This window comes from Podarcis erhardii (genome assembly GCF_964252035.2).
Source record: "Podarcis erhardii genome assembly, chromosome: 2".
NCBI classification, from domain to species: Eukaryota; Metazoa; Chordata; class Lepidosauria; order Squamata; family Lacertidae; genus Podarcis; species Podarcis erhardii.
Window position 1 is genome coordinate 121,820,474 of NC_138498.1, and position 62,265 is coordinate 121,882,738.

The 62,265-nt window shown below is 42.6% G+C and overlaps 4 protein-coding genes across 4 annotated transcripts; 2 read left to right on the plus strand and 2 right to left on the minus strand.

Annotated features, from left to right (window-relative positions):
- Window positions 1-2,689: 2,689 nt before the first annotated feature.
- Window positions 2,690-9,138, minus strand: LOC309335219 (vomeronasal type-2 receptor 26-like; the record flags this gene model as incomplete). Its single annotated transcript, XM_081850093.1, has 5 exons — window positions 2,690-2,797; window positions 6,414-6,823; window positions 7,403-7,529; window positions 8,075-8,302; window positions 8,917-9,138. The coding sequence occupies 5 exons, from the start codon at window positions 9,136-9,138 to the stop codon at window positions 2,690-2,692; spliced, it is 1,095 nt and encodes a 364-aa protein (XP_081706219.1).
- A 16,695-nt stretch (window positions 9,139-25,833) lies between these two features.
- On the minus strand, window positions 25,834-27,581 carry LOC309335220 (vomeronasal type-2 receptor 26-like; the record flags this gene model as incomplete). Its single annotated transcript, XM_081850094.1, has 2 exons — window positions 25,834-26,732; window positions 27,314-27,581. 2 exons carry the CDS (start codon window positions 27,579-27,581, stop codon window positions 25,834-25,836), a joined length of 1,167 nt encoding a protein of 388 aa, XP_081706220.1.
- A 15,123-nt stretch (window positions 27,582-42,704) lies between these two features.
- LOC309335221 (vomeronasal type-2 receptor 26-like) lies at window positions 42,705-51,189 on the plus strand (the record flags this gene model as incomplete). Its single annotated transcript, XM_081850095.1, has 4 exons — window positions 42,705-42,995; window positions 48,749-48,976; window positions 49,588-49,714; window positions 50,291-51,189. 4 exons carry the CDS (start codon window positions 42,705-42,707, stop codon window positions 51,187-51,189), a joined length of 1,545 nt encoding a protein of 514 aa, XP_081706221.1.
- A 3,511-nt stretch (window positions 51,190-54,700) lies between these two features.
- On the plus strand, window positions 54,701-60,249 carry LOC309335222 (vomeronasal type-2 receptor 26-like; the record flags this gene model as incomplete). Its single annotated transcript, XM_081850096.1, has 5 exons — window positions 54,701-55,065; window positions 56,369-57,178; window positions 57,811-58,038; window positions 58,644-58,770; window positions 59,351-60,249. The coding sequence occupies exons 1-5, from the start codon at window positions 54,904-54,906 to the stop codon at window positions 60,247-60,249; spliced, it is 2,226 nt and encodes a 741-aa protein (XP_081706222.1). The 5' UTR covers window positions 54,701-54,903.
- Between the last annotated feature and the right edge of the window lie 2,016 nt (window positions 60,250-62,265).

A 62,265-nucleotide genomic window follows, 5' to 3' on the forward strand; every position in this document is an offset into this window, starting at 1 on the left:
AGGCACCACTGCATAAACCTCTAAGCAAGGACTTGCCAAGAGATGATTTAGAAATCATAGAATCATAGAATCATAGAATCATAGAATCATAGAATCATAGAGTTGGAAGAGACCACAAGGGCCATCGAGTCCAACCCCCTGCCAAGCAGGAAACACCATCAGAGCACTCCTGACATATGGTTGTCAAGCCTCTGCTTAAAGACCTCCAAAGAAGGAGACTCCACCACACTCCTGGGCAGCAAATTCCACTGTCAAACAGCTCTTACTGTCAGGAAGTTCTTCCTAATGTTTAGGTGGAATCTTCTTTCTTGTAGTTTGGAGCCATTGCTCCGTGTCCGCTTCTCTGGAGCAGCAGAAAACAACCTTTCTCCCTCCTCTATGTGACATCCTTTTATATATTTGAACATGGCTATCATATCACCCCTTAACCTCCTCTTCTCCAGGCTAAACATGCCCAGCTCCCTTAGCCGTTCCTCATAAGGCATCGTTTCCAGGCCTTTGACCATTTTGGTTGCCCTCCTCTGGACACGTTCCAGTTTGTCCGTGTCCTTCTTGAACTGTGGTGCCCAGAACTGGACACAGTACTACCTTTGGTTAAGTTTCCACTGAACTTTCCTTCTAATTTCTCCGTAACCAGCCTTGTTCCTACTATTTTACATTGCTTTCAACTCTTTGCACCATTTCTTTTTAATTTTGCTACCATGACTAAGTCGCTTCTGGCGAACCAGAGCAGCACACAGAAACGCCATTTACCTTCCCGCTGGAGCGGTACCTATTTATCTACTTGCACTTTGACATGCTTTCGAACTGCTAGGTTGGCAGGAGCAGGGACCGAAAAACGGGAGCTCACCCCATCACAGGGATTCGAACCGCTGACCTTCTGATCGGCAAGCCCTAGGCTCTGTGGTTTAACCCACAGTGCCACCTGCTGTGGGTTTTACAAGCTCACTAAATTTATGTTTTACAAGCTCACTAAATGAAAGAACGCCAAAAAACCCACACCCAACCAACTTGATAGCAGTCAAAAAACACACTGACAAATGTCCTCCTCTCAACTCAGTCCAATAGCTGAATCCTACTGTGACCTGACTGAATCATTGCCAAAACAAGATGACACCTGATTGGCTCTCTAAACACTCATGCTCATTGGCTATATTGATATATAATGTTATAGTAAAAAGGTAAAGGGACCCCTGACCGTTAGGTCCAGTCGCGGACGACTCTGGGGTTGCGGTGCTCATCTCGCTTTATTGGCCGAGGGAGCCGACGTTTGTCCACAGACAGCAAGAGATGAACACTATCTCTTGATTCTGATAATTTCACAATATCCAAGTACAACTCAAGGCCTCTCAGATGTAAGCAGAATATCCTGCTCTTTTGAACAGGCAAAGGCAGAAAGTCAGTCTTCCAGAACTGATATCAGGGCTGGATCTAGGCACATCAAAGAAGCGATTCAGTTGAACGCATTGTTAACTTCATTCATACAGGAAAATCCCGTTGGTGAAAAATGGGACTCCACAGTGCCATCTGGTGTCACAATGCTATAACGCATATAAAGCATTTTATCTTCATGAATGTAGCTGAGTCCCAGGCCTTATTTGGCTAACTCATGGTTTGCCAAGTACGCACAGTCTGTGGTAGGGCGCTAGGCCGGTGTTTGCCTAAGGCTGGAAGATTGTTTGCCCAAATCAAGGAGTTCCCAATAAGAAGTGGCTGGGAATAGCTCTTGAAAGAAACAACCCAGACTCTTCAGGAAGAAACTCTAGCTTCAAGAAGCTCCGAGTTTCAGCCCTCTTGAGAGCTGGGCTGGTGTCTTACTCCCCTTCTTGAGAGGCTTGAGGGCATTGGGCAGCAAAGACAAGCCTAACACTCAGTTTATTTCCAACTCTATGGCTGCTGCTATTCCTACTACTAATTTATTTATCTGCCCCCCGACTGGGTTGTCACAGCCGCTCTGGGTGGCTCCCAATTCTTGGCAGAATGTCAAGTGCTTTAAATGTGCTTTACCTATCCTATGAGGGACGCGGGTGGTGCTGTGGGTTAAACCACAGAAGAAGAAGAAGAAGAAGAAGAAGAAGAAGAAGAAGAAGAGGAGGAGGAATAGGAATTTGGATTTGATATCCCACTTTATCACTACCTGAAGGAGTCGCAAAGCAGCTAACATTCTCCTTTCCCTTCCTCCCCCACAACAAACACTCTGTGAGGTGAGTGGGCTGAGAGACTTCAGAGAAGTGTGACTGGCCCAAGGTCACCCAGCAGCTGCATGTGGAGGAGCAGACGTGAACCCGGTTCACCAGATTACAAGTCTACCGCTCTTAACCACTACACCACACTTGCTCTAGGGCCTAGGGCCTAGGGCCTAGGGCCTAGGGCCTGCCGATAAGAAGGTCAGTGGTTCAAATCCCTGCGACGGGGTGAGCTCCCGTTGCTCTGTCCCAACTCCTGCCAACCTAGCAGTTTGAAAGCACATCAAAGTACAAGTAGATAAATAGGTACTGCTCCAGCGGGAAGGTAAACGGCGTTTCCATGTGCTGCTCTGGTTCGCCAGAATTGGCTTAGTCATGCTGGCCACATGACCCGGAAGCTGTACGCCGGCTCCCTCGGCCAGTAAAGTGAGATGAGCGCTGCAACCCCAGAGTTGTCCACGACTGGACCTAATGGTCAGGGATCCCTTTACCCTTTACCTATCCTATGACTTGTTCCCACTGGCAAAAATGCCTCCAATACTTTGTGTTTGATGGTCTTTATCTTTGTGGTTAGGCTGTGCCACACTCAAGATGTACTGATAGCTGTCTCCCTGGATATGCCAAGGAGGTTCAAGGAGGCAAGCCCTTTTTGTTGTTCCAGCTGCTCTCCTTGCCCAGAAGGGACCATCTCTGCTCAGGAAGGTAGGTGACTGCTGAGGAAAGGGCATGCTTTTGGAGAAAGTTTGAAAGTAGACCACGAACTTAACATGAGTCAACAGTGTGATGCTGTAGCAGCAGGAAAAAAATTAAATAAAACAACTAATGTTATCCGAGGCTAATCATAGAATCATAGAGTTGGAAGAGACCACAAGGGCCATCGAGTCCAACCCCCTGCCAAGCAGGAAACACCTTCAAAGCACTCCTGACATATGGTTGTCAAGCCTCTGCTTAAAGACCTCCAAAGAAGGAGACTCCACCACACTCCTTGGCAGCAAATTCCACTGTCGAACAGCTCTTACTGTCAGGAAGTTCTTCCTAATGTTTAGGTGGAATCTTCTTTCTTGTAGTTTGGATCCATTGCTCCGTGTCCGCTTCTCTGGTATTCTGGTGTCCAGGTCAAATGATATTCTGGTGTCCAGGTCAAAGGAAGTAATAGCACCTCTCTATTCAGCCTTGGTCGGACCCCACCTGGAGTACTGTTTCCAGTTCTGTGTACCAAAATTTAAGAAGGATATTGACATACTGGAACATGTGCAGAGGAGGATAACCAAGATGATCAAGGGTCTGGAAACCAAGCCTTATGAGGAACAGGTGAAGGAGTTGGGTATGTTTAGCCCAGAAAGGAGAAAACTGAGAGGAGATATGTTAGTCATGCGGTTGGTCTGGTTGACCTTCAGGGTCCCTTCCAATTATACAAATCTATGATTCTATGATGGATAGAGTGGGAGGAGACAGGATTAGTTGGGAAAGTTTTCCACTACTAGACCACCAGGTGGTCCATAAGAGATCCTGATTCCAAACCACTTGGATCAAATTAGACCTAATGCTCAGAAGTGGAGAAAAGATACAACGCCAAGGGAAGAATGGCAGATGATGTTAATAGAATAAATAGAAATGGCAAGACCGATAAATAGAATAAGAGATCTGGATTTAAAAAAAACTATTTGAGAAAGATTGAAAATGCTTATAGATTATCTGGAGACATACTGTAAACATATTAAAAATTTAACAGTAATAGAATAAATTTGGCAGTTTAAAAAAATATTGAGATATAAATTTGGTGACTGGCCCAAGGTCACCATGTTGTTGCATCATGTTGCAACATGAATAATTAAATACATAAATTTAAAAAAGGTTGGCCGAAGCAACTTGTTTGTCGTCGGTTGTTGTTTTTTTTGTGCTATTTATTGATGGCAATTTCATTTTTTTCTTTTAAGCTGTATTCATTGTGATAGTGGCACTACTAGATACATTCATTATATTATCATTGACCCTCCCCTCAGGGAATATTTCTTTTATGTATTTATTTATTGTTTTTATTAAAGATTTTCTTGGGTTACAAAAGACCATCATACATTGTCTCTATTTTCATATCATAAAGTCCTTTCTATAGATCAGTTATATTTGATGTAAGGTTTTAATGTTGTATATCGTATAAGGTTGGCAGAGAAGACAGGTAGGGAGAGAGAGAAAGAAGGAAATAGAGAAGGGGATAGTAAGCTTTCATTTTTCTACATAGTGTATGTGTGAGGTTTTGTTTCAGCATCGCATGGGTAGATTTTCTTTCTATTCATTTATTAGTTTTCATTGACAGTGAGAGAGATGGGTATTATTTTTTTTCAGGCAATTTTTATCTTGTGATTAGGAAGGGACAATGCAATGTTAATACTTATACTCTCTAATATTTAGAAAGGGAACATAAAATTCATCTGAGTTCTCTTCCTGCTGTGAGCTCTGCTCTTCCCTGAGGTTCCTGTGGGTGCAGGGGAGCCCCCCAGGAGGCACAGTGAGACATTTGCCTTGGGGACAGCTGGGAGGGGCAAAAGATCTGGGTCCAAGGAGCATGGTGCTCACTGCCTCCTCTTCTTGCCACCCTCCTCCTTGCTAAGTATAATTGATTTAATTCACACTGAGATGAAAAGGTAGCTTTAAAATGGGAAATGGCTGAATGTGTATTAATGAAGCGTTGCTAATATTGGGGCTTTCCCAAAGCTATTTCCTAAAGCACTCTGAGCTCCTTAATTTGTTAACAAATTACTGTTGGTTGTTTTCTACTCTGTGCTGAGAGTGAACCTTTGATCATGTGATGAAGGAATTGAGCTGCAAACCTCCATTTCCAAAGGGAGTTGCCTTTAGTCTTTTTCTCCCAAGTTCCATGGACTGAGGATGTAAATGAAGGGAGAGTAAACAGCCTGAGGCCAATGGTGGCTGGAAAGCAGGCTGTGGAGGAGAGACAGATTTCTGCTTCTAGGTCTGCATGGATTATTCCATATTTTCCTAAGATGCTGAGCCTGTGCTGGACAGCACAAGACATTGTATGGATATTTGGGTAGTATCTTTGATTATTGTGCTCTGTTTTTGAAGAGTTCTGCCACTAAAACTTTGAATAATATTTTTCTTCCAGAAGGAGTCAGTTCTCGTGCTTCCAGTCACTTCAGACTGTGCAATATTAATATCTGCAACACTCCTGAGCTGCCATTTCCCCTGCAGCTCCCATTGCATCCCTCCCTTCATGACCTGCTCATTTCCAGTCGTCTTTTTTCTCGCCTGCCACCTTCAGCACAACAGGACTTCTGTGGGCTGCCTCCAGGTGGCATCAGAACACCCAGAGCAGCAATATTCAAGCAGACTCTCTTGATACGCACAGCACAAAATGAAGAGATACCAATGCAATATTTTTTTTTTCATTTTGAAAAACAATGCATAAGCAATTTATTTGTAATACTATCTTTAAAAATGATTCTCTTAATGAACAGCATTCATTATTATTGAATTGTGATAAGGATTTCTTATTAGGCAAAATATATAAACAGTATTCAGAAAAGAATTCCTAAATCAGTTAAAAAATGAACAGTACTAAGGATGGAATATGATTTAAATGATTATTTTGTGTTCTGATTTCCAAAACAATAGCTTTTAAGGAGCTACATTCCCAACTCATGTGTCCTGGTTTTATTGCTACCATGCTGGCTATCAATTGCAAAAACCAAAAACTTATTTTAGGAATGAGGTGCCATATTAAGTCTTTGTAGTCAGGTGCTCCTTTGTATTCAGACTAGGCCTGAGTACAATAATGTAGCACTTGGGAAGGAAGATGCAGCCCAGAAGCCCAGCACTGGAGGCCAACATAGAGAAGATCTGCACGGCTACCATGTATTTCCCCTTGGTGCTCAGGTAGGTGGGCACAAAGGACACCCAAACACTGCAGAAGACCAGCATGCTGAAGGTGATCAGCTTGGCTTCATTGAAGGACCCAGGCAATTTCCTGGCCAGGAAAGCCACTGTGAAGCAGATGGCAGCCAGGAAGCCCATGTAGCCAAGGACTGTGTAGAACATGGCAACAGATCCTTCGTTACATCGCAGGATGATCTCTCCAGCCTGGGAGTGCATGTCAGAGTCTGAGAATGGAGGAGAGGTACCCAGCCAGATGACACAGATGAGAATTTGGATACTGGAACAGGAAATGACAATGGAATTAGCCAGACTCTTTCCCAGCCATCTCCTCACCCTGTTTCCTGGCTTAGTGGCCAGGAAGGCCAGCACAACGGTTATAGTTTTTGCCAACAAAGAAGAGACAGCAACTGAGAAGATGATGCCAAAGGCCGTCTGCCTTAGAAGGCAGGTCACTTTCCTTGGCCGGCCTATAAACAGAAAGGAGGACAAAAAGGAAAGGAGGAGGGAGACAAGGAGGATGTAGGAAAGGTCCCTGTTGTTGGCTTTGACTATGGGAGTGTCAAGATATTTAATGAATATTCCTAAAACAAGGCCTGTGATTAAGGCCAAAAACAGGGCAGTGGAAGCCAAGAGGGTCCCCAGATATTCATCATAGGACAGGAAGGTGATAATTTTGGGGATGCATTGATCTCTGTCCTTGTTAGGGTGTTGATCTTCTGGACATTTGGTGCAGTGGTCTGCATCTGGAAAAAGAAGAGTGTCTGCATGAACATTTTCCTGTAGACTAGCAAAAAAAGCAGGTCAATTTTGAATCCAGCCAGCCCCTACAAATGGAAACAGTGATAGGACTTACTATTTCTGCTAATCAACACAGAGAGTTGGTCCTTGCAATGTAGGTCCCTCATGCTGATAACCTCTTATTCCCCTCCCAAGGAAGAGCTTGGAGTGATCTTGAAGCTCCAAGTTAATTGCAGCTACATCTGATCTCACCCCAACACCAGGTGTTGTCAGATGGGTGTAATTTACAAAAAAAATGTTCCTTGGAGGAGCATGGACTGGAACTCTTGTCTTCCCCGTACAAACCAAATACCCCAGCTACTTTGCCACACTGACTGGTTCAGGAGAGCCTACCAGACGCAGCAACGCTGCCTAATTCTTACATACTCAAGGCTGTCTCAGTGGTATCTGGAAAGCTTTTTAAGACTATGTAAATCACTGTTGAAACTTTATTAAGTTCAGCCATAAGATTATACTTGAATATTCCTCAACCAAGGACATATATTATTGTTCTTTTTGCTACACATTCCTCTGAAGTCTCCTACCTTCCTGAGTGGAGATCATCCCTTCTGCACATGGAGCACAAGCATGGCAGCAAATGGGTTTCCCTTCCTGAACCTTCTTGGCATATCCAGGGCGACAGCTTTTGGTACACCTGGACTGAGGAAGGGTCTGACCAAAAAGAGAAAAATGCATCAATGAAAGACTGTTAGCAAGTAACTTCTGGGCCAGTGTACAGTCTCGGTCTGTGTGGAATAGACACGGCTATGGTGTTTGATGCTTTTTTTGATCCATGGGACAAAACAGACAGCCAAATTCCTTGGGACACAGTTGGGGCAGAAAGAGATAATCAAGAAGAGAGAATTACATGGAGAATGTATTGCCCTTGGATTTAGGAGTCAGAGATCAAATCTGCAGTTATTGAAACTGTTATCCAGAGAAACAAACAACCAGAAACAGAAAGGTATTTGGAGCAGCCATGTTGTGTTCAATTCTGAAGTCTGGCATGCTTCCTGAATACTGCAAAAGCCATGCCCCAGTCATATTCTGACCTGCTTTTCCATTTTCATGTTTCTTATTTTGACTTTCCTCCATTCATCTCCTCCCACGTATAGTTTTAGCTCATTACTTGAATAGGCATAAATTATACTGTTGTTTCCCCCAACAGAGAATCAGATCTCAACATATCTCTAAAAGGGAATGGAATGCAACCAAACCTGGTTGAACATTCTGGACCACACAAGAGCCTCTTGGTCAATGATGAATTTTGGGCCTGAGGATCCCTGACTGCTTATGCTTCCAAATTTCATGGCACCAAAGGACATGTTGGGAAATGGCACCCAGTTCACAACATCAGATTCGACTGTCAACTGCCCCTTCTCATCCAAATAGACTCCTTCCATGGAAGTATTGTAAAACTGGGAGCTTCCCAGGAAAGGGTGAAGCTAGAACAGGAAAGAAAGCATGCACATTTAGAAAAGAAGAAAATTATCTAGATAACATAGCCTAATTGCCGAAGATCTTTGTACAGACCGACAATGGGATCTTTAGCCCATTGTTTTTGCTTCAGCCTTTTGGGACAGACTAAAGCCGTGAGATACATAAGCTTTATTCTGCACCCTTGGAAGAATTCTGCACGGATGAGTTTCCTTGGCTAGTAATAGTATGAAGCTTTGCTAAGGAAGCAGGTGGTAAAGGGGAGACAGATTGTCTTCTCAGCAGCAAAATAAAATGTGGGTAACAGTACAGTACAGCGGTACCTCGGGTTACAGACACTTCAGGTTACAGACTCCGCTAACCCAGAAATAGTACCTCGGGTTAAGAACTTTTCTTCAGGATGAGAACAGAAATTGCCCGGTGGTAGCGCAGCAGCAGTGGGAGGCCCCATTAGCTAAAGTGGTACGTCAGGTTAAGAGCAGTTTCAGGTTAAGAATGGACCTCCAGAACGAATTAAGCTATTAACCAGAGATACCACTGTAAATGGAGGCAAAGTAAAGTCAAGCCTGAATGGAATTCACAGCACCAATGCCTGTTTAGCCTGTGAGGAAAACAGCAATACCTGCCAAGACTGTATCCTTTGATATTTCAGCCTCTTTTTACCCTTCGCCACCATCTGATTGGATTTGGAGGAAAGCGCAGCCCTTATGGCCTGTGCCAGAGCAAGGACAAGATTGTAAATACTGTAACTATCCAGAGACAGGATTTTCTCAATCACTTCGTCAGGCAGGGACTCCAGAGTGTCATATTCCCTGCACCTTTTCCTTCCTTTTACAGACAACATGTGCTTTGAATATGAACACTTAAAAGAATTCAATCCAAACTTAAACATAGGAGCGTGAAATGTTTCATAATTATCATAGTATGGCCTTCTTTTAATACGAGTTAAGAAAGAGAAAAAACCACGGATGTGCAGGGGAGAAAGCAGATCATAAGACAAATTCAAGGTGAGATCCCACAAAGCTGTTGTGATCCAGACTTTCCCCACAATGGGACTTAAAAGTATTTCAACCATATTTTGCAAAAAACGTATTATACTAAAGAAGTAACGATTCTCCCCATAGTAGACTAATACATTGACTTCGTTCCACCTGAAAAATGTTTTGAGAGGCACTGTTACTCTCTCCTGTACTGAGGTGCTAAGTGAGAAGGCAGCACAAATTGTGTTCCTGGTTAGCAGGGGCTTCAAGGTCCTCATGAACCTCTCTCCATTGTTGGTGTCTGGAGCAATGAGGCCAATCCAAGTCCAGTTGAAGTGCAGGAGCAGTTGGACTATCCCCAGATATTGATGTTCTTCTTTGGGGACCATTCGGTAGAGAAAAGGGAACTGAGTTTTGTCATTAAGAGCATCAGAAACAAAACCATAACTGACCTAGTAAAGAACAGACGAGATTAGTGTTGTCACCCCCAACAAAATCCCAAATCCAGTACTTTTTACTTGCCTGAATGATAACTTTTCTCTGACATGGAAAACAGAGAAAAGACACAGTTTCATGGGAGCTAAGAAGCTTTACTCCAGGGAGCTTAACAACACCCCATATTTAGCTGTTTGCTTTCCAAAAACGGTGACAGAGTCCTTGGAATGGATTGTGTTTGCTTTAGGTTATGCCCTGATTGCATTTTTTTTACTGCTTTTAGAACATGTATCTTGTAGCAGTTTTATTTAATTGTATATGATCTCATCCTTATTTCTTCATTAAAGTGTCACATTTAAGAAAAAAGAACAGATTTTGTTAAAAAGAAAAGAGCTCACACAAAATTACAATGAACATTTTTAGCTCACATTAGACCTATAATAGCCATCAGTTCTTCTATATAAAATTAAGCTCTAAAATCAGTTGCTATAAACCCTACAGATGTCTAAATAGATTGCTGAGGTATTTGTAGTAGAAGAAACTTGCCTTGTGGCATACACTGTAATCCTCCTCCTTATATCATCAGCTCACTTTTCTTAAGTGAGAAATGTGTGCAGACTTATCCCAGATAAATGTACAATCTTTGGAGAATAAATATAGCTTGACAACAACAACACATTTCATTTTGTGTTTATGATGGCACAATGCAAAATCATAACTATTTACTGACTTATTTCTATGTTCCATTTTTAAATATTAGAATTATTATTATATTATATTATTAGAATTCATTTGGTTTCTCTTCCCAGTTTTTTCTTCTCTAGTTGGTTCTGCATTTTTATACTGCATTCCCTGTATTTCATCGTGGTCTAAACCACTAACCCTCTTGGGATTTCTGATCTGAAGGTCAACGGTTTGAATCCCCATGATGGAGTGCGCTCCGTTGCTCTGTCCCAGCTTCTGCCAACCTAACAGTTCAAAAGCATACCAGTGCAAGTAGAAAAATAGGTACTGCTGCAGTGGGAAGGTGCATGGAAATGGTGTTCCGTTGTGCCAGAAGTGGTTTAGTCCTGCTGGCCACATGACCCAGAAAGCTGGCTGTGGACATACGCCGGCCCCCTCGGCCTGAAAGTGAGATGAGTGCCTCACCCCATAGTCACCTTTGACTAGACTTAACAATCCAGGGGTCCTTTACCTTTACCTTCCTAGATTCAATACTAGTGAATCACAGAATCGTCAAATTGGAAGGGGCCACAAGGGCCATCTAGTCCAACCCCCTGAAATGCAGAATCTTATGTGGCTAGAGTTCTGATTAAGACTGAAAGCATATATTTGACCTTGAAATTCCTGGGCAACTATGAGTGTGGACAAAGCAGATAAGGGAGCAGTAAGATGAGGCTCTAGAAGTACAGCTTTTGAGGATAATGTGATGCAACTGTTGTCAGAAATTATTATTAATAATAATAATAATATTATTAATTTATTATTTGTACCCCGCCCATCTGGCTGGGTTTCCCCAACCACTCTGGGCGGCTTCCATAAAAACCAAAAATACACTAAAATATCACAGATTAAAAACTTCCCTGAGCAGGGCTGCCTTAAGATGCCTTCTGAATGTCAGATAGTCATTTATCGCTTTGACATCTGATGGGAGGGCGTTCCATAGGGCGGGTGCCACTACCGAGAAGGCCCTCTGCCTGGTTCCCTGTAGCTTTGCTTCTCGTAATGAGGGAACCGCCAGAAGGCCCACGGTGCTGGACCTCAGCGTCCGGGCAGAACGATGGGGGTGGAGACGCTCCTTCAGGTATACTGGGCCGAGGCCGTTTAGGGCTTTAAAGGTCAACACCAGCACTTTGAATTGTGCTCAGAAACGTACTGGGAGCCAATGTAGGTCTTTCAAGACTGGTGTTATGTGGTCTCGGCGGCCGCCCCCAGTCACCAGTCTAGCTGCTGCATTCTGGATTAGTTGTAGTTTCCGAGTCACCTTCAAAGGTAGCCCCACGTAGAGCGCATTGCAGTAGTCCAAGCGGGAGATAACCAGAGCATGCACCACTCTGGCGAGGCAGTCCGCGGGCAGGTAGGGTCTCAGCCTGCGTACCAGGTGGAGTTGGTAGACAGCTGCCCTGGATACAGAATTGACCTGCGCCTCCATGGACAGCTGTGAGTCCAAAATGACTCCCAGGCTGCCCACCTGGTCCTTCAGGGGCACAGTTACCCTATTCAGGACCAGGGAGTCCTCCACACCAGCCCGCCCCCTGTCCCCCAAAAACAGTACTTCTGTCTTGTCAGGATTCAACCTCAATCCATTAGCCGCCATCCATCCTCCAACTGCCTCCAGGCACTCACACAGGACCTTCACCGCCTTCACTGGTTCCAATCTGATAGGGAGGTAGAGCTGGGTATCATCTGCATATTGATGGACACCCAGTCCAAACCCCCTGATGATCTCTCCCAGCGGCTTCATATAGATGTTAAAAAGCATGGGGGAGAGGACGGAACCCTGAGGCACCCCACAAGTGAGGGCCCAGGGGTCTGAACACTCATCCCCCAGCACCACTTTCTGAGCACGGCCTAGGAGGAAGGAGCGAAACCACTGTATAGCAGTGCCCCCAGCTCCCAGCCCCTCTAGACGGTCCAGAAGGATGTTATGGTCGATTGTATCAAAGGCCGCTGAGAGATCCAGCAGAACTAGGAAACAACTCTCACCTTTGTCCCTAGCTCGCCGGAGATCATCAACCAGTCAACCATGATGAGGCCTGAATCCCGATTGGAAGGGATCCAAATTAAAGATGATATAAAACAAAATTCACAGGGTATTGAAAAATTGAATAAAATTTTTGAAGACTTGAAAGTGGAACTGAAAGAGGTGAAGACTGAGGTCACAAGTCTTGAGACAAGATTGACACAGCTTGAGACAGTTAGAGTGATTGATATAGAAAGATTACAGTATGAAAATTCAAATTCGATTGCATTTCTTCAGATGAGGGAATGGGAATCTCATTTAAGATTGAGAGGTGTGCCTCAACAGGAAGAGGATTGGCTCAGGAATTGGATGATAGATCAATGGGTGGTGTGGTGGGATTTGAAAAAAGATGAAGTTGACTCTTGGATAGAAAAGGCCTACAGATTTGGTCCCAAAAAAGATTCAAAAATCACCTATGACTGCATAGTGGTCTTTAACACTAAAGAACAAAGAGATACCATTTTGGGCCTGCATTATAAAAAAGGTTTAAAAATACAGGATAAAGCCATCATCCTTTTCAAAGAGATCCCTTAACACTTTTTGAGCTTGAGATCCAACTACACAGACCTGACAACCATTCTGAGGAGGAAAAATATTTTCTTCAGGTGGGAATTCCCAGAGGGCCTTTCTTTCAAATTTGAAGGAAGAAAACAAAGAATTAAGATTGTTGGAGAGAAAGAGTCAGATTATTTTTTTAAAAAAAAACTGGAAACAAGCCTCTTGGAACACTTGGATTATAAATTAATCTTAATGGGAGATCTGAATGGAGTGGCATCCACTTTAATGGATAGAACTCAGAGACAAAAAATATTGAATGCTGGCAGACTACCTAAGACTTTTTTTTATCTAACTGATAAATTTGACCTGTCAGATATATTAAGAGTCAGAAATCCAACTAAAAAAGACTTCACATTCTATTCAGATGCAAATCAATCATTTTTGAGAAAATGATTATTTATGGCTATCCAGAGACTTGGTTCCCAGAGTAACAAAAATGGAAATTTGCCCTAAAACTTGCTCAGATCATAATGCAGTATTTATGGAAGTGAAATTCTCTATACAGGGATCTTTCAGATGGAGAATGAATGACGACTTGCTGAGGAGTGAGCAAATTGTAAATAAGGCCCAAAAAACCCTAAAGGACTATTTTGAGATTAATATGAACCAGGGCATGGAAACAAGGGTTATTTGGGACCCCAGTAAAGCTGTAATGAGAGGATTCCCCATTCAACAAAATTCAATTAGGAGAAAGATACAGAATGAAAAGAAAGATAAAATTTTGGACCAACTAAAAGATAAAGAGAAGATCCTTAGAGGCAATCCAAAGAATTTGCAGGTACAAAAGGAAATTAAAGCTTTACAGACTCATTATTCACAGATTATCAATCAAGAAATAGAATGGGCATTAAGAATGATGAGACAAAGGAACTTTCAATCTGCAAATAAATGTGGGAAACTTTTAGCTCAGCAATTAAAAAAGAGGCAAAAACAAAGTACTATTACAAATATTGTATCAGATGGAAAGTCTGTAGAGAACCACGTGGACATAAGAAAATGCTTTCAGAAATATTACAAACAACTGTATAAAAAGAGTACAGAAGATAAAGTTAAATTTGAGCAATTTATTAGAACTAATGGTTTGCAGAAGATCCCCGAAGGTAAAAGGATCCTACTAAATGGATTAATTACAAGACAGGAGGTTGAAAATGCAATAAATTCAATGCAACTTGGCAAGGCCCCGGAACCAGATGGTTTGTCAGCAAAATATTATAAGATCCTGAAAGACTGGCTCATTCAGCCATTGTTAGAAGTTTGCAACAAGATTATAGGAGGGGACAAAGCATCCGAAACCTGGAAGGAAGCTTACATTACTCTGATTCCAAAACAAGATCAAGATAGATCTAATGTTAAAAATTATAGACCAGTCTCCTTACTCAGTGTGGATTACAATTTTTTTTGCCAATATATTGGCCAATAGGCTGAAGTAGGTCTTGTCAGAATATATTCATAAGGACCAGGCAGGTTTTCTGCCTGGAAGACACATGAAAGATAATATTAGGAATCTAGTAGATATTTTGGAAAAATTGGAAGCAAGAAAAAATTGTAAAGCAATGTTAATGTTTATTGATGCGGAGAAGGCCTTTGACAATGTATCTTGGAGTTTTATGAGACAAAATTTAGAAAGCATTGGGGTTGGTCAGGAATTTTTCAACGGTATTAATGTGATCTATCATGAACTAAAATTATAGTAAATAATGTGGTATCGGAGGAAATAAGAATTGAGAAGGGTACCAGGCAAGGGTGCCCACTTTCCCCTCTGCTTTTTATTTCAGTTCTCGAGGTCTTGTTAAGCATGATAAGGAAAGATGAACAAATTAAAGGTATATCAGTAGGATCAAAACAATATAAATTAAAAGCCTTTACTGATTATTTGGCACTGACACTTCAAGACCCAGACTCCAGTGCAGTAAAAGCACCGGAGATGATACAGGAGTTTGGACAGGTAGCAGGATTTAAGTTAAATAAGAGCCAAACCAAAGTGCTAGAGAAAAATTTGGACAATGAGGAAAGGAAATTATTACAAGAAAAGATGGGCCTAGTCTTTGTGGAAAAAGTAAAATATATGGGGGTTAATTTGCCAGTGAAAAAATTGAATTTATATAAAGACAACTATGAGAAATTATGGAATGAAATAAAGAGAGATCTTGAGAGTTGGTCAAATTTAAAATTATCATTAATGGGTCGGATCTTGGTAGTTAAGATGAATGTATTGCCAAAGATGTTGTTTTTGTTTCAAGCCCTCCCAATTATTGACAACGTGAAATGTTTTAAAGAATGGCAGAAAGTTTTGTCTAGATTTATCTGGCAGGGGAAAAAACCCAGAATTAAATATAAATTACTAACAGATTCTAAAGAAAGAGGAGGATTTTCCCTGCCAGATTTGAGGATTTACTTTGAAGCCGCAGCTCTCTGTTGGGTTAAGGAATGGATACAACTAGATAACGTGGATGTTTTAGATTTGGAGGGATCTGACAATGTGTTTGGATGGCATGCTTATCTATGGTATGACAAGACAAAGGCCCATAATGGTTTTAAAAATCATGGAGTTAGAAAACCCTTATATAATGTTTGGATAAAATACAAAGATCTTTTAGGAAGGAAAACACCCAGATGGCTTTCGCCAATGGAAGCAAAGGCCCAGAAAAAGTTAAATATGGAAACTAATTGGTTGAGATATTCAGATCTATTACTGGAAGAAAAAGAAGGAATTAAATTAAAACCATTTGATCAAATTAAAGATAAAATAAATTGGTTACATTACCATCAGATCAATGAATTGTATAAATTAGAGAAGAAAAATGGTTTTGCACCAGGAAAAAAAAAGTTGGAAACGGAGTTGTTAGATTCTAAAGTTAAAAATTTATCTAAAATGTATAATCTATTGTTGGAGTGGCATACAAAGGACAAACAAGTTAAATCTGTGATGATAGATTGGGCAAGAGATGTTGGACATAATATAATGTTTGAAGACTGGGAAAGGTTGTGGAGGAAAGGGGTTAGGTTCACTGCATGTTCGGTGTTAAAGGAAAATATTATGAAAATGATGTATATAGGTGGTACTTAACTCCTGTAAAACACAATACTGATAATCTATGTTGGAAATGTAAAGGAAAAGAAGGTACCTTTTATCATATGTGGTGGACCTGCCCCAAGCTGAAAGACTTCTGAGAGAAGATTTATAATGAATTGGAAAAAAATGTTGAAATATACATTTATTAAGAAACCAGAGGCCTTTCTTCTTGGAATAATAGGTCTGGAATTGCCCAAGAAAGATGTTAGATTGTTTATGTATGCCACAACTGCTGCAAGGATTTTGTTAGCCAAGAATTGGAAAACACAAGTAGTGCCAACAGTGGAGGAATGGCAGATGAAGATGATGGACTTTTGGGAGCTAGCCGACCTGACCAGAAGAGTCCGCGACCAGAAGGAGGAGGAGTACCAGGAAGAATGGATGAAATTTAAAGAATATTTAGTTAAATATGCTGAGATAATTTAAATAGAAATTCTTGCAAATACCAGATTGGCTTAGGATTTAAATATGTGATTTTATATAATAATATGTTTAAAGTTTATATGAAAAGTAAGAAAGAAGTTAATTGACTAAGTAAATTTTATGAGAAATTAGTTTTGGAAAACTGTTACAATGATATACATTGAAATTCAGCCAGGGGGATTTGAGGAAGTCACCTAACAATGTTAATAATAGTGGAATAATTACGGTTAGGATTTATGTGTGTGTGTTTGTTAATTTATGAATTTGGAAAATCAATAAAAAAAAATTTTTGGGGGGGGGGGAGACTGAAAGCATATTACAAGAATAGATCATTTCAGGGTGTGTGGCCAGACAGAAAAACTTAGAACAAAGCTCCCACTCCTGGATGCCAAAATTTGTGAAGATGTTTAAGAATTGCTCTCCGCTCTGTACTTTTCAAAACCTCGCCTTCAGAAATGATTTTTTTTTTTAAAAAAAAAAATCCAATCACAACACAAATACCAATTGTGAAGGAAGCAGAGGCAAAACATGATATAGGGAGTGGCTGCTTTTTAAAAAGATTTTTTTTTCTTACTTTTAAAATTTTATTTCTTATTGAAAATATTTCAGTTAAACAAAGTAAAAAGGGGTTCATAAAAAACTAGGGGGAAACTATAATTCTATACATGCATATATAATACAGTGGTATATAAACGATGATTCTAATATATATGATATTGTTTATAACATACTATCTTTTTTATGAATCCTTTCCAAACATCTTAATATATGTCCATAAACAGTCAAAGTCTATAAGCTACCTGTTCATATGTTGCATAGTGTCCAAATCAAGGGAAATAATAGTGCCACTCTATTCTGCCTTGGTCAGACCACACCTGGAATACTGTGTCCAGTTCTGGGCACCACAATTTAAGAAGTATGTTGACAAGCTGGAATGTGGGCAGAAGAGGTTTAGCTAGGATGATCAAGGGTCTAGGAGTCAAGCCTTATGAGGAATGGTTGAAGGAGCTGGGTGTGGTTAGCCTGGAAAAGAGGAGACTGAGAGGAGATATGATAGCTACATTCAAATATCTTAAGGGCTCTCACATAGAAGAGGGAACATGTTTGTTTTCTCCTGCTCTGGAGGGTAGGACTCAAACCAATGGCTTCAAGTTGAAGGAAAGGAGATTCCAATAAAACATAACGGAAAAACTTTTTGACTGTAAGCACTGTTTGACAGTGGAACGCTCTCTCTCGGAGGACTCTCCTTCCTCAGAGTTTTTTAGGCAGAGGTTGGATGGCCATCTGTCATGGATGCTTTAGCTGAGATTCCTGCATTGCAGGGGGTTGGACTTGATGACCCTCGGGGTCCCTTCCAACTCTAATCTTCTATCATTCTGTGATTCTAAGAGTTGCCATGTCTTCTGTGTTTGATTAAAGAGGGCCATAAAGGGGAAGCATAGAGAAGCCATTAAAGCTAAGAGATCCAGTTATTTTCCATGAAACTAATTATCTTTCATGAGTCAAGGTAGCATATAAATAAGTAAATAATAAGCAGGACCACATTAGGAATGTAAGTCTCAAGCTTTTCCTTTACTGTAAATTGCTCTTACTTTTACAGGTTTGTCTAGAGTTTGCTTAGCCTGAGCTCACAGAATTTGTTTCAAAGGATGACATTTCATTGCCTTGTCATGCACTTTTTTTGTATTTTGCCTCTTGTTTCTTTAATGTTTCCTTTTGCATATTTGTTCATTTGTATCTCACACAGCACTAGCCTTCATTACTTATTCCATTCTTCTGCCTTAATTTTGACAATTTCCTCAAATATATTTCTCCATAAAACACAGCATTTGCACCTGTGGGATCTTGTAGATTTAGCTAAGGGCTTATTGACACTTCCCTAATCCCGTTGCTTTTCCAATTTAGAGTGGGTTTTCTGTGGGAAAGGAGTAGAGTGAGGGAGAAATGGCTTGGACCCATGCCTACAAAGCACAGGGTAAATGGAAAGCCACTCAAACCCATGCTTTCTAGCCATGGGATAGGAGGAAGTGTGGACAAACCCAGAATCTCCTGAGTCATCTTTGCTAAGAGGCGGTTGAGGCCAAATTCTCCTTCTGCCTTAGAATCATGAACGACATTTTCACATCTTTCCAAAGAAATTGCAATAACATTCTGGGAGTTTTCCTTCCCTCCTGACATTCATACCTGTGGGGTTTTGTAGATGCTTGACATGGTGGAAATATCTTTGGATGTGTCAGAGTCAGCCCCCTCAATAATGGCCAATACTTTGTTCCATGGTCCACAGTAATAGTTTGGGATGTTTGCCTGCCCAGGGCAGAGCAGGTCCACCATGGCACCACAAGTCATTCTGGCATCATAAAAGTTGTCATAGATGTCATAGCCCAGGGTGAGGTTGGGGAAAAGCATGTGGTTCTGATTGACCTCCTGAACGGCAAACAAGAAGGACAGGATATGCCAGTAGGCCCAGGCTCCTCTCCTGTAAAAAAGTGTGTGTCATCTTGACATTCTTTCCACACAAAGACCAGATTGTGTCATCCTTACCTGAGACGGGGATGTGTGTGTAAAAATCATGAGATGTGTCTGCAGCATCTGTACACCTGAGATCCGTAAACCGCTTCCTGTTCAAATATTAGAAGAACGGGCTATTCTAAAGCAAATGTCTCACTAGTGTGGGTGAAAGCGCACAGTTTGCAGTAGATAACTTTCTGACATTCAGAACGAATCCTACCATTTCCCTCCAAAGGGATGAAAATAGAAGACATAATTGAGCAAGCAAAGGTACCAGAAATGAGGAGATGTGCCCAGGAGACAACAACATTTGGTGTCCATGAAGTCAGATTCAGCTTGCATAAAGTTTTTACAACAGCAGGCAAATAAGGACTTACCCATGAACTCTGGCTAAGGGAGGCTCATTGAAGACGCTTGGATTGAACCCAACAGGTGTAGCGGATATGACCCCACTAATATGGTAGTCTCCTCGCCTGTACCAATTCAAGGGTTCATTGGGATCCCTTATCAAAGTCAATGGGCATTTTGAGTTCAGCATCTCTGGCGTTGCTTCAGGTAGTAGCAATAGCAACAGCAGAAGGTGAGTTATGATGCACCTGCCATTTACTCCAATCTCCTTCTTGAGTGCTATCAGCAACAGAGCTAGCAAATTACCAGCAGTCAAAATCTGCTTGGAAGACCCAGGCTGTATTGACTTAATCACAGGGAACATGCCTGGCGTACATGGCTTGAGAGCCAAAGAGGATTCACTTCAGCCCCATGTGGGCAGCATAACCCCACCCCACCCTCAGTGGCACAGTGGAGAAGTATTTATGTACCAGTCTCTTCTGGCTGAGTTTGATGAAGTTACATCATGTTGTTGTTCAATGCTGGATGCAAATATGATTTTATTCCTCTTGAGCTTTGGCAAGATGATGACAAAGAAATCACCATTATTTTTAATAATTACATTTGCCTTCACACCATGTTGAACTCCCTTTATGGCGCCAGGTGTAGACCTGAAGGAATACCTGTTCCATCAAATCATAGAGCTATAGAATTGCAGAATGAGAAGGGACCCTGAAGGAGATTTACTTTGTTGAGCAGCTGTCAGAAAGTTCTTCCTAAAGTTTAGTCTGAATCTCTTTTCTTGTCATTTGAATCCACTGTTTCAGGTCCCACCCTCCAGAGCAGAAGCAAACAACCTTGCTTCATCTTTCATGTGACGATTCTTCAGATATCTGAAGAACTTCCCACTGCATTGTGGTTCTACTTGTGACATGGGTCAGAGAGGGGCACGAGAGGCTGGCATGACCTTTCCTAGCACTTCTGAAAGACTGGCCCATGGTCCCACAGTGGGCCTCAGTGCCACAGCCCACCCAGTGCCTCCTAATTCACCCGTCCTGCCCCTGGGCCACACATAGCTCTTTGGTTGGACCAAGGGCATTACTGACTGCCTTCAGATGTCTTCTAAAAGTCTAGTAGTTGTTGTTCTCTTTGACATCAGGTGGAAGGGCGTTCCACAGGGAGGGCGCCACTACCGAGAAGGCCCTCTGCCTGGTTCCCTGTAACATGGCTTCTCGCAGTGAGGGAACCGCCAGAAGGCCCTCGGTGCTGGACTTTAGTGTCCGGGTAGAACAACAGGGGTGGAGACACTCCTTCGGATAAGCTGGCCTTGACCATGGTGCTGAACTTTTAGTGGGATGGAGTAGTATTTCTTATTATTATTACTGTACTATTGGTTGAGCATTTTAGGAATTCTTTCTTGTCACTGGCTTTACCCCTGCAGTGCCATTTTGTGACTGGTGAGCCTCAATAATTTCCCGCCCTTTCTAGAGTTCTCTACCTTAGCTCTGCTATACCTTCATGTGAGTCAAAATCAAGATTTATCTAGCTAGCCTTGAACACCTTTTGAACAGTTTTCCACTGAGAGAGAAGTGGGGTGTGAATGTTTCATAGCAAAGTGAAGAGAAAACAAGTAGCCTTGCCTGGCACTTGGGGTCCACCAACATTTTTGGGCTTGGTTGTGTGCACATTTGGAAAAGTAAGACACTGTTGTGGGCACCACAGAATAGCAATTTCATGGAGGAAAAACTGGCAATGTTCGCCCACAAAGGCAAAATAAGCACAACAAAATAAAAAACCAGACACATCCTCCCCACCACCTTGTGCAAGAACAGATAACTCCTCCAACCAAATGATGCAGAACCTTGCAGGACCCCGAAGCATAACTGCAATAGCCCAACTTCTATTCTTGGTTGGACTACTGCAATGAGTTATATGTTGGAGTGCCTTTGAGGATGGTTCGGAAACTGCAGGTGAAGGTCAAGGTAAAGGACCCCTGGATGGTTAAGTCTAGTCAAATTTGACCTGGGGTGCTGTGCTCATCTCTGCTTTCAGACTGAGGGAGCCGGTGTTTATTCACAGACAGTTTTCTTGGTCATGTGGCCAGCATGACTAAACTGCTTCTCATGCAACAGGACACCATGACAAGTGCCAGAGTGCATGGAAATGCTGGATCACATTGGCCTTTGGCCTTGAAGCAGAGCACCTCTGATGAGTTCTTGAGAAGTTACTTTTTTTGTTTTGGCCTTGGTTCTGACTTTACATTACCAGTTGCAAAGGCAATCTTTATGGCGAAATCCCTGGAGATTTTGCGAGAAGACTATAATTACATAATTAAACATCTCCTCCTGCAACTTCCTGGGTTGATCAAGGAGCAGGTGCAGAACTTGAGGGAAAACATGTTTGTGAGAAATCGTCACTGTGTCCCATAGCCTGACACTTGACAAAACTTGCTAAAAAAACCCCTTTTTAGAGAATCAGTGGTAGAGCATTTTTTATTTTTGCATGGATAAAGTCCCAGGTTCAATCATACATGGTTCTTCTCCTCCCCAGTGTATTTTCATGGCTACACTGAGAGGCAGTGAGCGCTCAAGGTTACCCAGTGGGCTTCATCTGAGGAATGTTGGAGGCTATGTAACCGGCCACTGTGAGAACAGGATGCTGGACTAGGTGGGACACTGGACTGATCCAACAGTCTTCTCTTGTGATGGAAGGCTCAGCAGCACAGCCCATCTCATTCTGGGCAACCAGCAGCTGCCTCCTTTTCTCCCTTAGCTGGGCTTCTCTCCCTCCCCTCTGGGCACTTCCAAAACTCCCCAGCCTGCTTTCCTTCACTTCCTCTCTCTCTATATCCCTGATGATATAAGAATTAGAGATCCCATTAAAAACTTATTTTAATCATGTTTCACTTTGATTGTATTTATAATAATAAATAATAATAAATTTTATTTATATCCCGCCCTCCTCAGCCGAAGCTGGGCTCAGGGCGGCTAACAACAATCAAAATAATCCAACGATTCTAAAAACATTTCATTATAAAAATTAATTAAAATCAAATTGATAGCAATTTGATTAAGCAAAATTCTGTGCAGATTGCCAGAGGAGGGGGGTCAGGCTGCGCCCTGGCCAAAGGCCTGGTGGAACAGCTCTGTCTTGCAGGCCCTGCGGAAAGATGTCAGGTCCCACTGGGCCCTAGTCTCAGAGCTTTCCACCAGATTGGAGCCACGGCCGAGAAGGCCCTGGCTCTAGTTGAGGCCAGTCTAACCTCTCTGTGGCCTGGGATCTTCAAGATGTTTTAACCTTTTAGATATTTAACCTTTTTGAATGTATTTTGGAACCTTTTAGAATGTATTCGGCTTGATTTTTGTGTTTTCTGCATTTGTGAGTCTCCCTCCTCTTCTGCTCTCTCCTCTCTCCTGATCTACCTCTGAAAGTGGTACAAATGGCAGGATGTTTTAGCACCAGAGTGTAACTCAGCTATCCCTGAAGCTATCTGAGACCCAGGAAGAGGATTTTATCATGCTCTTCCCTCACTGAAGGCTAGGTTGCCAGGATAATGCCAGACACCCAAGATGATGTGGGGGTGAAGATACCAGGATGGAGCCATGTGTGCTTTACTTCTCATGACTTTCCTGACATATGTGAAGATTTTTTAATGATTATTTGTTATGTTTGAAATACTATATGAGCTTTTCTTCTGAAGTGCCTAGAGGCAGACGTTCTCAACTGGCATGTTGAGTTGAGTGAGCTCTGTCCTATTACAATAGCTATAATAAATGTTTGGTCCCTAAATCCAAGAAGTTCCCTTGGTTCTGTGGTTTATTCAAAAGGTTCCTCACCTGGGTAACAAACAAGGGGGTCAGGGTCCCTTCCGATTATACAAATCTATGATTCTATATAGGGTAGAGTGGGAGGAGAGAGGATTAGTTGGGAAAGTTTTCCACTACTAGACCACAAGATGGTCCATAAGAGATCCTGATTCCAAACCACTTGGATCAAATTAGACCTAATCCTCAGAAGTGGAGAAAAGATACAACGCCAAGGGAAGAATGGCAGATGATGTTAATAGAATAAATCGAAATGGCAAGACTGATAAATAGAATCAGAGATCTGGATAAAAAAAACTATTTGAGAAAGATTGAAAATGCTTAAAGATTATCTGGAGACATACTGTAAACATATTAAAAAGTTAACAGTAATAGAATAAATTTGGCAGTTTAAAAAAGTATTGAGATATAAAGATGGTGGAAAATAAGATATAGGTAGAAATCAGAATATGGAGTTGAAAAAGAATGTAATAAAATGCACCATGGAAGGAGAGTCAATATTTATTGTGTTGTTTTGTTTTTTATTTCAAATATTGTACAGTGGACGCTTGGGTTGCAAACGTGATCCGTGTGGGATGCACGTTCGCAACCTGCAGCGTTCGCAACACGGAGCGGCGTCTCTGCACATGTGCGGATTGTGATTTGGCGCACATGCGCATGCGCAAGGCACAATCACATTCGCAACCCGAGCATCCACTGTACTGGTCACAGGTATGAATCCAATACAGAGCAAGCACGTAACTATGTATTTGGCTTCTGGCACAACTCACACATACCGCTCTGTCTATTGTTCTCCTTCCTAGCAACTATGTGAGTGTGGGGAGCGGTGAAGGTCTGCCTATTTTTTTCTATGGCAGAGCAGCTTCTTTCACAATGCTTCTGGTGCTTCACTTCCGGTCTGGGAGGGGAACCCAGTATGGTATCTGGGGGAGCCATTGCCTGTCAGTGAGAAGCTGGAAGAACTAGGTGAACCAAGAATCTGGCTCAGCGTAAGGCGGCTTCCGACCTTCCGACCACCATCATGCAGCCTGCTCCACCATTTACCTGCATCCCATCATGCCAAGATTTCCTTTTGCCCACCTGAGAGCACACTGGAGAGCCAGTGTGGTGTAGTGGTTAAGAGCGGTGGACTCGTAATCTGGGGAACCGGGTTCGCGTCTCCGCTCCTCCACATGCAGCTGCTGGGTGACCTTGGGACAGTCACACTTCTCTGAAGTCTCTCAGCCCCACTGACCTCACAGAGTGTTTGTTGTGGGGGAGGAAGGGAAAGGAGAATGTTAGCCGCTTTGAGACTCCTTAAAGGGAGTGAAAGGCGGGATATCAAATCCAAACTCTTCTTCTTCTCTTCTTCCCTAATATCAAAGTTGGTGATCTTAGGTTCTCTTCTTCTTCTTCTTCTTCATGAACCAGTTGGGTGGGGATCAGTTTTGTTATTGTTGTTGTTGTTGCATCATGTTGCAACCACATCAAAGTTTGTTTGGTTTTTAAATCAATTGATTTATGTATTATAAATAAATACATAAATTTTAAAAAGGTTGGCCTCCGCAACTTGTTTGTCATCGGTTGTTGTTTCTTTGTATGCTCTTTATTGATGGCAATTTCGTGTTTTTTTCTTTTATACTGTATTCATTGTGATAGTGGTACTACTAGATACATTCATTATATTATTATTGACCCTCCCCTCATGGAATATTTTATTTATTTATTTATTTATTTATTTTATTAAAGATTTTATTGGGTTACAAAAGACCATACATTGTCTCTATTTTCATATCATAAAGTCCTTTCTATAGATCAGTTATATTTGATGTAAGGTTTTAATGTTGTATATCGTATAAGGTTGGCAGAGAAGACAGGTAGGGAGAGAGAGAGAGAAAGAAGGAAGGAAGGAAGGAAGGAAGGAAGGAGAGAAGGGGATAGTAAACTTTCATTTTTCTACATAGTGTATGTGTGAGGTTTTGTTTCAGCATCACATGGGTAGATTTTCTTTCTATTCATTTATTAGTTTTCATTGACAGTGAGAGAGATGGGTATTATTTTCAGGCAATTTTTATCTTGTGATTAGGAAGGGACAATGCAATGTTGATACTTATACTCTCTAATATTTAGGAAGGGAACATAAAATCCATCTGAGTTCTCTTCCTGCTGTGAGCTCTGCTCTTTCCTGAGGTTCCTGTGGGTGCAGGGGAGCCCCCCATGAGGCACAGTGAGACATTTGCCTTGGGGACAGCTGGGAGGGGCAGAAGATCTGGGTGCAAGGAGCATGGTGCTCACTGCCTCCTGTTCTTGCCACCCTCCTCCTTGCTAAGTATCATTGATTTAATTCACACTGAAATGAAAAGGTAGCTTTAAAATGGGAAATGGGTGAATGTGTATTAATGAAGCGTTGCTAATATTGGGGCTTTTCCAAAGCTATTTCCTAAAGCACTCTTAGTTCCTTAATTTGTTAACGAATTACTGTTGGTTGTTTTCTACTCTGTGCTGTGCTGAAAGTGAACCTTTGATCATGTGACTAGCCCAAGGTCACCCAGCAGCTGCATGTGGAGGAGCGGAGACCCGAACCCAATTCACCAGCTACATTCCCAACTCATGTGTCCTGGTTTCATTGCTACCATGCTGGCTATCAATTGCAAAAACCAAAAACTTATTTTAGGAATCAGGTGCCATATTAAGTCTTTGTAGTCAGGTGCTCCTTTGTATTCAGACTAGGCCTGAGTACAATAATGTAGCACTTGGGAAGGAAGATGCAGCCCAGAAGCCCAGCACTGGAGGCCAACATAGAGAAGATCTGCACAGCCACCATGTATTTCCCCTTGGTGCTCAGGTAGGTGGGCACAAAGGACACCCAAACACTGCAGAAGACCAGCATGCTGAAGGTGATGAGCTTGGCTTCATTGAAGGACCCAGGCAATTTCCTGGCCAGGAAAGCCACTGTGAAGCAGATGGCAGCCAGGAAGCCCATGTAGCCAAGGACAGTGTAGAACATGGCAACAGATCCTTCGTTACATCGCAGGATGATCTCTCCAGCCTGGGAGTGCATGTCAGAGTCTGGGAATGGAGGAGAGGTACCCAGCCAGATGACACAGATGAGAATTTGGATACTGGAACAGGACATGACAATGGAATTAGCCAAACTCTTTCCCAGCCATCTCCTCACCCTGTTTCCTGGCTTAGTGGCCAGGAAGGCCAGCACAACGGTTATAGTTTTTGCCAACAAAGAAGAGACAGCAACTGAGAAGATGATGCCAAAGGCCGTCTGCCTTAGAAGGCAGGTCACTTTCCTTGGCCGGCCTATAAACAGAAAGGAGGACAAAAAGGAAAGGAGGAGGGAGACAAGGAGGATGTAGGAAAGGTCCCTGTTGTTGGCTTTGACTATGGGAGTGTCAAGATATTTAATGAATATTCCTAAAACAAGGCCTGTGATGAAGGCCAAAAACAGGGCAGTGGAAGCCAAGAGGGTCCCCAGATATTCATCATAGGACAGGAAGGTGATAATTTTGGGGATGCATTGATCTCTGTCCTTGTTAGGGTGTTGATCTTCTGGACATTTGGTGCAGTGGTCTGCATCTGGAAAAAGAAGAGTGTCTGCATGAACATTTTCCTGCAGACTAGCAAAAAAAGCAGGTCAGTTTTGAATCCAGCCACCCCATGCAAATGGAAACAGTGATGGGACTTACTATTTATGCTAATCAACACAGGGAGTTGGTCCTTGCAATGTAGGTCCCTCGTGCTGATAACTTCTTATTCACCTCCCAAGGAAGAGCTTGAAGTGATCTTGAAGCTCCAAGTTCTTAATTGCAGCTACATCTGATCTCACCCCAACACCAGGTGTTGTCAGATGGGCGTAATTTACAAAAAAATGTTCTTTGGAGGAGCATGGACTGGAACTCTTGTCTTCCCCATACAAACCAAATACCCCAGCTACTTTGCCTCACCGACTGGTTCAAGGGAGCCTACCAGATGCAGCAACACTGCCTAATTCTTACATACTCAAGGCTGTCTCAGTGGTACCTGGAAAGCTTTTTAAGACTATGTAAATCACCATTGAACTTTTATTAAATTCAACCATAATATTATATTTGAATATTCATCAAAAAAGGACATATATTATTGTTCTTTTTGCTGCACATTCCTCTGAAGTCTCCTACCTTCCTGAGTGGAGATTGTCCCTTCTGCACATGGAGCACAAGCATGGCAGCAAATGGGCTTCCCTTCCTGAACCTTCTTGTCATTCCCAGGGCGACAACTTTGGGTACACCTGGAATGAGGAAGGGTCTGACCAAAAAGACAGAAAGCATCAATGAAAGACTGTTGCCAAGTAATTCCTGGAGCATTGTACAATTTCAATCTATGTGGCATAGACACGGCTTTGGTGTGGATGGTTTTTTTGATCCATGGGACAAAACAGAGGGTCATAGTCCTTGGGACACAGTTGGGGCAGAAAGAGATTATCAAGAAGAAAGAATTACATGGAGACTATATTGACCTTGGATTTAGGAGTCAGAGCTCTCTGCCATTATAACAAAGCTCTAGTAAACACAGTACCAATCTGCAGTCAGTTAAAAATATCAAAACCAGAGAAACAAATAAGCTGAAACGGAAAAGTATTTGGAGCAGCCGTGTTGTGCTCAATTCTTAAGTCTGGCCTGCTTCCTGACCACTGCAAATGCCATGCCCCAGTCATAGTCCAACATGCTTCTCCATTTTCATGTTTCCTTTTCTTTTTCAAAGTAAAGTTTACATTTAAACACACGTCATAGTCATAGAAAAAAGAAAAAGGTAGGATTTCCCTAATCCTTGGATCATTATTATGTTGGATAGGCAACATATCTCTAAAAGGGAATACAATGCAATGAATGGGTTTTTCAAACCTGTTTGAATAGCCTGGACCACACAAGAGCCTCTTGGTCAATGGTGAATTTTGGGCCTGAGGATCCCTGTCTGCTTATGCTCCCAAATTTCACGGCACCAAAGGATTTGTTGGGAAATGGCACCCAGTTCACAACGTCAGATTCGACTGTCAACTGCCCATTCTCATCCAAATACACTCCTTCCATGGAAGTATTGTAAAACTGGGAACTTCCCAGAAAAGGGTGAAGCTAGAACAGGAAAGAAAGCATGCACATTTAGAAAATAATAAAATTATCTAGATAACATAGCCTAATTGCCAAAGATCTTTGTACAGACTGACAATGGGAAAACCATCTAGATAACTTGGCCTAATCTATGAAGGCATTTGTACAGACTGACACTTTGTGTGTGCGTTTGGGAAATGGATCTGTGGCCCATTCTTTCTGCTTCAGCCTTTTGGGACAGATTAAAGCCATGAGATCCATAAGCCTCATTCCACACCCTTGGAAGAACTGTGCAAGCATTGGCCTCCTATTTGTCAAAGTAAGGTTGTTGGACGTGGTGTGTAGAAATCAGCTCCCTTGTCTAGTAATAGCAGGAAGCCTTATTGAGGGATTAGGTGGTGAAGTGGAGGCAGATTGTCTTCTCACAAGCAAAATTAGGATGCGGGTAACAGTAGAGTGGTGCTGTGGTCTAAACCACTGAGCCTTGGGCTTGCCGATCAGAAGGTTGGTGGTTCAAATCCCCGCGACGGAGTGAGCTCCCTTTGCTCGGTCCCTTCTCCTGCCCACCTAGCAGTTCGAAAGCATGTCAAAGTGCAAGTAGATAAATAGGTACGGCTCCGGCGGGAAGGTAAACGCTGTTTCTGTGCACTGCTCTGGTTCGCCAGAAGTGGCTTACTCATGCTTGCCACATGACCCGGAAGCTGTCAGCTCCCTCAGCCAGTAAAGCGAGATGAGCGCACAACGCCAGAGTTGTCTGTGACTGGACCTAATGGTCAGGGGTACCTTTACCTTTAACAGTAAAGTAAATGGAGGCAAAGTAAAGACAGTTTTGAGGCAAGCCTGAATTCACCTGAGAATGGAATGCATAGCACCGATCCCTGTTCAACAAAGATATCTGTGAGAAAAACAGGAATACAGTGGTGCCTCGCAAGACGAAATTAATCCGTTCCGTGAGGCTCTTCGTATAGCGGTTTTTTTGTCTTGCGAAGCAAGCCCATTGACGGCTTAGCGGATTAGCGCTATTAGCGGTTTAGCGGCTTTTAGCGGATCAGCTGATAAGCGGCTTAGGGCTTAGGAAAAGGGGTGGAAAGGGAAAAACCCCCGCAGGAACTCGCAAGACATTTTCGTCTTGCGAAGCAAGCCCATAGGGAAATTTGTTTTGCGAAGCGCCTCCAAAACGGAAAACCCTTTCGTCTAGCGGGTTTTCCGTCTTGCGAGGCGTTCGTCTTGCGGGGCACCACTGTACCTGCCAAGACTGTATCCTTTGATATTTCAGCCTCTTTTTACCCTTCGCCACCATCCGATTGGATTTGGAGGAAAGCGCAGCCCGTAAGGCCCGTGCCAGAGCAAGGACAAGGTTGTAAATACTGTAACTATCCAGAGACAGGGTTTTCTCAATCACTTCGTCACGCAGGAACTCCAGAGTGTCAACTTCCCTGCATCTTTTCCTTCCCTTCACAGACAATATGTGCTTTGAATATGAACATTGAAATGTTTTCATCCCAAACAGAAACATAGACTTGGACAATAAGTCTTCAGGGTCGTCGTCTGCCCTTTTTTTAATATGAGTTAAGAAAGAAAAAAACCCATAAATGTGCAGGGGAGAAAGAATATTATAAGACAAGTTCCAAGTGAGGTCCCACAAAGCTGTTGTGATCCAGACTTTCCCCACAATGGGTCTTATATGCTTTTTAACAGCATTTTGCAATGTATTTATTGACTGTAAGAAGAAGCGCATCTCTCCATAGTAGACTAATACACTGACTGTGTTCCACGTGGAAATTATTTTTAAAAGTGACGGTATTTCCTGATTCTGTATTGGGATGCTAAGTGAGAAGGCAGCACAAACTGTGTTCCTGATTAGCAGAGGCCTAAAGGTCCTCATGAACCTCTCTCCATTGTTGGTGTCTGGAGCAACGAGGCCAATCCAAGTCCAGTTGAAGTGCAGGAGAAGTTGGATTATCCCCAGATATTGATGTTCTTCTTTGGGGACCATTCGGTAGACAAAAGGGAACTGAGTTTTGTCACTAAGTGTATCAGAAACAAAACCATAACTGACCTAGTAAAGAACAGAAGAGATTAGTGTTGTCACTCCCAACAAAATCCCAAATCTAGTACTTTTTACTTGCCAGACTGATAACTTTTCTCTGACATGGAAAACAGAGAAAAGACAAAGTTTCATGGGGGCTAAAGAGATTTACTCCAGGAAGCTTAACAACATGTTTAGTTGTTTGCTTTCAAAAAACGGTGACAGAGTGTTTGGAATGGATTGTGTTTGCTTTAGGTTATGCCCTGACTGCGTTTTTGTTACTGCTTTTACAACATGTTTCTTGTAGCAGTTTCATTTAATTGTATATGACCTCATCATTATTTATTAATTAAAGTGTCACATTTAAGAAAGAAGAACAAAGGGAAAACTATAATTCTATACATACTTATATAATACATTGGTATATAAATGATGATTCTGAGATATATATATATATATATATATATATATATATATATACACACACATACATACATACAATTGTGTATACTATATTTTTTATTAATGCTTTTCAAACATCATAATATATGTCCATAAACAGTCGAAGTCTATAAGCTATGTGTTCTTATGTTGCATAGTGTCCGGACCAAGGGAAGTAATAGTCCCACTCTATTCTGCCTTGGTCAGACCACACCTGGAATACTGTGTCCAATTCTGGGCACCACAGTTTAAGAAGCATGTTGAAAAGCTGGAACATGGGTGTCAGGGAAGTGCAAACGGCTAGAGAGCCGAGGGGGGAGACTAGCACTTATAGAGAGCCGAAAGAGCTTATTAGCAGCTTCTCATCTGACTCGGAAGAAGAAACAGGGAGGGGGGGATTCAGAGCCCAGAAATAGCTATTCACTGAACAGAGGAAGTAAGAGACGGGTCTTTCGACGATTGGCCTGCTGGGGAAGGAGGAGTAAAAAAAAGCCATTCGAGGCATCTGAGTGAGACAGGCACCTTTGAAGCTCTTATAACCGTTTGAACTTTGTAAATAAAACTTCAAGACAGAAACTGGCTGTGAGCCTGGAGTTTCATCTCTGCTAACTTTGGCAGCACCAAGCCCTTACAATGGGCAGAAGATCAAGAATGATCAAGGGTCTTGGAGACAAGCCTTATGAGGAATGGTTGAAGGACCTGAGTATGTTTAGCCTGGAAAGAGGAGACTGAGAGGAGATATGGTAGCTGTATCTTAAGGGCTCTCACATAGAAGAAGGAACATGTTTGTTTTCTCCTGCTCTGGAAAGTAGGACTTGAACCAATGGCTTCAACCAATGGCTTGAGAGCAGTACATGTGAAAAGGATCTAGGAGTCTTGGTTGACCACAAACTTGACATGAGCCAACAGTGTGATGCGGCAGCTAAAAAAGCCAATGCAATTCTGGGCTGCATCCATAGGAGTATAGCATCTAGATCAAGGGAAGTAATAGTGCCACTGTATTCTGCTCTGGTCAGACCTCACCTGGAGTACTGTGTCCAGTTCTGGGCACCACAGTTCAAGAAGGACACTGACAAACTGGAACGTGTCCAGAGGAGGGCAACCAAAATGGTCAAAGGCCTGGAAACGATGCCTTATGAGGAACGGCTAAGGGAGCTGGGCGTGTAGCCTGGAGAAGAGGAGGTTAAGGGGTGATATGATAGCCATGTTCAAATATATAAAAGGATGTCACATAGAGGAGGGATAAAGGTTGTTTTCTGCTGCTTCAGAGAAGCGGACACGGAGCAATGGATCCAAACTACAAGAAAGAAGATTCCACCTAAACATTAGGAAGAACTTCCTGACAGTAAGAGCTGTTTGACAGTGGAATTTGCTGCCAAGGAGTGTGGTGGAGTCTCCTTCTTTGGAGGTCTTTAAGCAGAGGCTTGACAACCATATGTCAGGAGTGCTCTGATGGTGTTTCCTGCTTGGCAGGGGGTTGGACTCGATGGCCCCTGTGGTCTCTCCCAACTCTATGATTCTAAGTTGAAGGAAAGGAGAGTCCAATAAAACATACGGAAAACCTTTTTGACTGTAAGTGCTGTTTGACAGTGGAATGCTCTCTCTCAGAGGACTCTCCTTCCTCAGAGTTTTTTAGGCAGAGGTTGGATGGCCATCTGTCATGGATGCTTTAGCTGAGATTCCTGCATTGCAGGGGGTCGGACTTGATGACCCTTGGGTTTCTTCCAACTCTAATCTTCTATCATTCTGTGATTCTAAGAGTTGCCATGTCTTCTATGTTTGATTAAAGAGGGCCGTAGAGGGGAAGGATAGAGAAGCCATTAAAGCTAAGTGATCCAGTTATTTTTCATGAAACTAATTTTCTTTCATGAGTCAAGGTAGCATATAAATAAGTAAATAATAAGTACGACCACATTAGGAATGTAAATCTCTTGCCTTTACTGTAAATTGCTCTTACTTTTACAGGTTTATCTAAGGTTTGCTTAGCCTGAACTCACAGAATTTGTTTCAAAGGATGACATTCCATTGCCTTGTCATGCACTTTTTTGTATTTTGCCTCTTGTTTCTTTAATGTTTCCTTTTGCATATTTGTTCATTTGCTTCTCACACGGCACTAGCTTTCATTACCTATTCTATTCTTCTGCATTAAATTTGACCATTTCCTCAAAGATCCTTCTCCATAAAATACAGCATTTACACCTGTGGGGTCTTATAGATTTAACTACGTGGGGCTGCCCCTGAAGCTGCCCCAGAAACTCCAGCAGGTGCAGAACAACTGCGGCGAGGCTCCTTATGGGGGTCTTGCCACTGGATCATACTCACCCAGTGCTATACCAGCTGCACTGGCTCCTGGTGGAGTACATGGTCAGGTTTAAGGTGCTGGTTTTAACCTTTAAAGCCCTATACGGCCTAGTACCCTTGTACCTATGGGACTGCCTCTCCTGGTATGCCCCACGGAGGACCTTACGGTCCACAAACAATAACTTCTTGGAAGCCCTGGGCCTCAAGGAAATTAGACTGGTCTCTACCAGGGCCAGGGCTTTTTTGGCCCTGGCCCTGGCCAGGTGGAATGCTCTGCCACAAGAGACCAGGGTCCTGAGGGATTTGACATCTTTCTGCAGAGCCTGCAAGACAGAACTGTTCTGCCAGGCCTTTGGTTGGGCCCCTATGGTTATAATTTGTGGGTTGTCATTTGATTTTATTCTGATCTTAATTTGATTTTATGCAGTATTTTAATCAATTGTTTGATTTTATGTTTTTAATATATTATATATTTTGATGTTTGGTGCCCTGAGCCCGGTCCTGGCCAACGAGGACGGGATATAAATAAATTGATGGTGATGCTGATGGTGATGATTAACTAAGGGCTTATCCACACATCCCTTGTCCCGTTGCTTTTCCTGGGGAAAAACACAGATTGCTGTTTTTCCAATTTAGAGTGAAAGAGTGGGTGTTCTGTGGGAAAGAAGTAGGGTAAGGGGGAAACTGCTCGGACCCATGTCAAAAAAACCACAGGGCAAATGGAAAGCTTTCTAACCATGGGATAAGTGTGGATGAGTCCAGAATCTCCCGAGTCATCTTTGTCAAGAGGGGCTTGGGGGCAAATGCTCCTTCTGCCTTAGAATCATAAATGACATTTTCACGTCTTTCCAAAGAAATTACAGTAACATTCTGGGATTTCTCCTTCCCTCCTGACTTTCATACCTGTGGGGTTTTGTAGATGCTTGACATGGTGGAAATATATTTGGATATGTCAGAGTCAGCCCCCTCAATAACGGCCAATACTTTATTCCATGGTCCACAATAATAGTTTGGGATGTTTGGCTGCCCAGGGCAGAGCAGGTCCACCATGGCACCAGAAGTCATTCTGGCGTCGTAAAAGTTGTCATAGACATCATAGCCCAGGGTGAGGTTGGGGGGAAGCCTGTGGTTCTGATTGACCTCCCGAACAGCAAACAAGAAGGACAGGATATACCAGTAGGCCCGGATATGAAGCCTGGAAAAAAGTGTGTGTCATCTTGACATTCTTTCCACACAAAGACCAGATTGTGTCATCCTTACCTGTGACGGGGATGTGTGTGTAAAAATCATGAGATGCTTCTGCATCATCTGTACACCTGAGATCCGTAAACCGCTTCCTGTTCAAATATTAGAAGAATGGGCTATTCTAAAGCAAAGGTCTCACTAGTGTGGGTGAAAGCACACAGTTTGCAGTAGATGACTTTCTGACATTCAGAACAGATCTGACCATTTCCCTCCAAAGGGAGGAAAATGGAAGACATAATTTACCAAGCAAAAGTACCAGAAATGAGGAGATGTGCCCAGGAGACAACAACATTTGGTCTCCATGAGGTCACATTCAGTTTGCATAAAGCTTTTACAACAGTAGGCGCATAAGGACTTACCCATAAGTTCTGGTAAAGGGAGGCTCATTGAAGACGCTTGGATTGAACCGAACAGGTGTAGCGGATATGATCCCACTAATATGGTAGTCTCCTCGCCTGTACCAATTCAAGGGTTCATTGGGATCCCTTATCAAAGTCAATGGGCATTTTGAGTTTAGCATCTCTGGTGTTGCTTCAGGTAGTAGCAATAGCAACAGCAGAAGGTGAGTTATAATGCACCTGCCATTTACTCCAATCTCCTTCTTGAGTGCTATCAGCAACAGAGCTAGCAAGTTACCAGCAGTCAAAATCTGCTTGGACGACCCAGGCTGCAGTGACTTAATCACAGACAACATGCCTGGCGTACATGGCTTGAGAGCCAAAGAGGATTCAATTCAGCCCCATGTGGGCAGCATAACCCCACCCCACCCTCAGTGGCACAGTGGAGAAGTATTTATGTACCAGTCTCTTCTGACTGAGTTTGATGAAGTTACATCATGTTGTTGTTCAATGCTGGACGCAAATATGATTTTATTCCTCTTGAGCTTTGGCAAGACGATGACAAAGAAATCACCATTATTTTTAATAATTACATTTGCCTTCACACCATGTTGAACTCCCTTTATGGCGCCAGGTGTAGACCTGAAGGAATACATGTTCCATCAAATCATAGAGCTATAGAATTGCAGAATGAGAAAGGACCCTGAAGGAGATTTACATTGTTGAGCAGCTGTCAGAAAGTTCTTCCTAAAGTTTAGTCTGAATCTCTTTTCTTGTCACTTGATCCACTGTTTCAGGTCCCACCCTCCAGAGCAGAAGAAAACAACCTTGCTTCATCTTTCATGTGATGACCCTTCAGATATTTGAAGAACTTCCCACTGCATTGTGGTTCTACTTGTGACATGGGCCAGAGAGGGGCACGAGAGGCTGGCATGACCTTTCCTAGCACTTCTGAAAGACTGGCCCATGGTCCAGCAGTGGGCCTCAGTGCCACAGCCCACCCAGTGCCTCCCAATTCACCCGTCCTGCCCCTGGGCCACACATAGCTCTTTGGTTGGACCAAGGGCATTTCTGACAGTTTAAAGGGGCATAAGGTGTCCAGGAGACAGAGAGGCTGAAGGAGGGCAAGGGTTTAAAGAAGGAAGGGAGATCTCTCTTCTCTGAGGAAAAAGGGCGAAAGAATGTGTTGTGGGAAATTAGAATGAGTGATAAAGGGTTAATATCTAGAATTACAACAACCTGGGGGGAAAGAGTAAAGGAATAAGAGAGGGGGAAAGGAAAAAAAAGTGAATATAAAATGAGCAGGGAAGAAAGATGACAGTTTTTGGAGGAATATGATACAAGCTGTGAAAAGAAATGGGAAGACTAAACAAGAGTAGACAAGTAAAATGTGAGGCATGCCGGGTGATATGAAATAAAAAGCCTTTTCCACTTGGTGCTTTTGAATGCAGAGAGTCTGCTTAACTTGTGGAGACTGAGTCACAATACTAGTCCCTGAGTCATTAATTGCAGCTTGATTATGCCAAACTCGGCCTTCATCTGCCACAGTTTTGTCACTGGCTCATCTGGCGGACCTGCGATTTTGTGACCTCATTAAGTTTCAGCCCCTTGATTTGGCCCCTACATGAAAGTCAGGAAGGACGACTGTTTCTGGAGCTAAGCTGTGGAATGGTCCCCCTCCCCAAATGTTCTTGCTGCAATCATTCTCCATTTTAGATGGCCGGCAAAGACACTTCCATCTATACTTGCCTTTGGTTATTAAGCCAGCCTTGACCGTGGTGCTGAACTTTTAACGGGATGGGGTAGGATTTCTTCTTATTATTACTGTGCTCTTGGGTTGAGCATTTTAGGAATTCTTTTTTGTCACTGGCAACGGGAGCTCAGCCCATCGTGTGGATTTGAACCGCCAATGTTGCGATCAACAAGCCCAAGAGGCTCAGTGGTTTAGACCACAGCTCCATCAGCTGTTTCAGAATCCATTGGCCAGACTGATGACCAGGGCAGGGCGATCGGGGCATGTAACACCAATTCTGTCATGACTGCAATGGCTACTGATTAGTTGACGGGCTCTATTCAAAGTCCTAGTTTTGACTTTAAAAGCCTTATGAGGGTCAGGAGCCCACCACCTCAAGAACTACCTCTCCTCACATGAATAGACCCAGGCCCCGGATCATCACCAGAGGGTCTTCTTCAAGTTTTCCTTTTGGCGCTGTGGAATGCTCTCCTCAGGGAGTCTCACCTGGTGCCATCTTTATTTATCTTTAGCCACCAGGAAAAGACTATTTTTTTACCTGGGCTTTTGGCCTTTGATTTGAAAGGCAGTACTGCACCATCTTTTATTGGGCAGGATTTCTCAGTCCCACCTTCTAATTGGATAGCTGTGTTTTTAGGCTGTAAATTGCTTTGGTTAACTCTGTGGAAAACTCTGAGAAAAGTGAATAATAATAATAATAATAATAATATGCACAGCTCTCTGGTTTTCTTCTTTGGCGATCACTCATAGCCGAGTAAGATTGTCTTCCATAAACACGGTTTTAACAATGAGTCCATAAGTGACTGTGGAGGCCAATAGCAGCCCTATAGTTAACAGAAAAATGGAGGGCATAAGGAGAAGGGGACGACAGAGGATGAGATGGTTGGATAGTGTTCTCAAAGCTACCAGCATGAGTTTGACCAAACTGCGGGAGGCTGTGGAAGACAGAAGTGCCTGGCGTTCTCTGGTCCAGGGGGTCACGAAGAGTCGGACACGACTAAATGACTAAACAACAACAACAAAGTTAACAGGACCATTGCAACACAGTGCCTTCTTCTCCCAACCCACACAGCCTTCATATGATTAACTATCAATAGGTCCAGGAGAATGAACAGGGCAGAACCCTCTCCAGAAAATGGTAATCAAAGTGACCAGGTTTTTCCCAATCTGCTATCCAGGCCTAAAGCCAGACTGCAATGGGTCCAGACTGGGAATGGGGAACCTTTGAACTCCCAGTCTAACTGAATGTTGGGAGATTCAGAATAGCTAAGAGAAAATATTCATCCGGGCATTGCTTAGACTATAAAACCCGCTCCCACAGGAGGCAGTGATGGCCATCAGACCAAGATGGCTTCAAAAGAAGATTAGACAATTTCATGGAGCAGCAAGAAGCTGTTGGTGGCTGCTGGTGGGTCTGTTCTGTCTCCACAGTTGAGGCAGCAGTGCCTCTGAATACCAGTTGCTGGAAACCACAGGAGGTTGAGAGGCCTCTTGTGCTTGAGCCCTGCTTGTGCGTTTCCCGTAGGCTTCTGGTTGGCCACTGTGAGAACAGGATGCTGTTCTTGATGGGCCGTTGGCCTGATCCAGCAGGCTCTTCTTATGTTCAGGTGTTGCTGAACTACAACTCCCATCAGCCCCAGCAAGCATGAGCAATGGCCTGGGGATGATGGGAACTGTAGTGCAGCAACAGGTGGAGGGCCACAGGTTCCCCATGCCTGGTCTAGATAAATTTGCTTTATCCATTTGGCCACTGTGGAAAATGGGATGCTGGACCACGTTGGCCTTTGGCCTTGAAGCAGAGCACCTCTAATGAGTTCTTGAGAAATTACTTTTTCATTTTGGCCTTGGTTCTGACTTTACATTATCGGTTGCAAAGGCAATCTTTGCAGAGAAATCCCTGGAGATTTGGCGAGAAGACTATAATTACATAATTAGGTACATAATTAAACATCTCCTCCTGTATTCTCCTGGATTGATCAAGGAGCAGGTGCAGAACTGGGGGGAAACATGTTTGTGAGAAATCACCACTGTGTCCCATAGCCTGACATTTGACAAAACTTGCTAAAGAAACAGTTTTTAGAGGATCAATAGATATATCATTTATTAATGAATATTTGAACTATCAAATATCTGCACATCATGGATGACCAGATGGGGGCTGTCCATCCTCCTCTTCTTTTTTTGTAGGTGACCCCACCTTCTCTGCCCTACCAGTAAACCTAAGATCACCAACTTTGATATTAGGGAGGGGCGGACTAGGATTAACAGTCACAAAATATGGATTTGTTACACCTGTGCACTTGAACATTTACACATCTAGGAAAGGTCAGTGGTAGAGTTTGGGGGTTTTTTTTGCATGGATAAGGTCCCAGGTTCAATCAGACATGATTCTTCTCCTCCCCAGTTTAGCTTCATGGCAACCCTGTTACACTGAGAGGCAATGACCACCCAAGGATACTCAGTTAGCTTCATGGCTAAGCGGGGATTTGAACCCTGGTCTACCAGGTCCTAGTCCAACAGTCTAACCACTACACCACAGCATGCACCCCGGGACATGGCGCGCCAGCCACAGGGCATGGCGTGCATCCTGGGGGCATTGTGCAGCACCCGCGGGGGCGTGGCACCCGTTGCGATGGCGGGTGCACTGCGCGTGTCCGGGGGCAGGCGTGATGGTACCCCCCTCCCCGATAGTGCCGGGGGGACCTCCCGTTTCTCCGCCAGGGTATCTCCTTCTCCTTTCCCTCTGGGCAATTTCAAAACTCTCCATCCTGCTTTCCCTCACTTCCTCTCCCTCTATCTCCCTGATGTTATAAGAATTAGAGACCCCATTAAAACCTTATTTTAATCATGTTTCAATGTTTCACTTTATTTTTCAATTTTTCAATTTTTTGATTTGATACCCCGCCTTCCACTCCCCTTCAGGAGTCTCAAAGCAGCTAACATTCTCCTTTCCCTTCCTCCCCCACACTGGGACGCGGGTGGTGCTGTGGGTAAAACCTCAGTGCCTAGGACTTGCTGATCGTATGGTCGGCGGTTCGAATCCCTGCAGCGGGGTGAGCTCCCATCTTTCGGTCCCTGCTCCTGCCCACCTAGCAGTTCGAAAGCACGCCTAAGTGCAAGTAGATAAATAGGTACTGCTTTATAGCGGGAAGGTAAATGGCATTTACAACCCTAGAGTCGGACACGACTGGCCTGTACAGGCAGGGGTACCTTTACCTTTACCTTTAACCTTTCAGAATGTATTTTGGAACCTTTTAGAATGTATTAGGCTTGATTTTTGTGTGTTCTGCACTTGTGAATCTCCCTCCTATGCTGCTCTCTCCTCTCTCCTGATCTACCTCTGAAAGTGGTACAAATGGCAGGATGTTTTCGCACCAGAGTGTAAATCAGCTATCCCTGAAGCTATCTGAGACCTAGGAAGAGGATTTTATCATGCTCTTTCCTCACTAAAGGCTAGGTTGCCAGGATAATGCCAGACACCCAAGACATAAAATGGTCCAATGGCCTGGGCACACAAGGACCACTTCAAGGTGATGTGGGGGTGAAGAGACCAGGATGGAGCCATGTGTGCTTTACTTCTCATGACTTTCCTGACATATGTGAAGATTTTTTAATGATTTTTTGCTATGTTTGAACTACTATAAGAGCTTTTCTTCTGAAGTGCCTAGAAGCAGACGTTCTCAACTGGCACGTTGAGTTGAGTGAGCTCTGTCCTATTACAATAGCCATAATAAACGCTGGGTTCCCAAATCCGGATGCTGGACTTGGAAATAGTTTCCTTGCTTCTGTGTTTTATTCAAAAGGTGGTTGTTCCTCACCTGGGTAACAAACAAGGGGGTGTAGAGGTGAATTTTTACAACACTGAGATTCCCTTTCAACCAAAAAAATGTGCACACACAAGGGTATGTGTGTTAAAAGCAGACTAGAAGGGCCGTGTGTGTGTGTGTGTGTGTGTGTGTGTGTGTGTGTAAACAAGGGTGGGTGTTAGACGCACAAATATAGGACGGGGGACACCTGGCTTACTAGCAGTTCATGTGAAAAGGATTTAGGGATCTTAGTGGGCCACAAACTTAACATGAGTCAACAGTGTGATGCAACAGCAAGAAAAAGCTAATCCTATTTTAGGCTGCATCAACAGATGTATAGTGCCCAGATTAAGGGAAGTAAAAGTACTACTCTATGCTGCGTTGGTCAGACCACACCTGGAATACTGTGTCCAGTTCTGAGCATCACAATTTAAGAAGCATGTTGACAAGTTGGAACCTGTGGAATGGAGGGCAACCAAGGTGATCATGGGTCTGGAAACCAAGCCTTATGAAGAATGGTGGAGAGAGTTGAGTATCTTTAACCAGGAAAAGAGGAGACTGAGAGAAGATATGATAGTCATCTTCAAATATCTTAAGAGCTCTCACATGGAAGAGGGAACAAATTAGTTTTCTCCTGCTCTGGAGCATGGGACTTGAACCAATGACTTCAAGGTACAAGAAAGGAGATTCTGACTAAGCATCGGGGGAAACTTTGGCAGTAAGAGGTGTTCGACAATGGAACCATTTCCCTCAGGAGACTGTGGACTTTCTTGGAGGGTTTTAAGCAGAGCTTGGGTGGCCATCTGTCGTGGATACTGTAGTTGAGATGTCTACATGGCAGGGAGTTTGACTAGATGACCCTGGAGGTTTCCAACAACTCTACAATTCTATGATTCTATATGGCCAAGATGAAATTGTATGTAGGTGCTCTGAAAACCAGAAGGTGTCTCCTTCAGGTCAGCATCTCCAAGGGCATTCAGTGACCTTAGACTGTAGCTGGAAAAGTTGGGAGCAGTGCTGGTAAGGTCAAGGCAACCTCCCCTTCCTCTATCTGACCCATGCCACAATGTAGAAGCACATTGCTGTAGCAAATTCTTCAACTATCTAAAGGGCTGTTACCTAAAAGATGGAGGAAGCTTTGTGGAGGGTACGTCCTGAAACAATGGATTCAAGATACAGGAAAGATGATTCAGACTAAACACTGGGAAGAACTTTCTGATGGTAAGAACTGTTCAACAGTGGAATGAATTCCCTCAGGATGTTGTGGACTCTCCGTTCTTGGAGGTATTTAAGCAGAGGTTGGATGGCTTCCAGTCATGGATGCTTGAGATTCCTGAATTGCTGGGTTTAGACTAGCTGACGCTTGAGGTGCCTTCCAGCTCTACGATTCTATGGCTCTATTATGCTTTTCTTCAGCTCTACACCTGGAGCCATGAAGGCAGCAAGGTGTGAGGGAAATGTAATTATTAAAAACAGTGGTGATTTCTTTGTCATCATCTTGCCAAAGCTCAAGAGGAATACAATCATATTTGAGTTCAACAGTAAACAACAACATGATGCAACTTCATCAGACTCAGCCAGAAGAGACCGGTACATAAATGCTTCTCCACTGTGCCACTGAGGGTGGGGTGGGGCTATGCTGCCTACGTGGGGCTGGATTGAATCCTCTTTGGCTCTCAAGCCATGTACGCCAGGCATGTTCTCTGTGATTAAGTCACTGCAGCCTGGGTCTTCCAAGCAGATTTTAGCTGCTGGTAATCTGCTGGCTGTGCTGCTGGTAGCACTCAAGAAGGAACTTGGAGTAAATGGCAGGTGCATCATAACTCACCTTCTGCTGTTGCTATTGCTAGTACCTAAAGCAACACCAGAGATGCTGAGCTCAAAATGTCCATTGACTTTGATAAGGGATCCCAATGCACCCTTGAATTGGTACAGGCGAGGAGACTACCATATTAGTGGGGTCATATCCTCAGCATCTCCTGTATTGAAACTAAACATCTTCAATGAGTCTCCCTTTACCAGAATTTATGGGTAAGTCCTTATATGCCTACTGCTGTAAAAGCTTTATGCAAATTGAATAAGACCTCATGGAGACCAAAGTCCTTGTCTACCAGGCATGAGTGTAGCCAGGATTTTTGTTTGAGGCTCAGATAGTTAATTATTTTTATTGATGGGGGGGCAGCTACCCTTCCTGTCTCCCCTTGGCTAGGGCATGCTACCAGACATGTCTCCTCATTTCTGGTACTTTTGTTTGGTAAATCATGTCTTCTATTTTCTTCTCTTTGGAGGAAAATGTTCAGATTCATTCCGAATGTTAGATACTCATCTACTGCAAACTGTGTGCTTTCACCCACACTATTATGACATTTGCATTAGAATAAATACCCCATTCTTCTAATATTTGGACAGGAAGGGGTCTATGGATCTCAGGTGCGCAGACCCATTTCATGATTTCTGCCCCCCCCCCCCCGGTACCTGGTAAGGACGACACAATATTGTCTCTGTGTGGAAAGAAACAGGATGTCAATTTGACACACAGTTCTTCCCCAGGATGGGACTCCTGGCATACTGGTATATCCTTTCCTTCTTGTTTGCCGTTCGGGAGGTCAACCGGAACCACAGGCTTTTCCCCAACCTCACCCTGGGCTATGACATCTATGACAACTTTTACAATGCCAGAATGACTTGTGGTGCCATGGTGGACCTGCTCTGCCCTGGGCAGGCAAACATCCCAAACTATTATTGTGGACTATGGAATAAAGCATTGGCCATTATTGAAGGGGCTGACTCTGACACATCCAAAGATATTTCCACCATGTCAAGCATCTACAAAACCCCACAGGTATGAAAGTCAGGAAAGAAGGAAAAAATCCCAGAAAGTTATTGCAATTTCTTTGGAAAGATGTGAAAATGTCGTTCATGATTCTAAGGCAGAAGGAGAATTTGGCCTCAAACACCTCTTAGCAAAGATGACTAAGGGGATTCTGGGTTTCTTCACACTTCTTCCCATCCCATGGCTAGAAACATGGGTCTGAGTGGCTTTCCATTTCCCATGTGCTTTGTAGGCATGGACCCAGGCCATTTCTCCCTCACCCTACTCCTTTCCCACAGAAAACCCACTCTAAATTGGAAAAGCAACGGGATAAGGGAAGTGTCAATAAGCCCTTAGCTAAATCTACAAGATCCTACGGATGCAAATGCTGTGTTTTATGGAGAAGGATATTTGAGGAAATTGTCAAAATTAAGGCAGAAGAATGGAATAGGTAATGAAAGCTAGTGCTGTGTGAGATACAAATGAACAAATATGCAAAAGGAAACATTAAAGGAACAAGAGGCAAAATACAAAAAGTGCATGACAAGGCAATGGAATGTCATCCTTTGAAACTAACTCTGTGAGCTCTGGCTAAGCAAACTCTAGACAAACCTGTAAAAGTAAGAGCAATTTACAGTAAAGGAAAAGCTTGAGACTTACATTCTTAATGTAATTATTTACATATTCATATACTACCTTGACTCATGAAAGATGATTACTTTCATGAAAAATAACTGGATCACTTAGAATTAATGGCATAGAAGGGTCTCTCTATGCGTCCCCTCTATGGCCCCCTTTAATCAAAGAATAGAAGACATGGCAACTCTTAGAATCACAGAATGACAGAATATTAGAGTTGGAAGTAACTCAAGGGTCATCTAGTCCAACCCCCTGCAACATGTTCCCTCTTATATGTGACAGCCCTTAAGATATTTGAGTACAGCTATCATATCTCCTCTCAGTCTCCTCTTTTCCAGGCTAGACACACCCAGCTCCTTCAGCCATTCTTCATAAAGCTTGACTCCTAGACCCTTGATCATCCTAGTTGACCTCTTCTGCCCACGTTCCACCTTGTCAACATGCTTCTTCAATTGTGGTGCCCAGATCTGAACAAAGTATTCCAGGTGTGGTCTGACCAAGGCAGAATAGAATGATACTATTATTTCCCTTGACCTGGACACTATACAACATATGAACAGATAGCTTATAGATGTTGACTGTTGGACATATGTTATGATGTTTGGAAAGCATTCATTAAAAATAGTATGCTATCAACAATTGTATATATATTAGAATCATCATTTATATACCACTGTATATAAATGTATGTATAAAATGACAGTTTTCCCTTTTTTATGAACCTTTTAATCATTTCTGAAGGTGAGATTCTGAAGAGTACAGGGTGGGTAACAATTCTTAAACGTCTTCACAAATTTTGGCGCCCAGGAGTGGAAGCTTTAAGTGTTTCTGTAGAGCCACACACCCCTTGAAATGATCTATTCTTGTAATTTGCTTTCAGTCTTAATCAGACCTCTAGCCACATAAGATTCTGGATTTCAGGGGGTTGGACTAGATGACCCTTGTGGCCCCTTCCAAGTTGACGATTCTGTGATTCACTAGTATTGTATCTAGGAAGGTAAAGGTAAAGGTAAAGGACCCCTGGATTGTTAAGTCCAGTCAAAGGTGACTATGGGGTGCAGCACTCATCTCACTTTCAGGCCGAGGGAGCCGGTGTTTGGCCACAGACAGCTTTCTGGGTCATGTGGCCAGCAGGACTAAACCACTTTTGGCACAACGGAACACTATTTTCATGCACCTTCCCACTGCAGCAGTACCTATTTTTCTACTTGCACTGCTATGCTTTTGAACTGTTAGGTTGGCAGAAGCTGGGACAGAGCAACGGAGCGCACTCCATCATGGGGATTCAAACCGTTGACCTTCAGATCAGAAATTCCAAGAGGGTTAGTGGTTTAGACCATGATGAAATACAGGGAATGTAGTATAAAAATGCAGAACCAACTAGAGGAGAAACAACTGGGAGGAGAACCCAAATGAATTCTAATATTCAATAATAATAATAATAATAATAATAATAATAATAATAATAATAATATCTCAAAATAGAAATAAGTCAGAAATAACTAACATAGCCTAACATAGAAATAAGTCAGTACAGTGGTACCTCAGGAACCCTAACATAGAAATAATTCAGTACAGTGGTACCTCAGGTTACATACGCTTCAGGTTACAGACTCCGCTAACCCAGAAATAGTGCTTCAGGATGAGAACAGAAATCGTGCTCCGGCGGCACAGCGGCAGCAGGAGCCCCCATTAGCTAAAGTGGTGCTTCAGGTTAAGACCAGTTTCAGGTTAAGAATGGACCTCTGGAACAAATCAAGTACTTAACCCGAGGTACCACTGTAAATAGTTATGATTTTGCGTTGTGCCATCATAAACACAAAATGAAATGTGTTGTTGCTGTCAAACTATATTTATTCTCCAAAGATTGTACATTTATTTGGGATAAATCTGCACACATTTCTCACTTAAGAAACTGAGCGGATGATATAAGGAGGAGGATTACAGTGTATGCCACAAGGCAAGTTTCTTCTACTACAAATACCTCAGCAATCTATTTAGATATCTGTAGGGTTTATAGCAACTAATTTTAGAGCTTAATTTTATATAGAAGAACTAATGGCTATTGTAGGTCTAATGTGAGCTAAAAATATTGATTGTAATTGTGTGTGAGCTTTTTCCTTTTTAAGAAAATCTGTTCTTTTTTCTTAAATGTGACATTTTAATGAATAAATAAGGATGAGATCATATACAATTAAATAAAACTGCTACAAGATACATATTCTAAAAGTGGTTTAAAAAATGCAATTAGGGCATAACATAAAGCAAACACAACCCATTCCAAAGACTCTGTCACCATTTTTGGAAAGCAAACAACTAAATATGGGGTGTTGTTAAGCTCCCTGGAGTAAAGCTCCTTGGCCCCCATGAAACTGTGTCTTTTCTCTGTTTCCCATGTCAGAGAAAAGTTATCATTCAGGCAAGTACAAAGTACTAGATTTTGTTGGGAGTGACAACACTAATCTCTTCTCTTCTTTACTAGGTCAGTTATGGTTTTGTTTCTGATGCTCTTAATGACAAAACTCAGTTCCCTTTTATCTACCGAATGGTCCCCAAAGAAGAACATCAGTATCTGGGGATAGTCCAACTGCTCCTGCACTTCAACTGGACTTGGATTGGCCTCGTTGCTCCAGACACCAACAATGGAGAGAGGTTCATGAGGACCTTGAAGCCCCTGCTAACCAGGAACACAATTTGTGCTGCCTTCTCAGTTAGCATTCCAGTACAGCATACAAGTGTATTTGTGCCTTCCAAAACATTTTTCAGGTGGAACAAAATCAATGTATTAATCTACTATGGAGAGATGCGCTACTTCTTTAGTGCAATACGTGCTTGGCAAAAATTTGTTGAAAATTATATAAGACCCACTGTGGGGAAAGTCTGGATCACAACAGCTTTGTGGGATCTCACCTTGAATTTGTCTTATGATCTGCTTTCTCCCCTGCACATCCGTGGGTTTTTCTCTTTCTTAACTCGTATTAAAAGAAGGCCAAACTATGATAATTATGAAACATTTTACTATCCTATGTGGAAGTTTGGGGAGAATTCATTTAAATGTTCATATTCAAAGCACATGTTGTCTGTAAAAGGAAGGAAAAGGTGCAGGGAAGATGACACTCTGGAGTCCCTGCCTGACGAAGTGATTGAGAAAACCCTGTCTCTGGATAGTTACAGTATTTACAATCTTGTCCTTGCTCTGGCAGGGGCCTTAAGGGCTGCACTTTCCTCCAAATCCAATCAGATGGTGTTGAAGGGTAAAAAGAGGCTGAAATATCAAAGGATACAGTCTTGGCAGGTATTACTGTTTTCCTCACAGGCTGAACAGGCATCGGTGCTGTGAATTCCATTCAGACTTGACTTTACTTTGCCTCCATTTACTGTACTGTTACCCACATTTTATTTTTTTTTAAATAAATTTTTATTAAGATTTTTAAACACAAATGCAAATATAATAAACAATGTAACATATATCATAACATAATTTCTTAATTTCTTTGGACTCCCTCACATCTTCCGCTCCCACTTGCATCATTGTCAATTCTTGCCCGCAATTTATCATCTTGTTTACATTCTTATGTCCCATTCCTTTAGAATATAATCTAATAGCTCTCCCAAAGGTTTATGATTTTTCCTTAATCTCACATCATGCTAATTGCATCTAATTTAATGGTGGTCAATTATTTATGATCTAGCCTCCATCTTAACATTCAGCCAAATTACAATGCTTTTTAAAATAAATCTTAAATTTCTTCCAATCTTCTTCAACCTTCTCTTCTCCCAGGTCTCGGATTCTGCCGGTCATCTCGGCTAGTTCCATATAGTCTATCAGTTGCATCTGCCACTCTTCCAGTGTGGGTAGATCTTGAGTTTTCCAGTACTTAGCGATGAGTATCCTTGCTGCCGTTGTTGCATACATAAAAAATGTTCGATCCTTCTTTAACACCTTCTGGTCGACAATACCCAAAAGGAATGCCTCTGGTTTCTTAGTGAAGGTATACTTAAATACCCTTTTCAGCTCATTATATATCATTTCCCAGAAGGCCTTCACTCTAGGGCAAGTCCACCAGAGGTGAAAGAATGTTCCATCATTTTCTTTACATTTCCAACATTTGTTATCAGACAAATGGTATATTTTGGCAAGTTTAACTGGGGTCATGTACCATCTATATATCATTTTCATTACATTTTCCTTCAGAGCATTACATGCAGTGAAGTTCAGCCCGTTGGTCCACAACCTTTCCCAGTCCTCAAACATGATATTATGCCCTATGTCCTGTGCCCACTTTATCATAGCCGATTTAACCATTTCATCTTGTGTATTCCATTTTAACAGCAAGTTATACATTCTTGAAAGTACCTTAGTCTTAGGTTCTAACAGTTCTGTTTCCAATTTCGATTTCTCCACCTGGAACCCTAACTTTTTGTCATTTTTAAAAACTTCATTAATCTGAGCGTAGTGTAACCAGTCTCGCACTTTATCCTTCATTTTCTCCAAACTCTGCAATTTCCAATTGTCTCCATCTTTTTCTAATATTTCCCAATATTTTGGCCATTTGGCCTCCATATTGGGTCTTTTTCGGGCCTTAGCTTCCAGCGGTGAAAGCCACCTTGGAGTTTTATTTTCCAATAAGCCTTTATATTTTGTCCAGACATTAAACACTGCTTTTCTGACAATATGGTTCTTAAAGGCCTTATTGAGCTTAACCTTGTCATACCATAAATATGCATGCCAACCAAAAGCATTGTTAAAACCTTCCAGATCCAATACATCAGTGTCTTCGAGAAGTAGCCAATCTTTTAGCCAGCAGACAGCTGCGGCCTCATAGTACAACTTTAAGTCTGGCAGTGTTACCCACATTTTAATTTGCTGCTGAGAAGACAATCTGCCTCCCCTTTACCACCTGCTTCCTTAGCAAAGCTTCATACTATTACTAGCCAAGGAAACTCATCCTTGCAGAATTCTTCCAACGGTGCAGAATAAAGCTTATGTATCTCATGGCTTTAGTCTGTCCCAAAAGGCTGAAGCAGAAACAATGGACTAAAGATCCCATTGTCAGTCTGTACAAAGATCTTCAGCAATTAAGCTATGTTATCTAGATAATTTTTTTCTTTTCTAAATGTGCATGCTTTCTTTCCTGTTCTAGCTTCACCCTTTCCTGGGAAGCTCCCAGTTTTACAATACTTCCATGGAAGGAGTCTATTTGGATGAGAATGGGCAGTTGACAGTCGAATCTGACGTTGTGAACTGGGTGCCATTTTCCAACAAATCCTTTGGTGCCGTGAAATTTGGGAGCATAAGCAGACAGGGATCCTCAGGCCCAAAATTCACCATTGACCAAGAGGCTCTTGTGTGGTCCAGACTGTTCAATCAGGTTTGGAAAACCCATTCATTGCATTGTATTCCCTTTTAGAGATATGTTGAGCTCTGATATTCTGTTGGGAGAAACAATATAATTTATGCCTATCCATGTAACGAGCTAAAACTATACGGGGGAGGAGATGAATGGAGGAAAGTCAAAATAAGAAACATGAAAATGGAAAAGCAGGTTAGAATATGACTGGGGCATGGCTTTTGCAGTAGTCAGGAAGCATGCCAGACTTCAGAATTGAGCACAACATGTCTGCTCCAAATACCTTTCTGTTTCTGGTTGTTTGTTTCTATGGATTTTGATATTTGTAAACAGTTTCCATGATTGCAGATTTGTAGTGTGTTTACTAGACCTTTGTAATAATGGCAGACAGCTCTGACTCCTAAATCTAAGGGCAATACAGTCTCCTTGTAATTCTTTCTTCTTGATTATCTCTTTCTGCCCCAACTGTGACCCAAGGTCTATGACCCTTTGTTTTGTCCCATGAATCAAATAAAGCATCCACAACAAATCCATGTCTATTCCGCATAGACTGAGACTGAGACTGAGACTGCAGTGACCCAGAAGTTACTTGCTAACAGTCTTTCATTGATGCTTTCTGTCTTTTTGGTCAGACCCTTCCTCATGCCAGGTGTACCAAAAGGTGTCGCCCTGGATATGCCAAGAAGGTTCAGGAAGGGGAACCCATTTGCTGCCATGGTTGTGCTCCATGTGCAGAAGGGATGATCTCCACTCAGGAAGGTAGGAGACTACAGAGGAATGTGTAGCAAAGACAAAATATGTCCTTGGTTGATGAATACTGGAGTATAATCTTATGGTTGAATTTAATAAAGTTTCAACAGTGATTTACATAGTCTTAAAAAGCTTTCCAGGTACCACTGAGACAGCCTTGAGTATGTAAGAATTAGGCAGTGTTGCTGCATCTGGTAGGCTCCCTTGAACCAGTCGGTTTGGCAAAGTAGCTGAGGTGTTTGGTTTGTAAGGGGAAGACAAGAGTTCCAGTCCATGCTCCTCCAAGGAACATTTTTTTGTAAATTACACCCATCTGACAACACCTGGTGTTGGGGTGAGATCAGATGTAGCTGCAATTAACAACTTGGAGCTTCTAGAACACTCCAAGCTCCTCCTTGGGAGATGAATGAGGGGGTATCTGCACTAGGGACCTACATGGAAAGGACCAACACTCTGTGTAGATTAGCAGAAACATCAAGCCCTATCACTGTTTCTGTTTGAAGGGGGTTGGCTGGATTCAAAATTGACCTGCTTTTTTTGCTAGTCTGCAGGAAAATGTTCATGCAGATGCTCTTCTTTTTCCAGATGCAGACCACTGCACCAAATGTCCAGAAGATCAATACTCCAACAAGAACAGAGATCAATGCATCCCCAAAATTATCACCTTCCTGTCCTATGATGAATATCTGGGGACCCTCTTGGCTTCCACTGCCCTGTTTTTGGCCTTCATCACAGGCCTTGTTTTAGGAATATTCATTAAATATCTTGACACTCCCATAGTCAAAGCCAACAACAGGGACCTTTCCTACATCCTCCTTGTCTCCCTCCTCCTTTCCTTTTTGTCCTCCTTTCTGTTTATAGGCCGGCCAAGGAAAGTGACCTGCCTTCTCAGGCAGACGGCCTTTGGCATCATCTTCTCAGTTGCTGTCTCTTCTTTGTTAGCAAAAACTATAACCGTTGTGCTGGCCTTCCTGGCCACTAAGCCAGGAAACAGGGTGAGGAGATGGCTGGGAAAGAGTCTGGCTAATTCCATTGTTATGTCCTGTTCCAGTATCCAAATTCTCATCTGTGTCATCTGGCTGGGTACCTCTCCTCCATTCTCAGACTCTGACATGCACTCCCAGGCTGGGGAGATCATCCTGCGATGCAACGAAGGATCTGTTGCCATGTTTTACACAGTCCTTGGCTACATGGGCTTCCTGGCTGCCATCTGCTTTACGGTGGCTTTCCTGGCCAGGAAATTGCCTGGGTCCTTCAATGAAGCCAAGCTGATCACCTTCAGCATGTTGGTCTTCTGCAGTGTTTGGGTGTCCTTTGTGCCCACCTACCTGAGCACCAAGGGGAAATACATGGTAGCCGTGCAGATCTTCTCTATGTTGGCCTCCAGTGCTGGGCTTCTGGGCTGCATCTTCCTTCCCAAGTGCTACATTATTGTACTCAGGCCTAGTCTGAATACAAAGGAACACCTGACTACAAAGGCTTAATATGGCACCTGATTCCTAAAATATGTTTTTGGTCTTTGCGATTGATAGCCAGCATGGTAGCAATAAAGGCAGGACACATGAGTTGGGAATGTACCTCCTTAAAAGCTATTGTTTTGGAAATCAGAACACAAAATTATCATTTGAATCATATTCCATCCATTCAGTTTTATCCTGCTAAACCTTATTTGTGAATTCTTTTCTGAGGTATCTCTATATTTTGCCTAATAAGAAATCCTTATCACAATTCAATAATAATCAATGCTGTTCATTAAGAAAACAAAAATTTCTTAGATATTATTACAAACAAATTGCTTATGCATTGTGTTTCAAAATGAAAAGAAACATATTCCATTGGTATCTCTTTATTTCCTGCTGTGCATATCAGGAGAGTCACCTTGAATTTTGGTGCCATGGGTGTTTTTCATGTGGTGCAAGGTGCAAAACATTTTTAAAGCAGTTGACACAGAATAGGTGTGAGTCATGCCCAAGATATGCTGGATAATTTCAAAATATGCAAAGAGATATTAGGAAGCTATTAAAATAGGTTTGTACTTTTCAAATCAGTTTGTCTAGTACTTTTTTTGCTTTGCCGGCTGTCTGTGGTTACCCCTGTTAGAACATTGTTACACAACATTATCCTTGCTGTTCGAGCATAACTAAGCATTATATCCTCTCTAGATTGGATCTAGACACATCAAAAAGGGGTTTCAGGAAAACATGTTGTAAACATCAAAATGGGAAATCACGTTGGCAAAAGCTGGAACTCCACAGCACCATCTAGTGTCACCATGTTGTAACACATTTAAAATGTCTGACAACAGGGACATCCAGCCCTTGCAGCCCAACAGTGCCCACAGCACCTTCCTCTTGCACTGGCCCTTTCTGAACCAAGCATGCTGAGAAGGGAGCCAACCAGATTTGTGTTTGGGTTCCTCGTGAGGTTTTCTGGTGAGTCAACAAGTGAAATGGGATTGAGGATTGGAGTGATCATTCTGTGATATTATGGCAGTGGAGAGAACTGTATTGTAACTTTTGAATAATATAAAGGTAAAGGGACCCCTGACCATTAGGTCCAGTCGTGGCCGACTCTGGGGTTGTGGCGCTCATCTCGCTTTATTGGCTGAGGGAGCCGGCATACAGCTTCCGGGCCATGTGGCCAGCAGGACTAAGCCGCTTCTGGCGAACCAGAGCAGTGCACAGAAACGCCGTTTACCTTCCCGCTGGAGTGGTACCTATTTATCTACTTGCACTTTGATGGGATTTCAAACTGCAAGGTTAGCAGGAGCTGGGACCGAGCAACAAGAGCTCACCCCGTTGCAGGGATTCGAACCCCCGACCTTCTTTTGGCAAGTCCTAGACACTGTTGTTTAACCCACAGCACCACCAACGTCCCTTTGAATAATATATATGAGATAATAATAATAAAACAACAACAACACAACAACAGAAGGGAGCAATTATATATATATATAATGATATGCAATTTTACAATGAACTGATGAAATATGAGGCCATTTCTTTGGACCATTAACACACAGAGGATCAAAGTGTGGGAAATGTTGGGTCTCTGCTTGTTGTTGTTTAGTCGTTTAGTCATGTCCGACTCTTCGTGACCCCGTGGACCAGAGCACGCCAGGCACTCCTGTCTTCCACTGCCTCCCGCAGTTTGGTCAAACTCTTTATGGTTGTTTCAAGAACACTGTCGTACCATGGGTCTCTGCACCCAAGTCCAAAAACATCAGGAGCATTGGAGATCCCTGGTCCACAATGATTGCGTGTGGCTCTCCAGACTTCCAGGCAGGAGCCCTTTTCCAACCGTACCTGGAAATTATGAGGATGAAACACGGAGTGTTCTGCATGCAAATCATGCACTTTAAGAGTCTAAGCCCAGAGCTATGGTCCCTCCCCAAATGTTCATTCAGTACTTCATTTCTTTTCATTTCTCCTTTCAAATACCGTGAATGCAGAGATTGTTATCCCGCTTTTTATTCTATATACCTCCAAACTTCTCATTTTACTTGTCTTCTCTCATTTCATCTTCCCTCCTCCCATCACAGCTTCTATCATATTACTCCAAAAACTTCCATACATCCTCCCCACTCCTTTTACATTCACTTTCTCCTCCTATAACAGTTCTCCTCTCTTATCTCTTTCCTCTCTATTGCCAGGATGATGATTTAAGATATTAACCTTACATCACTCAACCTAATTTCACACAACACATTCTCTTGCCCTAGGCCTTCAGAAGAGTGGAACATCCCTTCCTTCTCTATCCCTCCCCCTTGAACTTCCTTATCTCCTAGAAACCTGTATTCAGCATACTTTAAACTGGCAGTACTGCCACTGGTCTAGGCGAAGGGACTATGCATGGTCACAGATGGGGGAGTCAGGAGGTACTGGTTGGGCTGTGGAACTGATGTCCACTGATGGTCCTTGGCTGACACTTTCAGAGATGCTGGGATAGGTCGTGTCAAGCTCCACTGCTCGATTTCTGACCCATGTCACAATGTAAAACTACAATGACAAGTTCACAGAAACATGTTTTTCTCCCGCTCTGTACCTGGAGCCACCAGGAGACTCCAGGAGGTTGCAGAGGCAATCCTCCCCTTCACAATTATTTAAAATAATGGTGATTTACTTCTTTTCTTACCAAAGCTCAAGAGACTCCCCACCACCACCCCAGAAATAAGGTCATATTAGAGTCCAATCGCAAGGAACAGCAACGCAATGTAAGTTCTACAAACTTTGCCTGAAAGAACGTGGACATAAATATCTCTCTCCTGGGCCCCCAAGGGTGGGAAACCTATGCTGCCTTTGTGAGGCTCAAATGAACCCTTGCTATCTCTCAAGCCACGTATACTCTCTTTGATTACATCATGGCAGCTGGGCTTTTGGTTGCTAGTACTTTGATAGATCTGTTGCTGATAGCAGCCTATAGGAAGGGAGGGGCAGCAAGCAGACCCAGAATGTGTCGACTTCTTCCGCTTCTGCTGTGGTTGCAGTTGTTGCTACCTGAAGTAAAATCTGGGGTGCCAAAAGCAAAATGCCCATTGACTTTTATAAGGGATCCAAATGAACCCTTGAATTGGTTCAGGCCAGGAGACTACCACATCAGCGGGGTTGTATCTGCAGTACCTGTTGTGTTCAAGCCAAGCGTCTTCAATGAGCCTCCCTTTACCAGAGTTTATGGGTAAGTCCTTTTGTGCCTACTGTTGTAAAAGCTTTATGCAAACTGAATGTGACTTCATGGAGACCAAATGTTGTTGTCTGCTATCCTCATTTCTGGTACTTTTGCTTGGTAAATCATGTCTTCCATTTTCATCCTTTTGGAGGGAAATGGTCAGATTCGTTCTGAATGGCAGAAAGTCATCTACTGCAAACTGTGTGCTTTCACCCACACTAGTGAGACCTTTGCTTTAGAATAGCCCATTCTGCTAACATTTGAACAGGAAGCGGTTTATGGATCTCAGGTGTACAGATGATGCAGAAGCATCTCATGATTTTTGCCCCCCGTCACAGGTAAGGATGACAGAATCTGGTCTTTGTGTGGAAAGAATGTCAAGATGACACACACTTTTTTCCAGGAGAGGAGTCCGGGCCTACTGGCATATCCTGTCCTTCTTGTTTGCCGTTCAGGAGGTTAATCAGAACCACAGGCTTTCCGCCAACCTCACCCTGGGCTATGACATCTATGACAACTATTATGATGCCAGAATGACTTCTGGTGCCATGGTGGACCTGCTCTGCCCTGGGCAGGCAAACATCCCAAACTATCATTGTGGACCATGGAATAACGTATTGGCTGTTACTGAAGGGGCTGACACTGACACATCCAAAGATATTTCCACCATGTCAAGCATCTACAAAACCCCACAGGTATGAATGTCAGGAGGGAAGGAAAAATCCCAGAACGTTATTGCAATTTCTTTGGAAAGATGTGAAAATGTTGTTCATTATTCTAAGGCAGAAGGAGAATTTGCCCTCAACCACCTCTTAGCAAAGATGACTCAGGAGACTCTGGACCTATGTACACTTAGAAAGCAAAGGTCTGAATGGCTTTCCATTTGCCCTGTGGTTTTTAGGCATGGATCTGAGAATTTCCCCCTTACCCTACTCCTTTCCCACAGAAAATCTGTCCTTTCCCTCTAAACCAGAAAAAAACACCAATTTGTGATTTTGCCCAATGAAAGCAATGGGACATGGGGAAGTGTGGATAAGCCCTTAGTTGAGTCTTCAAGATCCCACAGGTATAAATGGTGTGAATCATGGAGAAGGGTTTTGGAGGAAATTGTCAAAATTCATGCAGGAGAATGGAATATTTCAGTTATGTTGGATTCCTAGCCATCAAAACTGAAATAGCAATAAATAAATAATAAAAGCTAGTGCCATGTGTGATATACATGGACAATTATGCAAAAGGAAACATTCAATAAACATGAGGCAAAATACTTGGTTTCTAATTTGCTACATATCGTGTCTATACAAGTTAAACAGAGTCAGTTCTGGGGTCATGAGTACTGTCTGCCTTAGAATAAAGGATAATTCTGTAAACACATTTTCCCACAACTTTTCATTTTGGAACACTCCAAACACATGTGTTGATATGTCCCTGGAGTGGAACATCCTTTCCAACACATGGGCTAACTGTTGAGTTTTGCAATACTTCAAGGAATGCCTAGAAAGATCTGAAATATAATGTCTAGTAAAAATAAATTTGACCAATTTCCAAACACGAAACTGAGTCGTGTGGAGAATCGATACTTTAGCTATTATAGGTCTAACGTGAGCTAATGTGATTGTGTGTGAGCTTTTTCCTTTTTAACAAAATCTGTCCTTTTTTCTTAAATGTGACACTTTAATGAATAAATAAGGATGAAATCATATACAATTAAATATTACTGCTACAAAATACATGTTCTAAAAGGGGTAAAAAAATGCAGTCAGGGCATAACATAAAGCAAAAAACCATTCCAAGGACTCTGTCACCATTTTTTGAAAGCAAACAACGAAATAAGGGATATTGTGATGCTCCCTGGGGTAAAGCTCCTTAGCTCCCATGAAACTGTGCCGTTTCTCTGTTTCCTGTGTCAGATAAAAGTTATAATCTAGACAAGTACAAAGTACTGGATTTGGGATTTTATTGGGAGTGACAACACTAATCTCTTCTCTGCTTTACTAGGTCAGTTATGGTTTTGTTTCTGACACTCTTAATGATAAAACTCAGTTCCCTTTTATCTACCGAATGGTCCCCAAAGAAGAACATCAGTATCTGGGGATAGTCCAACTTCTCCTGCACTTCAACTGGACTTGGATTGGCCTCGTTGCTCCAGACACCAACAATGGAGAGAGGTTCATGAGGACCTTGAAGCCCCTGCTAACCAGGAACACAATTTGTGCTGCCTTCTCACTTAGCACCTCATTACAGAAGAGACTAACAGTGCCTCTCGAAACATTTTTCAGGTGGAACGAAGTCAATGTATTAGTCTACTATGGGGAGAATCGTTACTTCTTTAGTATAATACGTTTTTTGCAAAATATTGTTGAAATACTTTTAAGTCCCATTGTGGGAAAAGTCTGGATCACAACAGCTTTGTGGGATCTCACCTTGAATTTGTCTTATGATCTGCTTTCTCCCCTGCACATCCATGGGTTTTTCTCTTTCTTAACTCGTATTAAAAGAAGGCCAAACTATGATAATTATGAAAAATTTTACGATGCTATGTGGAAGTTTGGGGATAAATCATTTATGTGTTCATATTCAAAGCACATGTTATCTGTAAAAGGAAGGAAAAGGTGCAGGGAAGATGACACTCTGGAGTCCCTGCCTGACAAAGTGATTGAGAAAATCCTGTCTCTGGATAGTTACAGTATTTACAATCTTGTCCTTGCTCTGGCACAGGCCATAAGGGCTGCCCTTTCCTCCAAATCCAACCAGATGGTGGCGAAGGGTAAAAAGAGGCTAAAATATCAAAGGATACAGTCTTGGCAGGTATTCCTGTTTTCCTCACAGGCTGAACAGGCATGGGTGCTGTGTATTCCATTCAGACTTGATTTTACTTTGCCTCCATTTACAGTGGTATCTCTGGTTAATAACTTCATTCGTTCTGGAGGTCCGTTCTTAACCTGAAACTGCTCTTAACTTGACGTACCACTTTTGCTAATGGGGCCTCCAGCTGCTGTCGTGCTACCACCGCATGATTTCTGTTCTCATCCTGAAGAAAAGTTCTTAACCCGAGGTACTATTTCTGGGTTAGCAGAGTCTGTAACCCGAAGCGTCTGTAACCCGAGGTACCACTGTACTGTACTGTTACCCACATTTTAATTTGCTGCTGAGAAGACAATCTGCCTCCCCTTTACCACCTCATTCCTTAGCAAGGCTTCATGCTATTACTAGCCAAGGAAACTAACCCTTGCAGAATTCTTCCAAGGGTGCAGAGTAAAGCTTATGTATCTTACGGCTTTAGTCTGTCCCAAATGGCTGAAGCAGAAACAATGGGCTAAAGATCCATTGCCCAAACACACACACAGTGTCAGTCTGTACAAAGATCTTCAGCAATTAGGCTATGTTATCTAGATAATTTTCTTCTTTTCTAAATGTGCATGCTTTCTGTCCTGTTCTAGCTTCACCCTTTCCTGGGAAGCTCCCAGTTTTACAATACTTCCATGGAAGGAGTCTATTTGGATGAGAATGGGCAGTTGACAGTTGAATCTGACATTGTGAACTGGGTGCCATTTCCCAGCAAGTCCTTGGGTGCCGTGAAATTTGGGAGCATAAGCAGTCAGGGATCCTCAGGCCCAAAATTCAACATTGACAAAAAGGCTCTTGAGTGGTCCAGACTGTTCAACCAGGTTTGGAAAACCCGTTCATTGAGTTGTATTCCCTTTTAGTGATATGTTGAGCTCTGCTATTCTGTTGGGAGAAACAATAATATACCTTATACCTATCCAAGTAATGGGCTAAAACTATACAGCAGAGAAGATGAATGGAGGAAAGGCAAAATAAGAAACATGAAAATGGAAAAGCAGGTTAGAATATGACTGGGGCATGGCTTTTGCAGTAGTCAGGAAGCATGCCAGACTTCAGAATTGAGCGCAACACGGCTGCTCCAAATACCTTTCTGTTTCTGGTTGTTTGTTTCTATGGATTTTGATATTTGTAAACAGTTTCCATGATTGCAGATTTGTAGTGTGTTTACTAGACCTTTGTAATAATGGCAGACAGCTCTGACTCCTAAATCCAAGGGCAATACAGTCTCCTTGTAATTCTTTCTTCCTGATTATCTCTTTCTGCCCCAACTGTGACCCAAGGTCTATGACCCTCTGTTTTGTCCCATGGATCAAAAAAAGCATCCACAACAAAGCCGTGCCTATTCCACATAGACTGAGACTGTACACTGACCCAGAAGTTACTTGCTAACAGTCCTTCATTGACGCTGTTCTCTCTTTTTGGTCAGACCCTTCCTCATTCCAGGTGTACCAAAAGCTGTCACCCTGGATATGCCAAGAAGGTTCAGGAAGGGGAACCAATTTGCTGCCATGGTTGTGCTCCATGTGCAGAAGGAATGATCTCCACTCAGGAAGGTAGGAGACTTCAGACGAATGTGCAGCAAAAAGAACAATAATTCATGTCCTTTCTTGATGAATATTCAAGTATAATCTTATGGTTGAATTTAATAAAGGTTCAATGGTGATTTACATAGTCTTAATAAAGCTTTCCAGGTACCACTGAGACAGCCTTGAGTATGTAAGAATTAGGCAGTGTTGCTGCATCTGATAGGCTTCCTTGAACCAGTCGGTGAGGCAAAGTAGCTAGGATGTTTGGTTTGTACTGGGAAGACAAGAGTTCCAGTCCATGCTCCTCCAAGGAACATTTTTTTGTAAATTACGCCCATCTGACAACACCTGGTGTTGGGGTGAGATTAGATGTAGCTGCAATTAAGAACTTGGAGCTTCTAGGTCACTCCAAGCTCTTCCTTGGGAGGTGAATGAGGTGTTATCTGCAATAGGGAACTGCATGGAAAGGACCAACTTTGTGTTGATTAGCGGAAATAGCAAGTCCCATCACTGTTTCCATTTGTGGGAGTTGGCTGGACTCAAAACTGACTTGCTTTTTTTGCTAGTCTGCAGGAAAATGTTCATGCAGACACTCTTCTTATTCCAGATGCAGACCACTGCACCAAATGTCCAGAAGATCAATACTCCAACAAGGACAGAGATCAATGCATCCCCAAGATTATCACCTTCCTGTCCTATGATGAATATCTGGGGACCCTATTGGCTTCCACTGCCCTGTTTTTGGCCTTAATCACAGGCCTTGTTTTAGGAATATTCATTAAATATCTAGACACTCCCATAGTCAAAGCCAACAACAGGGACCTTTCCTACATCCTCCTTGTCTCCCTCCTCCTTTCCTTTTTGTCCTCCTTTCTGTTTATAGGCCGGCCAAGGAAAGTGACCTGCCTTCTCAGGCAGACGGCCTTTGGCATCATCTTCTCAGTTGCTGTCTCTTCTTTGTTGGCAAAAACTATTACCGTTGTGCTGGCCTTCCTGGCCACTAAGCCAGGAAACAGGGTGAGGAGATGGCTGGGAAAGAGTCTGGCTAATTCCATTGTCATTTCCTGTTCCAGTATCCAAATTCTCATCTGTGTCATCTGGCTGGGTACCTCTCCTCCATTCTCAGACTCTGACATGCACTCCCAGCCTAAAGAGATCATCCTGCAGTGCAATGAAGGATCTGTTGCCATGTTCTACACAGTCCTTGGCTACATGGGCTTCCTGGCTGCCATTTGCTTCACAGTGGCTTTCCTGGCCAGGAAATTGCCTGGGGCCTTCAATGAGGCCAAGCTCATCACCTTCAGCATGCTGGTCTTCTGCAGTGTTTGGGTGTCCTTTGTGCCCACCTACCTGAGCACCAAGGGGAAATACATGGTAGCCGTGCAGATCTTCTCTATGCTGGCCTCCAGTGCTGGGCTTCTGGGCTGCATCTTCCTTCCCAAGTGCTACATTATTGTACTCAGGCCTAGTCTGAATACAAAGGAGCACCTGACTACAAAGACTTAATATGGCACCCGATTCCTAAAATATGTTTTTGGTTTTTGCAATTGATAGCGAGCATAAAGGCAGGACACATGAGTTGGGAATGTAGCTCCTTAAAAGCTATTGTTTTGGGAATCAGAACACAAAATTATCATTTGAATCATATTCCATCCTTACCACTGTTCATTTTTCTCCTGCTAAACTTTACTGATGAATTCTTTTCTGAAGACTGTTTTATATTTTTCCTAATAAGAAATCCTTATCGCAATTCAATAATAATGAATCTGTTGATTAAGAAGATAAAAAATTCTTAGATAATATTACAAATAAATTACTTATGCATTTTTTTTCAACATGAAAGAAACACATTCCATTGGTATCTCTTTATTTCCTGTTGTGCATATCAAGAGAGTCACATTGATTATTGGTGCCAGGGGTGTTCTTCATGTGGTGCAAGGTGCAAAACATTTTTAAAGTAGTTGACACACAATAGGCACGAGTCATGCCCAAAATATACTGGATAATTTCAAAATATGCAAGTTGATATTAGCAAGTTATTAAAATAGATTTGACCTTTCAAATCAATTTGTCTAGTCCTTATTTTGCTTTGCCAGATTATTTGGAAATAATCCAAAGATATTTCAACCATGTCAAGCATCTACAAAACCCCAGAGGTATGAATGTCAGGAGGGAAGGAAAAATCCTGAATATTCTTGCAGTTTCTTTGGAGAGATGTGAAAATGTCATTGTTGCTTCTAAGACAGAAAGAGCATTTGCCCTCAACCTTCTCTTAACAAAGTTGATTCAGGAGATTCTGGGCTTGTCCATGAGTGGGAGCTGTTTCTCACTTGATCCACCCTTTTTAGGTACAGATCTGAACCATTCCCCCCATGCCCTACTCCTTTCCCACAGAAAACCTGTTCTCTCCTTCTATATCGGAACTCATGGAAGTCCCAGGCAGATGAATGCAGGAAGAGTCAGGACAGAGAAAAGGAAATACTTTTCCACACAGTGCATAGTTAACCTGTGGAATTAATTCCTGCAGGATTCAGTTATTGAGAACAAGGTTATCAATGGCTTATAGCTTGAGGGCTATGTTCTTGCCTTCCCTGTCGCAGGCAGGATGCCTCTGTGATACTCAATGATAGAGCCTGTTGTTGCGCTTGGGTCTTGCTTGTAGCTTCTCCTTGGGGTCTCTGGCTGGATTTTGTGAGAGCAGGTAGCTTAAGTAGATGAGTCTTTGATCTGTTCCACTGGGGCTCCTTCAATGTCTTTATGGAGGCCTTTGAAAAAAAGCTTATAGAAATTGGTTGTTTCGGTTCTTTCAAGGGTTTTCAACAGACATAAGGGGGTATTTCCATGCAGTGGGAAGTATCCGTGAGCAAGAAAAGCAAGTTGTGTTGGGTGTTCCTTAATACCCATAGCTGAAGTAAAACACTCAGACTCTTTAGGAATGTTCATTGACCAAAGATGAGAGGAAGAAGGAGGATGGATAGCAGCAATGTTCAATATATGTGGCTGGAGATAGTCCTAATCCCTAGGAAGGAGAGGAAGTGATTGTGTCTCTTTCTCACCCTTGGATATAAGGCAGAGCACATAATCATGCAATAGCATGTGAATGGGTCACCACCTGACCAGTGGAATATGGCCATCACCACAACTTCCTCCTCCTGATAGGGATGCTCCTGTCAGTATTTTCATCCCTCCCATTGCAAGGATCACCAGATCATGTTTGTTTTGCTTTCTGTCTGTGAGAAAGGAGGGGGAGGAACTACTCTTCTGTCCCTAGTACTGTGTTGGGTTTTCTTTGATCTGTCTAGAGACAAGATGGCAGCATGAGAGAGCTGTACCTCTTGTACATGTTTGTCATGTTCTTTTGTTTGTTTAATCAGTAGAAATAAATTAGGTATGCAACAAAACCTCCACCGCTTTGCTTCCGTAACTCTGCTGCTTTTGAGGTGCTCACAATAGCAAATGTGAGTCCACTGCACCAGGACCTATTCCTCGGGAATGCTGTGCTGCTGTTCCTGCGTTCCTGTA